This window comes from Panthera tigris, chromosome A1 (assembly GCF_018350195.1).
Source record: "Panthera tigris isolate Pti1 chromosome A1, P.tigris_Pti1_mat1.1, whole genome shotgun sequence".
In the NCBI taxonomy this organism is placed as follows: domain Eukaryota; kingdom Metazoa; phylum Chordata; class Mammalia; order Carnivora; family Felidae; genus Panthera; species Panthera tigris.
Window position 1 is genome coordinate 31,064,245 of NC_056660.1, and position 72,089 is coordinate 31,136,333.

Here is a 72,089-nt window from a genome sequence, read left to right on the forward strand (position 1 = left end):
AATTGGAATTGTCCTTCAGAAAACATTTGTCTTTTACAATTTAATTCAGCACACCTTATAAGCTTTTGAGCATGTTATAAATACCAATTGATGATAATAAAGTTTGGGCAACAAGTGATTCAGCAAAAGAATGCTGGGAGAATGCATACTGAGTACACCAATTACAAACACACAAACACAGATCCATACCAACTACTTTAGTGCATGCATTTGATGAGACATGGATAATCTTTTACTTATTGAATGAAGATTTGGAATAAACTTAGGAACTTTTATAGTGTCAACAAAGGGAAAAAAGGAACTTTAAAATGGAAAATAAAGGTCTTTCTGGAAAGGTTACATCAAATTATAGACTTGAACTCCATCCAGAAAGTCTTATTAAAATATCCAAATGTAAGCAAAGGTTGTATATTTTAGTGTTTGCGTTACACCTAAAAACTTGTCCAAAAGATTACTCTATACCCAAGTGGCCATTTTAGAAATGTCTCGGTATTTGTGCACTTAAAAAAATTTTTTTAAATGTTTATTCATTTTTGACAGAGAGACAGAGACAGAGTGTGAGCGGGGGGGAGGGGGTGGTGGTGGGAGGGGCTGAGAAAGAGGAGACACAAAATCCAAAGCAGGGTCCAGGCTCTGAGCTCTCAGCACAGAAACCAACACGGGGCTCGAACTCACGAACTGTGAGATCATGACCTGAACCAAAGTTGGACACTTAACTGAGCCACTCAGGCACCCAAATATTTGTACACTTCTATATGTTTGTAACTTAAACATAAAGCAGTTGGAGCCACAAGTCCTGATATCACAATAGTTGCATAATCCAAGAAAAATATACTTTATCTGTTTGAGTTTCTCTTTAATATTTATAAAATGGTGGGGAAAAACTCAAATCTGCTTGTCATACCTTGAAAGATATTATAAAGATGTAAGTGAAAATACTTTATATTCCAACTCACAATGTGCATATTATTTACTATCTTTACAGTTATTATGATTAAATATGTGACTATTGCTTAATGTCTTTGTATTAACATTATCCTTGCCTATAAATAGGGCATAAAAGATCCTTGTCTAACATCTTTTTTTCCTGTTGTATATACAATTGAATGTTGTACTTCTATATGTTTGGAATCCACTATTTTGTGAAATTAATCTTGCTTTGTTTCATGGTTGGACATATATACATTTTGCTACAAAAATGTTTGGTTTCTCCATGAGAAGTTAATTTATTTGCCACCATAGTTTTTCTGCCTTCTCTATAACTCAATGGTAGATGTCATTATTTTATATAACATACGACAGTTCTAAAAATTTCTTTTGGATCTACTGGTGAGCTGATTCCCAAGCAAGTTTTGTGATCCCATACTCACACTGTAATCATCAGAGCAAAATTTTAGCAAGCTTCAGACCTGAAATGTTTAGGATGATGTTGTCCTACCGTTAATATTTGATGCAGCTTATTAGTAGAATGACCCTAGGCTTTGAGTTATTAGATCAGGAGGCAGTGTTATCTCAGTTTTACATACTGTATGATCTTAGGCCAGTTTTAAACAAAACAAAACAATGCAACAAAACAACTCTTTGTCCCTCATGTCTTTATGTGTAAAGTAATAAGTATGTTGCACAATTTTTGTTAACCTTGCCAATGTTCATCCTAATTTCAACTTGTTCTGCCTTCTTATCTATCACCATCAAGGATCATCCTCAATGCCTATTTTCCGTTCTCAAGATCTAGGACTTAAACATTGCATTTTTATGCTTCTCACAATTTTCTCTTATAGTGGTTTCTTATACATGTCCATTTGCCTTCCATAATTTTTTTCATTACATTTTATAAATCTCTCTCTAAAACTGTATCTTCTTTTCTGACCTATAGCCATAGTCATAGGTCTTTATTATGTCATAGATAACATTACTGTAGTGATCTTTGAATTATTCTTTTAGTGTTTTGATTCTACTCTTTCCAGTAGAAGAGTTCTCTGATACACTATTCTTAAAAACAAAGACAATCTTTATATTAGGGCTCTTCAGAGAAACAGAACAAAAATATAATATATGTACTTATAATGTATTATAAGGAATTTTGATATCATATTATTATGATATACTATAAGAAATTGGCTCATGCAATTATGGAGGCTGAGAAGTCCCACAATCTGCTGTCTGTAAGCTGGACACTCAGGAAAACTGATGTTCAGTTCTGAGAATTGGAGGGCCAATGGTGTAAGTCTCAGTTGAAGGCACAAGACCAGTTTCCAGCTGAATCAGTCTCCTTCCACCACCGTTTAGTTTTATTCTGGTCTTAAATATTTGATACTCACCCACACTGAGAAGGGTAATGTGATTTACTCAGTCCTGTGATTCAGATGTTAACCTCATCCCTCACAGACACACCCAGAAATAATGTTAATCCTGGTACCTTGTATCCCAGTCAAGTAGACACATAAAAGCAACCATCACAATTCTTTGTCTTTCTTGTTCAAATGCTTCTGTTGTTTTAAATATGAAGTTTATAGTTTGATTTGACAGTAAACTGTTAGCCATTTTTTAGAATATCAGGGATGTGAGAGCTCCATACTTGAGCTTTACTTTTCCTAAAGAACAATGAAAATGGAGATTCCAATGTTAAGGAGGCAATAGCATACATTTTAAATGTGTAATGAATAATTTTCACAAACTAGTTTAGATTCTAGGACTCAGATGGCCTCTGCAGCATTTATCATGATCAAAGATGTGTTTAGAATAAGAGTATGTACCAACTATTTCAGACCATTTGTAAATAGCCATAATGAGGAAGAATGAGGAAGAGGAGGGCAGGGGGATAAAAAGGGGAGGGAAAAGAGAAAAAGAGGAAAGGAAAGGAAGAGAGGAAGGAAAGGAGAAAAGAGAAACAAAGAAAGAAAACAAGTGTTTTATTGGCCTGAGTCCAAGTACAGAGAGCCTGATTGCCTCTTTATCATACAGTGGCTAATATGGTCTGACCCAATCCCTCCTGGAGGTCATCAGCATACTGAGAAATTATTATTAAATATTTATTGAATATCATGAGGCAATAAAAACTGATCATGCATATGTTCATGTTTTAAAACCACATAGATGATTTTCAAGTCCCATCATAAAGAACAAAGATCAGGGCAGACTGTCATATTAAATATATTAAAATTAGAGGAGAAGGAAATGTGTGTGAGAGAAGAGAGACAACAATGTGACACATTCTGTAGCAAGATGTGTTAATTAGTAAAATATTTTGAAAGGGAGATTAATTGTCACTATTATACTAAAAATACAATATCCTTTGATATCCTGAAATGTGAAGAATGGTGGAGTGCACGATTTGGATAAGGTCTAATATTAAGTCGGGGTTGCTGAGTTTTCAAAAGCAAGACTTTTCCTTGAAGGGTGAATGAAAACAGCTTTTTAACTTACGATCTTAGATACCATTAGTCCCAATAAAGTTGATGATTTCTTCTGGGAGAGTTTAATCAGTTTGTTGTGACATGGTACCAGCAACTCAATTCTATAAAACAATTGTGATTGATTACTGTTGTTCCATGAATTGGTCAGAAGGGAGCCTGAGAAAATCATTTCCACAGCCTGCCTTTCTAAGTACAACTTCAGAAAATGATGGTCTTCTGGATTTGAGCTATTTTTTTTTTCTCATGACCACTCATAAAAATATATTTCATTAGCCATTTCTTTATTTTTTAAACAGAAAATATCAACAATGATCACAATCTAGGACAGAAGTCACAGCAATTAACTAACTGTAATGACATGTGATAAGGTTAAGCCTTTTCTTAAACCCCGAGCCTGTTAAGTATTGACATCTCCTGACCGGAACACAGCAGGCACACTTAGAAGGCCACATCCATGTCTATTAAAGTGCCTTGGCAATCCACAGTGTTTCCAAGTCAACAAACAGTGCCCAACCCGAGACTAGGACTGGCTATTTAAACATAAGACAAAGCTATTCTGAATATAATGTGTACCTTTCAATTTCATTTGTTCTAACGACATTATCACATTTATTTATAAGACATATGGCATCTTCTTCCTGCTGCATCATTACACATAAAAGTATATGTTCTCGGGAATTTTTTAAAAGAAAGCAACCAACCAGAGGTGGTATTTGTTATTGTCTAGGAGACAAAAATCCCTTTATTACTTCTTAGATAAGGTGGACTCAGCCATGGCATTCGTACCTATTGTGTAGATAGGTATACCTTATTCTACAGATCTATTGAGATTTATGAATTATATAGGATAATTTTGGAAGAGGCTATAGAGATAACCTTGAAAGACCTGCCTTGCTAAAGAAGTAGCTTCAGTTATACTTTCTACATACTGCATCATTTAAAAAGTCACTTATTGTGTACATTACTTTGTCCAGTTATAAATATTCAAAGTCCTGAGAGTAATTTGCCTTACCTTATTTTCTAGCATAAATCATTCATCATTATCAACAAAATAGGGAAGCACAGAACTTCAGAAAAAGGTGTTCTCTATATTAGGGTATTAGTTGATTAACTTTGAAAATGTAGATTCCAAATTTTTCACTAGATCAGCTGAAGACTCAAATGAGATAGGGAAACACCTGCATGGTTTAACCTAAGTGTGACTGCAATAGTTTTTTTGCCTTCCATTATCTTTTTCCCCTATTTTTCTTGCATGGTGCTTCCCATTAAATGGTAAATTTTCCAACATTAAAGTAAAAATCTCAAAGACATATAATTTATTAACATTTCCTATTAGTTTATTAGATTAGCTCCATTATCTTTAAGATCTTTGAAAATTTACAGAGGAACTGAAGAAAATGATGTGGAGCAAGAAAAAGTTTGGAGCCCAGGTGACAGTCAATGGGGAAGAATCTAGAGAACCAACGCAAGGAAAGGCCTGAGGCTTAATAGAAGGAGGAGAAATAGAAGACTAGATACATGCATAATGGAAGGGTAGCTTTCAGACACACTTCTCCTAAAGAGCTCTGATGAGCCATATTTATGGAGCCACTAATTCTTGAGAGAGAGTACTCAAGCAAAGATATTCAATGATGGTTTGATCATTTATGCTTTGCTGTATCTTTGTTCCTCACTAATTCCACTGAAGTTAATATGTGAAGGTGATAGTATTACCTAAGTGTAATAATTAAGCTGTGACAGCTATTCTATTATGAAGTACATTTGACAATTATTGTCATGAATTAGATTAATTACAGACCATTTAAATAATAATGTTTTGAACTTAAACAAAATCATTTATTGTTATACTTCAGAGAACTTCAAAGGATTTTCTGCATGTCTAGTTATAATTTTTGTCTCTGGATTTCAACAGTAAGTCATGCAAAAAAATCTTACCAACTTTGAAGGCTATCAATGTTTACTTGTTTGTTTTTCACTACATGTGATAAATGTTAAAAGAATAACAAATAATAAGATTATATTCAAAATTTAGATCACTAAGTGATAAATTTATATTATGAAACTTAAAGAAAATCCCAACATATTTCTTCTTAATATACATGTCCACTGCACCATCGATGAAATTCATGAATGTTCCACACACATGGATTCTCAAGAGACTTCACAGAATAATTTTCACTGGCGTTTATCTGGGAGACAAACCTAGAATTTTTCCTCCCAAATACATTTATACCAGAATGCAATGTTGGTTTCAAAACTTTAACTATGTGCAAAAGTCTAATGAGTTCTGGACAGTTATAAGTCCTTAAAAGATCCAAAATGCTAAGAATTTGAGTGACAGCTTCCAGTTAAGCAGAATATATTTTCCATTTTAATTGAAATTCTTGTTTATCTATGTTTGATTTGCTTATTTTCAGTGAAACTTAAACTTTGAATTCTAGAGCCTAAATTAATATGCAGAGGTAGTTGCTATACTCCTTTAGAAACAGTTCCTAAATGTATGACAAGTCACTTAAGATATAAGCTAATGTGTCTAGGGCATGTCTCAGAACATTTTAATTACATTTCATTAATTCAGAATCACAACACATTTAAATTTTCCTAAATATGAAAAGACTGAGACCTTAGGTGGTTTTATGCATCATTAAATTTAACATGAAATTATATAGCTATAGCTCACTAATTTTTCAAGTTTTCACTATTAATCTACACATAGGATGCTGGAATGCTTAGGGAAATAGCATTGCTAGATCATGTGTTAAAAACAAATGATACTATATTACAGAAAATATAAACCTACACGGTGGCTACTGTTACACACACAGATCTTTCTGAATAATCCATAAGTAGAAATGATGATCTTTAAATTATCCTATTGTAAAGAAGTTAACTTTGTTTAGATTTGCTACAATAACCATAAAATCACAATATAAAATATTTTTTGACTACTTTAAAGACTTGTCCATATTAGTTTCACATTGGGGGAAATACCTTTGGCCTTTCTTTCTTCCTCTTCCTGGGACTCAGATATGATGGCTGGAGCTCCATAAGGATCTTAAACCATCTGGAAATCTAGGATGAAGGTGCCAGGTAAAATGATAGAACAGAGATAGAAGGAGCTTGGGTCACTGATGGTTGTGGCTCTATTTTACTAGTCTTGAACTATCTTTATTCAGACGTGTGTGTGTGTGTGTGTGTGTGTGTGTGTGTGTGTGTGTGAAAGAAATCAATTTCTAAGTGATTGAAGTCACAATACATTTTTTTCTATGTGCAGAAAAACCTATTTTTTATATTATTCAAACATTCAGCAGTGTTTGGCCTTAAGTTATACTTATTTTTCTGATTGACAGGTCTGCCAATGTATTAGAAAGCCTTGATTATAAGTATCATATGTTATTCATATTGACTGTTGACAGCAACATTTCCCAGACTTTCCTCACTTCCAACAATCAAACCAATGACTCTTTTCAGTCTCATTGTGTATGTGCAAAAGAACGGAAAAGAAATGCTGCCAAGACACAAAACTGGACCAGACATGGGAACGGAGAGCTTCAGTGTATAGGGATGGATGATGACCACTTTGAAGGCAAGAATAATTCTGAAGAAACATACATCTGGTAGAATTACCAGGGTGAAGAAATAGATGTCACCTCATAAACAGAATACTAGCTCATAACCTGCTTTCCTATTATCACCTAATGTTTGACCACCGAACCAAGAATGACAATGAGACAGAAATAGAAGAGAAAGCATTTTCAAAGCCTAAAGCATCAAATTGGCACTCGTGACACTAGTCCTATTGAAACAAATATATTTGGGTTAAAAATTAGCACATCCTTTTCATTTTAAACTATTAAGTGCTGAGAAATTTACTTTTGAGTTTTGAGAGCAGTTAAAGGGGAAAAGAATTCCCATGATTTATGGTATTAGGGCTAGGTGATGCACTCAGAGTGGTGCTCAGTCAGAAGTAAGGTGCAAAGGAACAAAAACTTTTATGATGATCCTTTTGTGGCCTCTAACTAGATATATCACTTTTAATTGATTGACCACTACATCATGTTGCATATGAATGACGATTTTTTTATTCTGTTATCTTAGGAGAAAGTCTCTAAATTTATGTTTTGGATGTTAAAACATTGTTGAGGATATACTATTACAAGAAACCATTTTTATAAACATTAACCTAAAGGTAAAAGATGGATACGGGATTTCTGTTGTTGGGAGCCAATCTCAGCTGTCCTTGAGATATAGAAAATGTACTTATTTATTCTTTCTTATGCTTTATTCAGTTTTTAAGGAATTATTCCAGCAACATATCTGGAAAATGGCACTCACAACGAGCAAAACTCTTTCTTGAGGTCTTTCATGGTATGTTGAGAGAATTCATATAGAGAGACACAGTTCCTCTAATTGTAATCCATTTTATAGAGCAGAAAAGCTTTGCAAATCAATGAGAAGATATTTCAATTGAGCTACTCATTTACATGAGTGAGCGTATACAGTCTGCTCATCATGCTTTGGTGTAGGAGTATATAATTTCTGCATGGCGGCACAAAGATAAACTACCCAGGTAAAGTCAGAAAAGATTTCATCAAGTTATGGTATTTGGTGGAAGTGTAAGCAGATGGGAAGGAACTAGTGATTTGGGGACTTAAATAGTTAAAAGAGAGGGGGGATTAGGGAAACGAAAATAGAAAGGGTCAAAATTAGACAATTATGGCTTAAAATGAAAACCAAAATAAAAAGGAGAGACTGGGAGCATCCCTGTCTCTGAGATTGAAGGGAAAGGAACAGAAGGCAATATATCAAGATGATTAGGCGATTTGAGGACAACACAATTATGAATTATAGGCTGTGGTCTCTTATTTATCCTTTGTGAAAAAACAAATGAAATAATCCAAGGTGAGGTGGAAGTATAACTTGACGTTAGTCTGTGCTAATGGTAATGGAAGGAAATGAACAAGGTAAAAAAAGGTTTTCTGGGCCATGGTGATGGCTTGGTTGAGATGGGAATTTAATATCCATTTGAGTGAAACTCAACTGCTCAGATGGTTCTCCTGTTGTGCTTGAGAACCACTTTGCTGAAGAGGAGAAATATAATTGCAGAATTTAGGTTGGAATTTCAGATAAAAATATAATGTGAAGGTTGATATAATGAGGGAGTTGAGAGAAATAATGAGAAATCCAAGTAAACAACCATGGCTTAAGATGCCAAAATAACAATAAAAAAGAAGGGACTGAATAAAAAGGAGGTGGATTGAGATGATATATTAGCCAAGAAAAAATGGGGAAGGATATGAAGAAGTTTAAGGACTGGATGAAGTAGCAGATCAGAACTGTCAGGAGTAAAAGAATAAGGGAAGTAGAAAGGTAAGCTGTAGTCAGATATTGGTGTTTAAGAATTCAAGTCTATGGATGTTCACAGCATAAAAACAATTTCTGGAGTAATAACACACTACAGGAGTTATAAAGATCATTGGACCTTGTAAGTGCAAGGAACTAAAAGACTGAGTTATGTTGGGTTTATATTTAAATAACTTAGGATTTATTAAACAAAATTTTTTTTTCAGAATTGATACCTACTAAGAACTATTTAAGAACTGAGACACCACATTGAGAAAAACAAGGCATGGAGTTTAGTAGTCAGCTGCTAACCAAGTAACCAAGTAACATATTAATGTATTATGTTAGAAAATATATCAGAGTTAGGACATAACAGGGTGACAGGGACAGTTTCTTCAGTATCCAGGGAAAACATTTCTGTAAAGATAACATTTAAGCAGAGACCTGAATAAATAGGAAATAATGAAACATAAGACTATTTGAAGCAAGAACACTTATGATAGAGCCTATAGCAAGTGTAAAGCTCAGAGGTAGTAATGTTTGCTGTGTTGCAAGAACGGACAAGGGTTTGATGAAGCCAGAATATAAAGGATTGGCCTCGTGTTAAGTATTGGCAAGAATGATGACTTGCACTCAGCTCAGGACACATCATTTTGACTCCCACACAGGCTAGAGTAATGCAAAGGAGGCACATGATCTCAAAGACATATGGTAGAGCAGGTGGACACAGCTCCCTGTTGGTGGACACAGCTCCCTCTTACAGCCCTCCTTCTTCACTGATACATGCTAAAGTCCTAGGTTTTCAGTGACCTGTACAGATGGAGCAATCCACCAGATCACTGGTTTTTATACAAGTTTAAGAACTTGGCTTCACTGATTTTTATACAAGTTTAAAACAGGCAGGTAGAGGGAGAACAGGGGGGTGGGGCAGATTAATGAGTTCAAATTACCTAGCTCTAAGGTTCACATTCTAGAATCGCAATTTCCTGATGTACCACAATTATTTAACATTGTTAATTTCCCAATTTATTTCATGTTGCATCATTGGATCTGCTCACAATGTCAGTACAGCAGAGCAGCTATTGAAAAATGGTTGGAGGGGCGCCTGGGTGGCTCAGTCGGTTGAGCGTCCGACTTCAGCTCAGGTCAAGATCTCACAGCTTGTGAGTTCAAGCCCCACGTCAGGCTCTGTGCTGTGCTGATAGCTCAGAGCCTGGAGCCTACTTCTGATTCTGTCCCCCTATCTCTCTGCTCCTCCCCTGTTCACTCTCTCTCTCTCAAAAAATTAATAAACATTAAAAAATAATTAAAAAAAAAAAAGAAAAATGGTTGGAAATGAGTTTAGAGTAGTAGACTGGTTCAATCATATTAAACCTTGTAGAATATAGTAAGAGTTTTATCATAAGTATTAAGGGAAACCATTTGAAGTGTTAAAAAGGAGATTGAATTATAGAACGCAATTTGTGATACAAATAGGGTAGGAAAGGGGCGTCTGGATGGCTTAGTCAGTTGAGTGTCCAACTTTGGCTCAGGTCATGATCTCATGGTTTAAGAGTTTGAGCCCTGCATCAGGCTTTGTGCTGATAGCTCAGAGCCTGGAGCCTGCTTCGGATTCTGTGTCTCCCCCTCTCTGCCCCTCCCATGCTCATGCTCTGTCCCTCTCTGTCCGTTAATAATAAATAAATAAATGTTAAAAAAAAAACATTTAAAGGGTAGGGAAGAGAAATCAGGATGTAGAGAAACTGAATGGGAGAATATTGCAAAAACTCATGTAAAAAGGTAGCTTAGCTTGGGAGTTGAAATAGAGCTAGTGATGTGGGATATGATTTTTATAGTATTTACATCTTTAAAAAGTAACAAAACACATAAAATATGCTTAGGAATAGGATGTGGGATGTATAAAAGAGGAGTCAAAGATGACTGAGGGATTTCTTCTTTGGCCAACTGTGGGCAGTGTTACTATTTATTAAGATGAAACACACTGAAGGCAAAGTCATATTTTTGTGAACGGTGGAGAGGACAGGGTTTGGTTTTGGCCACGCTAAGTTTCATAGGCCTTTAGATATGAAAGTGAAGATATCAGGATATATGATTCTTGATACCAAGGCAAATGACAGGGCTGAGCAACTTACTAATTATCATCACCCAGGGGAGACTGGCTGAGCACTTAGAAATTGAATGAATGCAGAAAGAAGAGCTCCTCAGACTGAGCAGAGACACCTGAAGAGGAAGAAGAAGGTAATGAGATCGATGGATTGGAACCATGTTGAAATTGAGTAAATGTTGGGGTGGAAGTGCTGCAGACAAAGTGCTAGAAAAAAGAGAAGGCAACAAAAAGTACATTCCAGAGACAAAGTGGATCATAAAGACTATGTACTGATTCTTATAGGGATTGTACTCTGGCAATGAGTCCAATGGGCACTTTGGACTCTTCATATTAACTTATATACCAAAGTTGAGAACATGATGGAATTAGTGTTACTATTCTACCTGAGGAAGAAGATATTTCCAGTTATAGCCTGATCCTTTAATAATGAGGCAGGTATTCTGTATGTATGGGCCAGACGGGATGGAAGAGATAAGCAGTGTACTCAATAGTAAAAAATGATTAAAGCTTTTTTCCCCCAAATCCAATGTTGGGAATTATTCAGGCTGGGGGGTAATTGGTTTGTCCACCAAAGCACAATTCTTAGATCTTTCACCTATCTCTGCTTTGGATAATGTTGAGGCCAGGGAGAGGGTGGTTTTACATAAGGATGCAGAGCTCTGTGAGTCTCCTTCCATCTTTCTAAGGGCGGTATTGAACCAGGCATACGTCAGGCTTTGGAGACCTTTCTTCAACGTTACCATGGTTGTGATGAGGAAAAAGGAGGTGTGGGTTTAACAGGAATGAGAAGGATAATCACAAGGATTCAGGTGGAAATAATTACAGTCTAAATCATGAAATACATGAGTGACTGACTAGAGATAAGTTAGTAATAAAAAAAAAAAAAAAAAAAAAAAAGACACCAGGACAATGGGAATGTTTTTACATGCAATTAACCTTAAAGGGACAAAGTTTATTTTTTCATGAGACTGAAAAAAAACTGCTTTTCAGGAGACAATGAATAAAGAAGAAAATTACACCACTTCTTTTCTTTTTCCACGTGAAGTGAAAGATCAGCAGTTCCAATGTAAGATATCTCTCAAAGGAGAGCCAGCATTAATGTAAGCAGATGCAGACAGCAATCTCTGAAGAGGTTAAATGAAAAAAAAATAAATAAATAACTTAAGTAGAAATCTCAGAGACTGTAGTCAACAAGGTTGCAAGAGAAGTCAATAATTTTGGATTGATATGTATGGAAAAGACTTAGAAAATAAAGGCGCAAAGGGGCAGATTAAAATAATACATCATAAAATAAAATTATGTCCTTAAACTTACTTGATTATTCAGTTAGATTGCAATACTATTGTTATTAAAATGAATTCTAAATTAGCTCATTTAAAATGTTCATATTAGTGCCTTTTTGCCGCAATAAATGACTTTAAAGCATTATTAAGTGAAACAGCTAATGCAAAATACTCATCATATTGGAAGGCTTTGTTTCAGCAACATCTGGAAATAGGTTAGCATATGGGTGTGTGTGTTTGTGTGTGTGTGTGTGTGTGTGTGTGTAATATACATATTTATTTAGAAACATATTTATTTAGAAATATGTAAACATACATATTTATTGAGAAATATATGTGAGTGTTAATACCATTAACTAGTAATTTATCTAGTATTTACTGGAGTATACATGTTGTCTGTACCTAGAAGGCTGAATAAATCTAGGATTTCCTAAGGAGTTTCATGTCGAAATTAGGTATTTATGAGAGACAAGTACACAATTTAGATTAAACCACATAAGAGCGTGATTTAGAAATGTAGTATTTAGAAACATGGTTCTATTTATCTGCAGATGGAAAAACGTGTGTATGTTATAAATTTGTGTTTACATTAGTAGAAACTTATTTTTAGTCTTCTTTCGACAATGAGTGGTATTATTTTTTTATGCAAACAATATATGTTTATAGCCACATTTAACACCACCACCCTTTCCATAAATATTTCTTGTGTTTGCCGTTATCTTCATTTGTTCTCCTTTCTAGTTAAAGAACCTCTTTTCTCTTTTGTGTGATTTGGGTAAGAATTAGTTCCCATCTCCACAACACAGATGTGAATTTTTTACCCAGTATTAATCACTAGTCTCAGTAATTAATTCCTGAATATTCACATAAATAAAGCAAAAACAAATGTAATCTTTTTTTTTCAATATATGAAATTTATTGTCAAATTGGTTTCCATACAACACCCAGTGCTCATCCCAAAAGGTGCCCTCCTCAATACCCATTACCCACCCTCCCCTCCCTCCCACCCCCCATCAACCCTCAGTTTGTTCTCAGTTTTTAAGAGTCTCTTATGCTTTGGCTCTCTCCCACTCTAACCTCTTTTTTTTTTTCCCTTCCCCTCCCCCATGGGTTTCTGTTAAGTTTCTCAGGATCCACATAAGAGTGAAAACATATGGTATCTGTCTTTCTCTGTATGGCTTTTTTCACTTAGCATCACACTCTCCAGTTCCATCCACATTGCTACAAAGGGCCATATTTCATTCTTTCTCATTGCCACGTAGTACTCCATTGTGTATATAAACTACAATTTCTTTATCCATTCATCAGTTGATGGACATTTAGGCTCTTTCCATAATTTGGCTATTGTTGAGAGTGCTGCTATAAACATTGGGGTACAAGTGCCCCTATGCATCAGTACTCCTGCATCCCTTGGGTAAATTCCTAGCAGTGCTATTGCTGGGTCATAGGGTAGGTCTATTTTTAATTTTCTGAGGAACCTCCACACTGTTTTCCAGAGTGGCTGCACCAATTTGCATTCCCACCAACAGTGCAAGAGGGTTCCCGTTTCTCCACATCCTCTCCAGCATCTATAGTCTCCTGATTTGTTCATTTTGGCCACTCTGACTGGCGTGAGGTGATATCTGAGTGTGGTTTTGATTTGTATTTCCCTGATAAGGAGCGACGTTGAGCATCTTTTCATGTGCCTGTTGGCCATCCGGATGTCTTCTTTACAGAAGTGTCTATTCATGTTTTCTGCCCATTTCTTCACTGGGTTATTTGTTTTTCGGGTGTGGAGTTTGGTGAGCTCTTTATAGATTTTGGATACTAGCCCTTTGTCTGATATGTCATTTGCAAATATCTTTTCCCATTCCGTTGGTTGCCTTTTAGTTTTGTTGGTTATTTCCTTTGCTGTGCAGAAGCTTTTTATCTTCATAAGGGCCCAGTAGTTCATTTTTGCTTTTAATTCCCTTGCCTTTGGGGATGTGTTGAGTAAGAGATTGCTACGGCTGAGGTCAGAGAGGTCTTTTCCTGCTTTCTCCTCTAGGGTTTTGATGGTTTCCTGTCTCACATTCAGGTCCTTTATCCATTTTGAGTTTATTTTTGTGAATGGTGTGAGAAAGTGGTCTAGTTTCAACCTTCTGCATGTTGCTGTCCAGTTCTCCCAGCACCATTTGTTAAAGAGACTGTCTTTTTTCCATTGGATGTTCTTTCCTGCTTTGTCAAAGATGAGTTGGCCATACGTTTGTGGGTCTAGTTCTGGGGTTTCTATTCTATTCCATTGGTCTATGTGTCTGTTTTTGTGCCAAAACAAATGTAATCTTAAATATGACTAAATTGCCATAACTATTAGAGAAGAAATCATCTTTTTCCTTTAAGTTATTGGTCATTAGTGTGTAAGTCTTGGGCCACCTTGGCTATAGTTTCTCACAGCTCCATTCCTCTGTACATACTCATGTTTTCCTTAGATCCACTCCTATTGACTATTCATCTGGCAAATTCCTATTAATACGTCACCCTAACACTCCCTCTATTCTTTCACTTTTTTTTTTGTTTTTTGAATAGAGTTGACACACAATGTTACATTAGTTTCAAGTAAACAACACAGTGACATATTCATATTCATATTCAACTCGAGCAATCTGATTAAAAAATGGTAAGGACGTAAACAGACATTTTTCTAAAAAACACTCTTGCTATTCTTAAGAGATATATAATTAAGGAATTTATTTTATGTTGGCAAGGGTGTTTCATTGTCTCTATTTCTACTTGACTTACACTCTGCCTTCATTATAATATAAACAATGAATAATTATTATATTGAGATACTTTTATTGCAATATTGATTTTTATAAATGTAATATTAAAATGTGATAGGGATAAATTATGATCAAGATGGTGTTCTCATTAAATTGTTTGAGGACCACAATCTTTTGCCTTTGTTAAGGCAAAGATTTGCCTACCAAGAATTTAAAGACAGAATATTAACATTATAGAACCATGCTTAACACAGTAAATATTTCTAATGATCACAAATGAAAGACATAGAATAGTCAGCAAGTTGATGTGAACAGTTTGTCAATTTCCAAGTTAGGTGTCCAAGACAGCTTGGAAAGTTCACTCTATGCTTCCCACATAAGATAATGAACTAAAACCAAGCTTTCTGCTGAGGTGAAACTTCCCATTTATGAAGAAAAAATTTAAATAAGTCACTGCAAGCTTTTTCTGGGAACTACAATTTATCTGAAACTGTGTGTTAAATGGAAAGAAGGTCACATACAGTGCCTTCTGATGAAACCCTGAGTCAAGCTTCCACTACACATTTGTTTGATGGACATATCTGGAATGTTCCCAATATCTGTGTGTTGGGAGCCCCTAGAAACCAACATATAACCAGATTCTGGACTGAGGACTCCAGATAATGATCACAAAACCACTAAATAGGGAAGAAAGTGCATAAAGAGAAAGAGGAACAATTAAAGATCAAAACTTCATGCTTCAAATGATCTCACAAAGCAAAATTCAATTCCACACATGTGAAGAAAATTAACACATTATAACATTGTATGTTATAATGAAACAAAAGCATTATTTAAAAATTAATTTATTTAAATGAAATGAAAAAAATGGAGCAATCAATCTACAATACTTAAAAATTAACATATATAAGGCTCCAAAGATAAAAATGAAGTAATGATATTCATAAATAGAAGAAATTAGTAAACATAATCTGGCAGACATTAAACAAGAAGGGAAAATATGAAAAAAATAAATAAAAATCTTAGAAATTAAAAATATAGTTGTTGAATTTAAATTCCAGGCCAAGAAATTACTAAACATAAGTAGATATTCATTTTAAAAGAACAAATGAATGTAAAAAAGCTAAAAATCTTGGAAATGAAAAATAGTGAAATTTAAACTTTAAACTTGAGGGGCACCAGGGTGGCTCAGTTGGTTGAGTGTTAGATTCTTGGTTTTGGCTCAGGTTATGATCTCGCAGTTTGTGGGTTCAAGTCCCTCATCAAGCTTCATGCTGGCAGTGTAGAGCCTGCTTGGGATTCTCTGTCACCCTCTCTCTTTGCTCCTCCCCTGCTCAAGCTCTATCTCTGTCTCTCTGTCTGTCTGTCTGTCTCTCTCTCTTTCTCTCTCTCTCAAAATAAATAAATAAACATGAAAAAAAAAAACCTTTAAAAACTTTAGACTCGATGTAGTCAAATCATCGACAAATTAGAAGATTGTACTGCTAAATTAACCTAGATTACAGCATAGACAGAAAAAAAAGATTAACAAAAATATGAAAATATTAACTAAGAGACTTGTAGAATTGTTGGAGGATCTAACATAGGTCAGTAGATATTTAAGGAGGGGGAATAGGTATATTATCAAAGGAAAATATTATTAGAAGTTATGGCTGTTGCTTTTCCAGAGTTAAAGGTGGACATAAATTATTAGATTAACAGTTAATTTCAAGGAGCAAGTGGGAAAAAAAAAATTATTCTAGAAACCAAACAACAACAAAAAAAGCCAAAACATAGCAATGACAATGGTGTAAAACTTTAAAAACTGCCACAAAGACAGACAATCCAGCTTCTTAGGAGCATCAGTAGACGGTATGAAACAATGGAGAAATGCTTTCAAAGTTCTGGGGAAAATAAACAGCTGAACCACAATTATATGCACAGGTAAAATGTAGGAACACTGAAGAATGACATGGAGACAAGGGCAATATGAGACATCTGTTTGTGACAGTTAGGGTGGTCAGAGACCTTCAACAGCAGAGCCAAAGAAGACTTCTCATTAAGTCAAGATGGCTTGACTGATGCTAGACTTCTTATTAGCAACAACATATACTAGAAGGCAATGGAGAATTATGATCAAGGTAGTGAGTAACCCAAAAAGTGGGGCTAAGACTAGGAATATTTGTTCCAGGATAATGAGCTCATCCAAAGCAATCCTAAGTACTGTTACAATGATCAATTTAAAAGAGGGAATGGCCTCATGAGAATGTTTGCTAGAGTGCAAATTTCTATGACAGGAACAATGTTAAGATATTTTAAGAAACTAAATTAATCAATTAAAAATCAGAACAAATGAATCATGGTAGAGATGAAGAAAACCTAAGATCATTAGACAGAAAGAATGTGTTTGAATTAACACACATACTGTCCTTCTAGTGCTGAATCTCTAAAAGTCTGTTATAACGTTGGGAGTCTGGCAATAGGACAAGTTCCAGAAATTTCAGTATGAAACTTTAAAAACATATACAAAAAAGGAAAATAATTTTTAGAAGTAATTTACCCACTCATTAGAGAGGGAAACAATAAGAAATCACTAAATTTTTCTTCAGGATGACCTGGAAAGTAATTTTCTATACATAGATTTAATGTAGTAAAAACATACAGTTTCTCTACTAATTAATGTCTATAATAAACCATCTAAAACTTTTTTTTTGCCAGGCATTTGGGATACAATAACATGCAAATTAACAGAAATATTCTCTCATGGATTCTATAATCTGAACAATAGTACAGAGGGAGGTACACAATAAACTAAATAGGTAAACTGTAGTGTAGGTTAGATTATGATAAATGCTACGTACAAATACTGAAGCAGGGAAGGGGAATAGAGTGTATTAAGGATAGGAAAACAAAACTTAGATGGAATGGTCAGAAAACACATCATTCAGAAGTAACAGTAAATTATCACCTAACAAATGAAAGAATGCCATGAATCTGTCCTCCTTTATGTTTATCATTCTGGCTTTATGTTCTACAAAATTCCACAATTCATTTCACTCTTGTGTCACAGCCACATTTTCAGAGCATGCTAACTTCTTTTTCACTCTAGAAATTCTATCTAGAATGTTTTTCCTCAAAATTTGTTAAAAATTACATGACCAGCTATATGTAATTTCATATTTTGAGACATAATGTTGTTACAAGAATTTAAGGAATACAGCCAACTATTTCAAGTGCATTTAAATCCCACCTATGCTTTAAGACTCGGTTAAAAATTATTTCAATCCAAACTCTTTCATGTGTTCTTCTTAGAAGAAATTCTTTTGGCTTCTATTATTGCTAATTATTTACCTGCCTCTTTCCTACATTAGATTGGAAACTGTACCTGTTAGTCATCCTCATATCCAACAAGTATAGTAGACTCTATTAATATTAAGAGCCAGGGGCGCTTAGGTGGCTCATTTGGTTTAGTATCTGACTTCGGCTCAGGTCGTGATCTCATAGTTCATGGGTTCGAGCCCTGCGTCGGGCTTTGTGCTGACAACTCAGAGCCTGGAGCCTGCTTCAGATTCTGTGTCTCCCTCTCTCTGTGCCCCTCCCCCACTCACACTTTGTCTCTCTCCCAAAAATAAATAAACATTAAAAAAAATTAAAAATATATATTGAGAGCCAAAACCATTGCTAGGACAGGCGAAGCCAGGGGAGGGAGAAGTTACCAATTCCAGGAAAGTGTGTATGGAGAGAACCCTTGGATGGTGCTGAGTAGTGCTGACAAATGTATACGGTGAATCTACAGAGACCTGGCAGAAAGGCCACAGGAAAATAAATGCATGACTTCACCCTCTTGTCCTATTTCTTGTGCCTTTATATATTTTAGTTGAATCCAGAGAAGGAGAACAAGTGTCTTATTGATGCAGTTCATTGAATCAGCTCTCCTGGGCACAGAGCAGGTTGACAATCAGGGAGAACAGATCTAGGGGGGGAAACAAGATATGCAGAACATATGTCCATATTAAACCATGAGAATACTTAATATTCTTGAAGTATTATTTGGATATATAGAGATAAGTATGTAACACCACAAAATTTGATTATGAATCCCCTGTCAACATTATAAATCAGAGTGGGAGGTAAGATTTATCATTATCACATGTATTTCACATATTTCATGTCTATAATTGAAAACATTTTTTCAACAGCTATAGACTTAAATCTAGTGATATTCTATTGCTCCAAATTTACTTTTAATTTTCTTTAATATATATTTATTTTTTGGAGGGAGAAGAACATAGAGAGGGAGATAGGAAGTCTGAAGCAGGCTCCAGGCTCTGAACTGTCAGCACAGAGCCTGGCCCAGGACTCAAACCCACAGATTGAAAGATGATGACCTGAGCCTAAGTTGGATGCTTAACCAACTGAGCCACCCAGGTACCCCCAACTTTACTTTTAAAATCTAACAATTGAAAATTAAATCTGATTGTACACATTCAGATTCATCCATAAAATTGTCATTACAGTGTCTTTAACAATCTTCTTAGACAAGAGACTTATAAGTATGGCTTTTGTCCAGTGATGTGAACTACAATAGAATTCATAGGGAACTTACACATTTTAAGAAAATTATATTGGTAGAAACACAACTGATTTGGATAAAAGGGCGTAGAAAAAGCACCAAATTTAAAAAACGGTTGGGGATCTTTTGGTTATCTGAATTACTGAGTGAAAAAAAATGACTGAGGGTCAAATTCAGGCATTTTTCTGAAGAGGGGCAATGCGGAGAGTGGAACAAGCGTCCTGGTAATTCATTTTCAAACAGCAGGATTGAGTCCTAATGAAGGAAATAAAAACTAGTGCCAAACTTGATGCCAGATTTGCAGTAGGCCTCCTCTTTCTCTGGTTTTTAAAAACCTGCCCCACCATTGTATTTAGGGTAGAGAGCGGGAGGCAGAGAACTTGTCTCTTTAGTTCCTACCTCTTCAAATTATTTCTAAACATGAGGAATTGCATCAAAGGAGTTTCTTCCACAACCTGACTTTACTTAATTAAAGAGATCCTGGATCTGGAGTTTGTGCCTAATGCCAAAACGTGATGAGATTTTGGTAGGGGGCTGGAGGAGTGTGGATTTGGGTAGGTAGGGAAATGTATTTTTCATATACAGGAAAGTGACATAGGATTGTGGCAGATTGCAGTTTTTGAAAGAAGGCACTAGAATATTTCTGGTCCATGTATTCTTCCAGAAACTGTCACTCCTCCATCAACATGAGAATTCTATTTCCCTTTCACTCGAAATTAAGCAGGCTTTTTCAATGCATTGGCCCATAGATTATATCAATAGTGACACCACCTAACTTCTAACTCCGGAACGTAAAGCTGATATGGCTTCTGCCTGAATCTCTCATTTAGGATGGTTGAAATCAAACTTCCATGTGGTGCAGAGGCCCATGCTATGCCATATGGCAGCCAACATCAACCTCCACATATATAAGTGAACAAACCTTCATATGATTCTAGACTCCAGACTCTGAATGACACTGAGTGGAACAGAAGACAAGCTCTCTCTGCTGAGCACTGCCCAAATTGCAGATTGATGAACAAAATAAATGTTGTTGCTTTAAGCCATTAAGCTTTGAGATTGTTTATTAGATAGTAAGAGATAACCAGGATAATTTGCGTATTGTAAGCACTCAATAAATATTAATAGTTATTTTTTAAAAGTAGAATAAGTATTCTCTTTCAGTACTCTCTGACTCCAAAACATATGTTTTTAATCCCCATGCTATAACAATATCACTTCTCTTACTCAGTATCATCAACAAACCTCATTTATTAAGTTCCAATGAGTTCAGGTACTATACAAAGAGAATCAACTTTTTGTCTAGATGCTACTATTTCCTGGGGTAAGAGGCAGAAGTCAATCTATAAATAGTAGCAGCTTGAACATAACAAAATGGTATACAAAATACCATATTCTCCAGTGATCAATTTCAACAACAAGAAGAAATGGAAAGAGAGAGAAGGTAGACAACTGTTAGTATCTCCATAGCAAATAGATTTTGAGCTTCATAAGGGCAAGGACTCTTCATTATTCAATTCAGTGTCCCCTAAATCAAACACAGTGCCTCACACATAGTATGCAGTCAGTAAATAGGCAATGAATCCATGAATTATAGGGTAAAACAAGTGAGCACCAGGCACAACCCTTGAATGCAGAAAGTTTTTGCTGAAGAGAAATTTGGAATTCATCTCATGAGAACCTCTTGTTTTCTAAAGAACACTGAAGTGCACAGAATAAAGAGAACTACCTATGTTTGGGTCCATGTTCAGTTTGGTTAGTTTAGGACCATGCTTAGAGAAAAAGTCTCAACTGTCAGCCCAGTTGTTAATAATTATCTTTAAGGTTCTTTCCTGCTTCAACAGTGTGATTCTTGGTCCTATTACTGTACTACATTTTCTTCCTGGCTTCTTTCAATTAGTTTAAGAGAAACTAGTTGTTATTCACTTCCTCAACAAAATCATTGATGAGTTTTGAAGTTTTGACTGTATTGCGCTAGTGCTGCAATTACTTGGGGTAAATTTTAGCAATCACGTTAAGACCCCTTCTGTGATACGCCACTGGCCATTTCCCCCTGCTTTTATAATTCTCTCAATTCTAGTCTCCCTTCCCATTTTACAATTGTTTGCACATTCTATAGACCTGTGATGCCAAAATGCTCCTGGGAACCCACATTTCTGATTACTTTTCTACTGCATGAAAAAGCTCCTGTGCTTTCTGGTGAAACGTTGAATCGATTTTTTATTCTGCTTGGTATGAATAAAGCACAGTCAATCCCTTCTGGTCATTAGTGATATTTGTCCACTCTCCGCTAGACTCTCTCTCTGTGGTTTCTCTTGTCCTCAGATACAAATTCCTTTCTATCTAATTCAGAGAATTGCCAGGGATTAGTTGAGGATTACACTGTTTAAAATGTTTTCTTTCTATGGCTGTAGTTGAGTTACATTTAAATGATTTACAAAATTTAAATAGCTTTTTTTAAGCAAGGCAGTGTTTCAGTTTTTAAAGATTTTTTTTCATCAATTGATGCTTCCTGTGACTATTCTATTCCTTACAGCCTGTAGTAATGAAGTAAAATACAGTTGTTCTCAAACATTTGCTCAGGAATCTAAATCTCTTTTTGTTTCTGCTCTTCACTTTTTCCTGTGCTCGATCAATATCTTGTTTTTCTTTCTCATTCTGAGTAGTGGTAGAACATCACATGTTCCCTGGTGAATGCCTGACAGGTAGATGAATTTACTCACTTGCTTTCAGGCAGAACCATATCAGTGTCTGATTATTCTCCCCATTGCCTTATATTTTGAGCCTTCATCCTTTCATTTGTTCATTCTCTCCTTGTTTTGTTTTGTTTGTTTTTTTAATGCCTTCCCTTCTCTGACTCAGGATGAAGTTCAAAACATTGACGGAGCTGGAAGTTGGGGAGTTAAAACAACCTAGATAAAATCTCTCTTACCTTTTAAAAAGTAACAACTATGTGAGAGACTGTTGGAGGCATATTATTTTCTAAGGAAAAGTGTTTATTGCAGGTGATTTGTTTGCTTTGTTTTCTATGGGTAAGTGGTTATTTTTTTGTTCATTTTTAATTGTGGATATATTTTCCATATACATGGAGGGACTGAAACCTACAATGTTTAGCTTCATATACATTAGATTGGAGTGCCTGAATTCAATTTACTGGTGTTACACAAAATATGTTCAGAGGAACAGTAGTTCCATGGAATATTAATAAATGTTCATTATTTTAAAAATAAGATTTCTTATTTACATATGTTTTAGAAATGCTAGATTAAAATAAACAGTTCTTTGGATTTTTTTTTACTGTAAATTTCTGAGAATCCTTAAGATGCCAATGTTTATAATGGTTCTCTAAACCTTATTTGAGGTTAGTGTTTACAAAAGTTATTTGGCCTCATAAAATATTGTTGATAGACCATATCATAAGATTAGTGTTTTGTGGAATTCATATCGATAGAGAAATGTACCAACAGTTACTCACAAGTCAAATGAAATTTACATCAGTAATTCTAAAAAGCATTTATTTATTCTTGGTGAGAATGAAAAAGCATAAAGTAAATCCTTGAGGTGAAACTTGGTATCAGCAGATAACTCAGTATTTTTTTGCATGTCTTTTGCTCATGCATATAACAGTATCACTGCTCCATGTTCAAAATAATAAGTTACTTCAAGTTATATCCTTGATATTTTCAGTCACATTCACCAAACATTTATTGCTCCAATAAATAGCTTGTTTGTTTGTTTGTTTTTATCCCTTTGTCTCTGATAGATTATCTGCTGGCCACCTACAATGTGCTTAGACACATATCAGTTGCCCTTCCTGCACTTTGACCTCTGATTGGTGGGATGTCTCAGATCCTCTCTCAACCTTCACAGTAATTCCAGCCCAGCATAGCAGGAAACTCTCAAGGACGACTGTAACCCAGATGCAGAAGTAGTTATTGAGGCAATAGTTCAGCTCCTTCTGTCTCCATAGATGATATCATTACTGACTGAAGATATGTAAGACCCCACTTCCACTCCTTTTCTTTCTATGTGTCTATGTTTCAGTCACAACCCCTATTTTTGCCTTTTTTCACACACTTCCATCTCTACTTGTTGACAGTATCTTTTCATTCAAGTTTCCCTTCAAATAAGACTTCTAAGTGTTCCCCAATGTTCCAAACTCAAATCTACCAATTTCATCTTGTTTTTCCTATAGTCCTTTGACTCCTTTTCTATATCCTTAACTACATCATCTATTGCTAGGCAAGAAATATGCCATTAAAAAAATACTTATTACCAAGCCTTCAGTTTATCTAACATGTATAGGAATCCAGGAAATGCTTTTTGATCAAGAAAATTCAAGAATATTATTATTCCTTATTTTCCATTGGAAGGTGCAGTTTTATTCTTAAGTATTGGCATCTTTGCTTTTTGCTTTTAAGGTCCTTTTTTTTTTTTTTTGGTTTTGTTTTGTTTCTTTCTTTCACAAGAGATTTCAAGCTTTTATTTCTCAACATGACAACTGAAGAAAAGGGAATAATTTTTATAAATAGTTTTCATTAGCAAATGATTGCAAAGAGCTTTTCAAGTATAAAGTGCTATAATACATGTTGTGAAATAATACTCAAAATAATTGAAGTGGGGCACAATTACCTAGTGTAATGAAAAATAAATGGTATTAGGATTTAAGGCACTACCTTTCTCAATCTCCACAAACACATTTCCTCTAAATATCATATGCATATTTAATCATTCTTTTATAGAAACTAAATAACTCATTCCTACTTTTATTCACTTTATATATATTTGGTTGCTCTTTCAGTTAGGCTGTCTCCAATCTGGGCTCTCATTTTAGAAATACACGCTTATATCACGCCTATACACATTATATCTTATAGCAAAACCCATTCTTTAATACTTAAAAGATTTTCATTTTTTCCCTAGAAAATAATCATGTCACTCAAATAACTAAAATTTTATGATTATGTGATTAGATTTAAAATTCACATTATTTTAATTTTGCAACTATTTTTAATTTTATGTAAAATATACCGTTCCTATGTTTACCTACTAAATCTATGGCTATTTTAAACAAAGCAAATAATCCTCAAGGATGGAATTTATGAATATCTAAAAGAAAAAATCTAAGACGTTTTTAAGGACCTTAAAGTAGAGGAGTTTTCAAGTGGGAAATCATGTGTAATCATTGTTTTAAGATGGTTAGGTGTTGTTGGCGGGGGGTGGGGGGGTTGCAGTGTGGCACCTGGGTGGCTCAGTCCATTAAGTGTCTGACTTAGGCTCAGATCATGATCTCTTGGTCTTTGAGTTTGAACCCAGTGTTGGGCTCTGTGCTGACAGCTCAGAGCCTGATCCCTGCTTCAATTCTCTGTCTCCCTCCCTCTGCTTGCACTCCCCTGCCCGCACTCTTTTTCTCTCTCTCTCTCAAAAATAAACATTAATATAAAATAAAATAAAATGGTTAGGGACATTTTTTAGAATGAAAGTTTACTGAATGAGTGATACAACATTTTAATTCCCCAATGAACATTATTTCTATTTTCACACATAACTATTTTATTTCAAAACTTGTGAGAGTCACAGGATATCATGTGATATTTACAGAAAACACTAAAAAAGTGACTAGCGCCTGAACAATATTAGTAAATAGTGTTGATTATCAAATCTGATACATGCCAAACTTGATTTATAGAATATTTTAAATACAAGAGACTCTAGGGGTCATCATCTGAGTCAATATTGAATCTGAAGGAGAATCTTCTCTATAATGTCTTGATAATCACTGTTTGAACATTTCCAATGTTGAAATCTGTTTTGTTGTGTTTCTTTTCCCATTTTGTGAATCTCATACATTTTAGTTTACATTTAGCCTAATTATATCTTCATATGATGTCTGCTGTTATTCAACTTACTGAAAGTATATACGTAAGTCAAACCTATGTCTTTACCTAAAGGACTTGCAAAATATAGAGCTGCTAAATTAGCAAATAAAAATAAAAGATACACATTTAAAAGTGAATTTGAAAAAACAAGTAACTTTTTACCATAAATATGCCCCAGGCAATTTTCACGTGCAGTGTTGGGCAGCTTATAATAACTACAAAAGTATTCACCATTTTTCTAAAATTCAAATTGAACTTGGAATTCTGTTTTTTATCTGGCAAACTTATTCAAAGACAGTTTCCTATTCTAACATCTTTCTAGTCTCTCTAGGTTTAGGCTAAATGTACAAATGTAAATTATTGGGAAATAGCAGCTCTATGTGCTTTCAAGACTCATAATCACTCTGGAAATGTTGCATTTATGACCACATGAAATTACCACAGTCATGAAGCATAGTCTAAACTGAAAAGACTATTGGGGTTGTGACTTTCTTTAATCTTTCATCAATGTGGTTTACGATTCAACATGTTTTTATTTGTCTCCTTCCTTGAATTTTTGCAGCAGTGTCATATTGCTGGCATACATTGTTCCTGTGTCAACTGGAACACTAAATACTACCTATACCCCCATGGTATCATTCCATCATGCTGTACATATGCCATGGATTTTGAACCTAAATGCTTCCCTTTCTACTTGGTCTTCATCTTCAACCTAAACCAAGTCATTTTAGTTGGGATAGTTTCCATTACTGAAAGTGTTCTCTGCTTTTTCATAATCACTGCCTTTATGCAATACCTTACTGCTTTAAAATACAGTTGATTTAAAATAAATGTTCATCTTTTCAAATAATTCTCAGGAACACATTCATTCTGTAACATTCAAGTTGTATGTATATGAATTAGTAAATCATGATAAAAATGTTCTTTTATTATTATCGTTACATTCCCTTTATGTTGTTTCTTTAGAGTTTCCATTTTAATGAAGACATTTGTAGAATCTAAGTTGATATTTCCTGAAAATTATCTTACATAAGAATAGTTTCACATTACAATGCACAATTATTGAGAACAATGCATTAATTGTGCTCACATTCCTCATGATACACAAATCAGCTACTTTTGGCAATTCATAGGAAAATGTTTACTCTAGGCTTAGGTTACCAACTATAGGTATATGAAGATATTTTAACAGATAAATGACCTACAATTAACATTTAGATAATTGTTTACTGAAAATATTGGCAGGAGGGTGAAGAAAGAGCCATTAGGTTTGTTTTGCTTTTTTTTTTTTTTTTGGACAACTTGCTTTCTAACGTATAGATGGTCAGTTCACATTTTTGTGGCTTGGAAGTGATCAATGCTAGAATTATGTAGAAGGTACTGAGATGATCCATTACAGACTTCCCTACACTATTTTCATTTCTGATGGTAAGTTAAAATTATATTATGGTATTATTAAAACTGGATTCCTAAAATATATTTACCTAGCAGATGGAAATCTAATCAAAGTTTCAACTACATATAAGTTTTCTAGTAACGACCCTATAGGGCTGAAACACAGAAGTGAGTCATTTTGAATCCCTCTGTGAATAATTTGTTAGGCAGCAATTTCAAAGCTTTCACATTTCTAATATAAATTTAAAATGAATTTTGGTAAACATATTGAGGTTATGTGAAAGTTAATGCATTTTTAAACAGATAATCCTACCTTCCTGAATAGAACATCAATTGCTTGGAAGCAGGATAAGAAATCAGTTTTAAACTTTACTTCCTGATAGTTCAAATAATATCACAAATAACCATATTTTGGGAGATAGAAAAACAGACCAAAAGTTAGGATTTTCATTGAACTTATACATTATCTAAGAACCCAAAAAATTAATACTCACTTATTTGGATATATACAGGAATCAATTTCAAAGACAATTTATTACTGTTTAATTTATAACCAAGTCCTTAATGTAGAAAATAACACTTTAAATAGCCTATCCTATCAGGTATATTCCAGTACTGACTTTTGTTGAATCATCTTCGAATATATCAAGAATTTACCATTCTCAGTTGTCAAAGGAAAATTGCAACAGATGGAGTGAAAAAGGCAAGAAAGACTTTACTCTAGACTATTGCAATAGGGGAGAGAGATAGAATCCAACTACCTTGAAACAAAAGGTGTTAGGGGCAGGAGAAAGGGAATTTTTAGCACTGGGGTGAGCTGAAGTATTGGAGGACTGAGCTTGAGTGGTTCAGTTGGTTGAGCATCCGAATCTTGGCTTCAGCTCAGGTCGTGATCTCATGGTTCTTGAGATCAAGCCCCACGTCAGGCTCTATGCTGACAGTGCAGAGCCTGCTTGGGATTCTCTCTCTCTCCCTCTCTCTGCCCCTCCCATGCTCTCTCTCTCTCTCTCTCAAAATAAATAAAATAAACTTAAAAAAATTATTAGACATGAATGGAGAAGATTGATAAATATGATTAAACCATCTGTGTTTGCTAATTGTAGTTTACTCAGTTAGATGTCTATCCATTCACAGAGCCTGACAGAGAGGGGCACTATCTCCTTCAATGTTTACTTTTTAAAGGATGGTTCTCAGATACTTGAGAACCTGGGTTGTAAAACTAGCCAAAGGCTAGGAGATTTACATCTAAAAGGAGCAGAGAAAGAATCTGTAATTAAATTTTCTAAAGTAAATGCTCTGAGAAAAGGAGGTCAGAAGCCTAAGAAAGAAGACTGTGTAAAGTTTAATCAAGATGAAGGAAAGGTTAAGACCATCTTTATCCCATTTAAAAAAAATGGAATTTATAACAATCCACTTGTAAAAAAAACCCCACAGCTGGGTTACTATATCACAGATATAAGTCTTTTTCTTATTTATAATACATGAAAAATGTATTGAACATTGGATGAACCAAAGGAAACCATTTAACAAAAGACCTTCAATTTTTGCTAATCAAGCACTAACATTTTGGTTATTCTTTCATACCTAATAAGAGATTTATTTTATCAACAGCTTCAAAAGAGAATATATAATTTTATTATAGCTTGTGACATATTTAGTAGTGTTCCTCAGAAGACCACTATGAGATCCTTGAAATATATTGGCTTTTCTTACTGTCCTATGCTCTGAGATTACTATGACTTACTTTAGCTACCCCGATACTAGATTTCCAATTTCTAGTAATTTTTATTTTAGCTATACCTAAAAATTAATATAAAGATAAACTACTGGAAAAGAGGTTTAGCCTATTTTTAAATTTGATGAGATCACATTATAATTTTGGATCTTACTGTGGATTATTTTTCATCTCACATTTCATATTGATAAGGATTCAACAATTCATGTAGTTGAATACAAATTATGTCCAAAACTTAATGTTAGTGCTTAAAACTGACACCATCTCTATAAGTCAGGCAAAGAAATACAGATACCATATATTTTCACTCATATCTGGATCCTGAGAAACTCAACAAAAGACCAGAGGGGTGGAGAAGCGGGGGGGGGAAGTTACAGAGAGGGAAGGAGGCAAACCATAAGAGACTCTTAAATATTGAGAATAAACTGAGGGTTGATGGGCAGGGTAGGGGAAAGTGGGTGATGGGCATTGAGGAGAGCACCTGTTGGGATGAGCACTGGGTGATGTATGGAAACCAATTTGACAATAAATTTCATATAAAAAATAAATATAACTGAGACCATCTCTATGACAGATTTATCCACATTTTACATATGAGAAAACTGAGGTAGAGAATAGTTAATTAACTTGTCCAAGGTCACACATTGTGTCATGCTGCATTGGAGACTGAAGGAGATTTGATGCTAAGTTACGTATTAACTGTCCAACCGTATCACCTAAAGAGACTGAGGGCTACCATTAAAAAGGTCTCACTGCCCTTCTATGAAGAAATTTTCTGCAATTATTTCTATTTTGACAGTGACCTGTCCATATCAGGAGTTCCTTTGGAAATGTACCTATTTTCTACATTATACAATTGGTTGTGCTTGTTAGGTTGAAGATTTAGCTCTTGCTTCCTGGCCTATTTACTTTTGATACTATTCAAGTTTTATTCTTGCTGCTATTGCATTTCCTTTTTTGTTTCTTTCTGTTTCTCCTTTTACAATGTACCTACTAGACACTGATCTCTAGACAGAATTTAATCAAGCACTTATATGTCAGGATTTTCTCAAGTTTCCCTAGCTGTGCTGAACCATTCTCTATTTCCTCCATCTTTCTTTTTTTTTTAATTTTTTTAACGTTTATTCATTTTTTAAGAGACAGAGAGAGATAGAGCATGAGTGGGGGAGGAACAGAAAAAGAGGGAGACACAGAATCCGAAGCAGGCTCCATGCTCTGAACTGAGAGCACAGAGCCCTAGGTGGGGCTCAAACTCACAAACTGTGTGATCATGACCTGAGCCGAAGTCAGAGGCTCAACAGACTGAGCCACCCAGGAGCCCCACCTCCATCTTTCTTAAATCAGAACTTGAGCAGCATCACCTGTTAGAGCCTACACCTGCAAATGTGGCACCTGACAGTTCTTACTCCAGCCCCAGAGAAGCCCTGACACAGTTATGAAACCACGTGGGCCAACGTGGGGTTTCTCATGGGCCAACTCATAGTGGTGCAAACACAATACATGGTAGCTAAGAGAAACAGTAATTGATATTGTGTTATAGGACGGTCTACAAGACTCTCCCCCCTCCCTTCTTTTGTTACTTGGAGAACTCTCACTTAATAATTATGCCCAGATCTATCATTCCTTTTCATTCTGGAGCATGGTCCCTTGCCACCTCTCCTATTGTCTATCTTCCCACCAGAAGAAGCTTCCATGTGTTACTAGCCTACATACATTACTGCAAGTAATCAACAAATGCTCACTGAATGAATGAATACAACAAGTAGTCCAAAAAAATCAGGGAAAGGGAAAAATATATCAACTACTGGAAGCAATAGTGGGATTTAGTAAAACAGCAGAAATATTATACGTGGGATAAAGTTTAGTCACTCATTTACTGTTCATTCAACAGATAAATACTGGACATTAACAATGTGCTAGGCACTTATAAGTCACTATGGACACAGTGGTGACTAAAACACTGTCTTTAGCTTCAAGCCACTTTATGCCCACCTGAGGACATAGACAAGTAAACACATAATCTCAATAAAGTGTGATATGTAGTTGTCTACAGTGTTTCATGAAAACATGAAGGGCAGATGTCTCATAAAAGCCTAAAGATGAAGAGAAAATTCCTGAATAAGCACCCTGGATAGTTTAGAACTGGTCAGTGACTGCAGTCAAAGCTGCTGCAAGTCATGAAATACAAGTGTTCCAAGGAGGGAAAAAATTACTAAATGCAAAGACCTAAAATAGAATGGAATTATACATTCTAGGAAACTGGAAGTAATTCGGTATGGATAAGAATGACAAGACGTGGGATTGGGGATACAATAGGAATCAGATCATTACGAAGAATGTGGCATGCAAGAATGTTAAGGAATTTGTGATATTTTTTTTTTCTGTTTAGTAAAACAGGCAACCACAGGCGTTTTAAGCAGAGGAGCTCTAAGATCGGGTTTTCATTTCATTTTTTTTTGTTTGTTTGTTTTTTGTACTGCAATGTGGTAAATGCATTGGAGAGATCCAAATCTGAAAGTAGACCAAAAAATATATATTGTGGTAATGTAAATCAGAAATGATGGTCTTCTGAAATGGGAAAATAATGGTGCAAATGAGGTACTGTATTTTGTTGATGTGACATATGCCATTTGGGTGAGGGAGGAGTCAAAGATGATTCCCATGATTTCTGCCTTGGAAATTGGATAGGTAGTTGTTTCACCTTGAGAAGACAATGGGATATTCAGGTTGGGGGAAGTGGGTGTGAGAAATGATGTATTCAGTTTCATAACTTGTGAGTGTGAGGCACTTGTGAGATGTCCCATAGTTCTGTAGGTGAGAATACATCAGACTCAAGGAGCATTCTGACATGGAAATATGTATCAGTAAGATAGTAGCATATAGAAAATATGTAAAGTTATCAGAGTGTTAGAGTAGAACCTAAGGAACATCAACATTTAACTGGCAAGTGCAGAATGAAACAGAGAGTAAATATGAGTCACTATCGACCAGTGGTTCTTGACTGGGTTCAATATAGTCCCCCAACAGCTATTTGTCAATGTCTGGAGTCATTTTTTAGGGTCATGATGGAGGAAAGGGGTGGGGATGAAGTGTGCTATTAGAATCTACTTGGTAGAGTCCAGGAATGGGCCAAGGTTGCTACTAAAAATCCACAGTGCACAAGACAACACCTAAAAACAGTCTTATCTAGTCCAAAATATCAATCATGTAAAGACTGAGAAATCTTGCTACAGAAAAAAAAAGACTATGTAGTACTAGTATCTGAAAGTAAAGTTAAGGCCATTTGAAGGAAGAAACAGAGGAGAAATATAAATCAAATTTCTTTTGGAACAGATCTATTGGGGAAAATAATTTTAATGAATTAGAGTGTCAGATGGCAAGAGACTGAGATATAAGCAGAAGGAGTATGACATCAAAGAAAGGCTTTTCAAAACCAAATATCTTCTAAAAGCTTAAATATTAATGGAAATAACCCATGGGATAGGAAAAAACACGAACAGAATAGACAGTCAATGGAACAGAGAAAAGGAGCCAAGAGGTAGAGAAAAATGAATAGAAAATGGATCATGAATGACACAATGGGAAAGAGGTGGGATCAAACCTACAAGACTAGGGAAATACAGTTTTCATTGAGGGAAGGAAGGAAAATGATGACGAATTCAGCTATTGCATAAAATTGTGACAGTTAATTAAGGCAATTCTTATCTTTGTGAATTTGAAGATGAAGCCATCTAGTGAAAATGGGAAAGTGTGGTGAAATAAGAGACTTGATAGGGATATGGGCTTATAGTATCCATCCTGAGCAATGAGGGAGGAATCTGACCAGGGAAACACAAAAGGATTATGCCTAAAATCTACTAAAATGTATAGTGAAGTAGTCACCCAAGGGGAAATGCAATTCTGAAGGTAGAGGCTGTTTCACATTTTTAACTTGTACCAGGTATCATAACCATCTATGCTTCATATCTTTTATCTTGCTACATCTTCCTATCCCCCTCCTACTCCTCTTGTCTCACACTTTTTTTTTGAAAGCTAGTCTTTTTTGGGGCACCTGGCTTGCTCAGTCAGCATAGATTGCAACTCTCGATCTCTGGGTTATAAATTCTAGCCCCACGTTGGGTGTAGAGATTACTTAAAAATAAAATCTTAAAAAAAAAATTAAAAAAAAGAAAGCTAATCTTTTTACCTGGTGAATCTTAGTATTGGAAGGGAAGGGCTCGAACTGGGTTATAAACTCTTTCCATGAATATGTGATTAATAAATCATAGTTTAATGCTGAATCTCTGAAAGCAGTTGAATGTTAGCCATCCCCATAGATTTTCATTAATATTTCTGCTGAATTTCAATATAAAGCAATCATCCTATTTCATATGCACAATCCGCATTTTGAATGAGCCTAAAGATTTGAAGCTTCTGAGCAGAGTTTAACACACGTTCTCCTTATCTGAAAATACTGTTAGAAATGTTATTTGGATTATAAGCAGAGCTTTCATTTGTGGAGCCCATGGCAGTCTGTGTCATAAATATGCACATATCTTTGCCTCAGCAAGGCTCTTCTAAGTACATTTCATGGTACTTTTCATAGGCACTGGATTTGATTTGTTTTAGGGCATAATATAAATTCTCTGCTGTGATACATGATAAAGGAAACACTTTTTAAGAAATCTGTGTTGGTTATGGTGCTATGTGCATCACTGAGCCTCATGATTTATTAACTGCCTAAATAATCCCTTATCATTATTGTTTGTTTTTATACATAACCACTCATCAGGTACTCAGCACTGTATCTACCTTTCTTTGCAGTGTCTCTTAGTCCGTGCATTTGCCCTCAGTTACTTTTGTGAATTCTTCTGGAAGATAATGATAGCATTTCACATTCCATACCACTAACCACACTACATGCCACAGAATACAAATGTGTATAAGGTGGTGGTTTCATTATCTTAGGGTCAGTAGAATTTCAAGAGCTTTAAAATTACCTCCATCAATGATGCAAGTGTCAGCTTAGTTTTAATAAATCTTTAGGAACAGCCACAAGTTACTTCTAGGACATCTTCCTATTTCGAGAAATACATCATTCAGCTGCCAAATCTACTATCAATGTCTCGCTAAAGAATTTCCACTATTAAATGAAATGCTATACTTTTGGTGTATGCAGTTACTTTTTTGATAACTCAAAATATGATTAACCCAAAGTTTCCCCAGAATCAATTCACATTTATGCTACGCATACAAAATCAGACAAAGAGAATATAGTACAAGCAAAACTGAATAAAGAATATACAAATGCATTTATCATAAATAACGCATGTATGAGATGGTTGAATTGCAATGCCTGTTGTTAGAAATGCATTACTTAATGTGGGCACAATGAAAACCCAGGCACTTGGCAAGGTGACTTTTTTAGAATAAATTAGAGTTGACAAGTAGTGAATTCAGCCAACCAATAAGTATAGTGTAAAATTTCTCATAATATGCAGCCAAATTCAGATGTTTCCTTTTTAATTTCCAATAAATTTGACCATATGTTCCACTTGCAGAAAAAACTAAATTATGGGGGTTTGCTTTTGTTTTTTTGTAAACTACTGCCATTATTTAAACTTGGTGATTTTTTTTTAGAATGAACTATGCCCCATTCTCAAAAGATAATGTGGTATTTAAAAGACAAAATAGCTCCTTTGTGTATTAGAAAGTAAACAGCTTTTGAAAAAGTCATAAGCACCACAGGATGCCCATCTCATCCCATAAATATCTATCATGTGACCTCTTTCAATTGCAAAGCAGTTTATATTAAGTTTTTCCTGATATTCCTAGTCCAAAAAAAAAAAGACTCTGTATGAGAGCTGGCTTAATATAAATACATTAAGAGATATATATATATATATATATATATCTCTTAATGTATTTTAAAGGAAAGGTGAAGTGAATGAAGTTTGCTTAAACTTGAAGATTTTTCTAATAGCAAATATTTATATAATACTAATGTGATACTAAATATTAAAATATTTAAGATTATTAATAATTTAAATTCTGATTTTTCTTATAGCCGAGGATTTAAAAAATCATATTGAGACAAAAAATATCAGTGAGATTGGAAACAAAAATATTAAAAGGTGAATAAATATAAAAATACTTATTATCTATAATGCTGACATTAGCAATGTGGCCCAGGTATTTATGAACAATGAGGCCCGTAATACTGAACCTTAGAGTTGAACATTATCTACCCAATCACAGGAAGTACTGAACAACCACATGTCCTTCTGTGCTAGTTCCATTGTATCAATTAAGTAAGAAGATGATTAGACTGAGGTGGTTTGAATACCTTAGCAGCTTAAGTAAAAAAGCAAATGAAAACCTAAGCCTATTAATGCCTCAGGATTAAGAAATCAAAACCTAAAGACAACCAATCAAAAACAGTTACCAAGACTTTTCTAAATAAAACAAAGCCTCACACTATAGCCAATCAAATAATTTCTTTGCTTTTTTCCATGCCTTTTCTCTCTGAAAAGTCTTTTCTCTCCTGGTTCCTGTTGGTGGAGTACTCCTAACCACTTCCAATTTGTCACTGCCCAATTCCAGTTGTTTTTTGCTCGAATAAAAATATTAAAATGTTTAATGCGCCTCAGTTTATCTTTTCACAGTTCACAGTTCTCTATAACTTCTGCTTGGAGCAAAAGGCCAGAAAACACAAACCCCAAAGAAGCAGGATCACAGAGTCAAAGAAAAGACAGCTGAGCTTTAACTTCCAGGCCAGAGATTCAAAATCCCCAAATGCACAGAGGGCTGGAGAGAACGTGGTAGTGTGTAGTGTGATGCCAATGAATGTCCCTTCAAAGAGAAGGAAACATTGGGAGTGAAGAATAAGTGACACCCTCTCCCACCATTGAGCAGTTTCTAATTGGCAAGTTTGAGCCATTTTCTTTTATTCTGACTTCTGATTTTTTCGATGTATTTCTGTCATATTTTGTGGCTTCTATTTGCTCTGCTTTTTCTTTGCTTCTGAGATTATGTTTTGTTGCATTGGTTAAGGGTTTTTGTTTTTTGTTTGTTTTTGTTGTTTATTTATTTTTAATTTACATCCAAGTTAGTTAGCATATAGTGCAATAATGATTTCAGGAGTAGAATCCAGTGATTCATCACCTACATATAATACCCAGTGCTCATCCCAACAAGTGTCTTCCTTAATGCCCCTTGCCCACTTGGCCCATCCCCCCACCCACAACTCCTGCAGCAACCCTCAATTTGTTCTCTATATCTTAGTTTCTCTTATGTTTTGACCCCCTCCTTATTTTTTTATTATTTTTGCATCCCTTCCCTTATGTTTATATGTTTGGTATCTTAAATTCTATATGTGAAAGAAATCATATATTTTTTTCATTTCTCTCATTGTCTCCTACTAAATAGAAATAATAATCTTTGTGTCTATTTTTTTTTACTAGCACCTCTTACTATGTTAACACAGATACTTAAATGTATATGTTCTAACATATTTTAATTTGAAGATCATCTCTAGCCTTTTCTGAAATTAGGCAAGGACTTTATCACACTTCCTACTAAATGCCCCACAAAAGTCGCTGTTATTGTTTTATTTTATTTTCATTTTACTTTTAAAACATACCCCCAAATAATGTTAATATCATTTCCATTGTTTACTGTTTTAAATACACCCCCAGTTGACTGTAATATGACCCAGTGTTTTAGAGCAAAGGCTTAGTTAGATTTACTATTGTCATTTACTGATTTCTTTTTTTGTTGTTCTCTTTTTTTTCCCTACTTTCCATTCTTTTCTAAAATTGCTGTCTCTTTAGCTCAGGGGCATACTATAATATTTTCTCACTGAGGTTTTGGGGTGTAAAATTTGTAAATTACTATTATTTCAAATATACTCTTTATTTCATATTTATAATTTGGTTACATATGTTTAAAAAAAGATTTTTCTTAGCAGGTTCAAGATACTTTTCCATTGTCTTATGTCACCCTATTGTTGCTATGGATATGTCTCTTGATAATTCATCCTTTGTAGATATTCAGACCTTTCTGTTAACCTTTTAGGATTTTTCCTTATCCTTGATGTCTTTATTTTTATTGTGATTTGACCAGGTATGGATTTACAAATATCCTCATTCCTAGCACTAGGTGAAACATTTTAATCTGAGAACTCAATCACACTTTTTCTTACTTCTGGAAATTTGTCATTAACTCTTTTAATACTGCCTCTCATCCAATCTCTTTCTGTAATCCTTCTGGAACAAATACTAGTGGAATACTGGAGCTTCACACTCCATCCTTCATATCTCTTAGATTTCCTGTTATGTAGTGATTTGAAAAAATCTGACTATGATATATTCATTTATTTTCTTTTCTCACTCTCCCAATTTATAATTTACTCTCTGGTAGCAACTAGTCAATATTTAAGTAATCATATGAATTTTTTCCTGGAAATTAAGAACTTAATCTTCATAATTTCTATCTTGTTCTCCTTTAGATCTTTTTATTTTATATATCCACAATCTTATTTATAGAGATTCATTTATTTTTTATTTCTTGGAATATTGAAACATACCCATTCTACAGGATCTAATTTTTCTATTAATGTCAATTTACTATACATGTATTCTCCAGCTTGTTGTTTCATAGAGTATCTTCCATCACATTGGACTTCCTCACGTATTTGATAATTCTTGTGCATGCTATCATCTCATAAGATATTTCTCTTGCTATTGTTCAAGGCATTTGAGAATCACTACTTATGTCCTGGGTTGTGAATAATACCATAGTACAATATAACTGTTGCTGAAGTCTAAAATTATCCAGGTCTGAAATAGAAATATCAGTGTAACACATGGCTTTCAGCATGATGCAGAGATCAGATATTTGGTCCTAACAACACACATAACTGAACTTTTATTTCTTTTTATTTTAATTCTCCTTGTTGCCTGGTGATTTATTTCCAGCGTAGGCATGAACAATAAATCAAATTTAATCTAAGTAAAGACTTCAATTGCATTACATATTATCCCCAAAGAATAAAGATAAAATAGCCAGATGTGGGTAAAAAGAATAATGTCGAGTGACTTTTCTTAAAAGCTTAAAAACCACATAATTGAGGCAATATGAGAGGAGAATAGTAATGACAAAACATATCAGTAGACCACAATTTAAAATCTAAAAACTGATGTGCATGTGGGAATTTGATATGGTAAATGCTGTATTTTGAATTTATAGGGGAAAAGCATTGATTATTTAATTGAAGCTGTTGTTACAATTGGTGATCTCTGGGAAAAAAATAATATATCATGCTACATATTAAAATGTTCCAGAAGGCATAGCTTTCTTAAAAACAAAAACAAAAACAAAACAACCACATCTACAAGTCTGTACAGCTAATTGAAGAAAATGCAGGAGCTCACTTGCAGCAAAAGGTGCCAGTGCCCTGCCCAAAGTTTTGGTAACTTCTTGTTCTTGCACAGTCTGTTGCTAATGGTTCACACCTGCAGTGTTCTCTGGAGAATTACCCTTCTCTGTGAGAATGATGTCACTTGGCTAGGGAGTCCTTTGCATTTATGATTCTCCCCCAGCTCAGAAACCAGTCACTCATGATGGGATGCAAGGGTTCTACTCACCCATCTTAAAGTGAGACAACCTTTATGGTATAATTCATATCCCAGAGCTCCATGTGGAATTAACCAGTTCTCACCTAAATCCACAGCTTACTCAACTTCTCCCCTTTCCCTACTCTGCTTCTCTCATGCCTTTAAAGTTTCTTCAGAGAGCATCCCTAATAAAACACCTCACTAGAAGCCCCACTCAGACCCTGCTTCCAGAAATTTGGAACTAAGAATACACTTTTATAATCTCCGAGTGGAAAACACTCCCTAAAATGTGACATAAAACTCCAAGGACATAAAGGAGCATATTAATTAAATTGACTTGAGAAAAATGTTTTAATTGGGAAAAGACACAATAAGTGAAGCAGAATGAATATACACTGGGAGAAAATATCTAAAATGTATTTTACAGATACATTACTAATATACTATGCTTGCAAATTTGAGAGAAATGGCACTCACATATACTTTTTGTAGTGATGTTAATTAGGGTGACATTTTTGAAGCAAAATTGGGAAACCTATTAAATGTAATACAATTTTTTTATATAAAAGCTAGACATATGCATTACAAATATAAGAACTTAACACATTGAGATATTTCCAAAAATGTCTTGTAATATAGTCCATGATATATACTATAGCACAGTTTGTACTAGGAAAATAGAAATTAATTAAAATATAAATAAAAAAATGTGGTGCCTGGGTGGCTCAGTCGGTTAACTGTCCGACTTCGGCTCAGGTCATGATCTCACTATTCGTGGGTTCAAGCCCTGCCTTAAGCAGGCTCGGAGGCTGGAGCCTGTTTCAGATTCTTTGTCTCCCTCTCTCCCTCTGCCCCTCCCCTGCTCACACTCTGTGTCTATCTCTCAAAAATAGATAAGACATTAAAAAAAAGTATAAATAAAATGTAAATAAATAAAATAATGTTTTTTTTAAAAAAGGAGATCAGATAAATGAATAGCTATATATGCACATAGTGGAATAAAAATATATTTAGTAAGAATGAGGTAAGTCTAAATGTCACAACATTAACTTTGCCTAAAATATTAATGAAGATAATTGCAAAATAACAAATGTAAGTGTATATATTTTATTTTACTTATTTAATATTAAAATATGCATTTCAAATAACAAAAAGGATATACAGCAAACTGATAGCAGTGGTTATCCCCAGGGATATGCACTAAGGACAGGAATATTTATTTTTTTCTCTAAACATTCTACTATTTGAATTTTTACAACAACCAATATTAACTTAGTTACTAAAAATTTTTTAAGGAAATTTTTCTACGTTAGTTTATTTGCTTTAAGGTTGAAAAACAATTAAAACTTAATAGATTTTAGCTACCACTGCAATGTTTTCTCTAATATATTAGATTTCATATAGCATTTTGATAGGGTGTAAGGGATAAACATATATATGTATGTGTGCCCATATACATAAAAGTACATGTATATATACATATAAAAATAGATGTGTATCTATATGTTATATATGTTAAGCATATATATGTTTTTCATATAACATATACATCACATATAAATCTAAATATAAATCCATCCAGATAGGGAATGTAGGATTTAAGAGTTACAGAAGGAGCATATTGTAGATGTTGAGTCTATATCTAAATCTTTTTTCAGAGTGCAATAAGTAGCCACAATAATTTATGTGCCAGGGAACCTTGATGGAGTGGGAAGGACAGCTTTGAAAACATTGAAGGAAAACATTGAAGCATTTTTGGATTCAACTGCACAATAATTATGTTTTATATACTCTAACCACCCTTGCTGTAAGTTAATGGTGTGCATTAGAAAACCCATCTTTTAACATTTTAAAAGATTATTTGTATTATTGGCATTAATAAAATTTGTAATTACATTTCTTGATATAATGCTTTTTCCATGTGTAAAAGCCCAACATTTATTGTCTGGCCAATCCATCATCAAACTAAAAAACGAATATTAAAATAAGAGGAGTTAAATGCTACTACAATTTAACTTAATATTTCTGTCTGTTTTGACATATCTATTAGATTTATATTCTCTCTCTTATAACCAAGCTGTATTATTTTCTCTTATATTAAAACAAATGAACTAATATTACTTGCTAACCATTTACATGAATAACAAATATCAATATTGTGGTTTTGAACATTGTAAAGACTCAAATATTCACAGAGACCCACAAGTGTAATTACAGCATCACTCTTACCATTTGCAAAGATAAAAATTCCCACTTTAAAATATTCCATGGGTCAAAGAAGTCAAATTAAAAAAAAAAGCTCCATGTGAAAATATGTGGTAACTATAAAAGCATCTAGATTAGCAAAGAATCTCTAATTTAAATGGTCAAGTTAAACAAGGCACAATTAAGACTAATTTGGTTTTCTTGTTTGCAGTTGATAGGAAGAGTATTTCAAATTAACCTATATTATGTCTAGTATTATTTTCAAATGTAAATGGCATAACCCTTTAAGCTCACAGAAATGTGGTTAATTTTTTAAAGTGAGAAAACCATTTATCCTTTTGCTAGTTCCTATGTTCTAATTTTGTACATCTACCTTTTTCCTTTTTTGCAAAAAGTTTCAACATGGTTAAATTTTTTAAAGAAACATTCCATTCCCTTTGTCATTTCATAACTTAAAACTTTCATAGTCATAACAAATTGGACTGGTTGCTACTTGACTCATGGTCAAATGAAGCAGGCTCTGCTCCCAAATTTCAGCAGATGTGGCTATAGCACAAGCCAGGTGTCCAGGATATTTACCCTGGGAGAAAGGTTCCATTTGGATGAAAAACAATGAGGAGAGCCTTGTTAGACTACCTGATAAAGACCTCTTACTATTTTTCCTAGGATATGGTATTCTCAATTAATCTGCTGATTTATTCTTTGGCATTTGGGGAAATGGAGACCTCAGTCTAATACACCTGGCCCATTACTTCTGTTTTCAAAATATAATGATTTGGAAATCGTTAGATTTCAAATCTAAAGTGGGAAAGCCCACTTCAGAGTGCTACAGGCAGGTCAGTTCCTGTGCTGGCCATGACCCATAGGGCTGCACCTACAGTGTTAGTTGATTCTTCCCCAATAAATCTTCACTGGGTGTTCTTGACAAATTGGTATCTCCACACTGTACACATTATAGAAAAATGACATCAGATTTTTTGGATGCCTTTCTACATAAATGAAAATGTCTTTGTTACCTGGATTTTGGCAAACCATACTGACCGATGTTCCTTTTCATTTTTGGGATTTCTTTTTGAAGACATTTTGTAGGTGAAAATTAGCCATTAGTCATGCCAAAATTGTGTGTAAAGTAGTCTATCCTTTTCCAGACATGGTTTGGCCCTGCTCTACTCTTCATCTGTATAGATTTTCTGTATCAGGTTACTTTTAGCATATTTATTCTGGGCTGTACGTGACAAGTACAACACAAAATATAAACCAGCTGTGTTATTGAAAGTTCAAATTGCATACATAAAATTTTACACTCAGCACAGTTTTTGCATCTTCTTAGATCCTGTCCATCAACCTAACTGCTACAGAAACGGTATCTTGATTATACATGTATGTCAGCAGCAACAAGGTAAACTCCTGTTCTTCTATTGAGCAGGAAAAGAGCTTTATGTGTCTGTTTGAGGGGTTTTAAGGCAGTTTGCATTCCGAATTGACACTTGGGTGTGAAGGTTTCCGGATTTCAAAGATATTACTGTAAGGGCAAGTTTATGGGTTGGGCGCGGAGCACTTCCCTGTGTGAATTATCGTTGATTGCCTAACCTTGCTTTGTGACTGGTGGAGCCCTGCTGGAGTGCTGTAATTCTCATGCTCGACAGGAGGCTCCGTGTTATCCAAATCCCAATGGTACTCAACTGAATTGATGAAATGACCGGGAAGGCCTAATTAAAGCTGTTCAGCTCAAATGTATTGATGTATTACATCTATTACGGCTTGGTTCAATAGGTCCACCCTGTGAATGCTGCCACAGCCTGTAAAGCAAACTAAACAGATTGAATAAATAATGCTGCAAGGAAAGGAGACAGCAGCAGAATCAAAGCAGCAGAGCGCAAAATGCAACAGGGTGACCTATGAACTTTTTATCATATTACCCACCATCAATTACTTTAATCTTTACTATTTTTACACATTGAACACAAAAGAGAAAATATTAAGATTTAGAAGAATCTTTTGATCTATCACAAGAGCTGGGAAACCCTTTTCTCCTTTAGTAAACATTGCATGACAATGTGCATAAAATCAATGTGGGTTTGCTTCACTTTTCTTCACAATTCATTGTTAGAATCTAGCTTTTTCTTTGCCTTCTGACCGATTCTTTTGTGAACCAGTTTTTAAACACACAGTCTACCATCTTCTTTTACTCCCCCTGCCCCAAGAGACTTGTTAACTCTTTTCGTGTCTCTTGCTGGATTTGAATCATTTCAGATTTCTATAATCTGCATATTGTCCTGAGCAATAACTCTGATTAAGTTTGATCATGAGTTGTTCCAGATTCATGTTCATTCCAACATGGAGGTATCTTCCTCATTCATATGTGGCATTCAGTGTTATTTATATCATTCTGTGTGCACTGTCAGACAGAATCGTATACTTGTGTTGCACTAACAACTTACTGATGCTAAACCAGAGGATAGATTTCGTAAAACACATGCAGACTAAAATGCAGATTAAAAGTTATCAAAGTTTTTGTCTTTCATACAATTACATTTTTTAAATTATAGGAGATGATGTCTTCCAAATTTATTTTCTGCCACTGAACTCACACTGAACTTTAGATATACTTTCTGTCTACTTGACATCTCCCCTTAGATGTTTAAAAGACATTTTCAACTTAATGTTTCAAAGTTAGCTCCTAAAGCTTTCTCCCCCCATTCCTCATCCAAATCTGTTTCTTAGGTTTCTCCACCTCAGCAAATAGCAATGCCAGTTTTCCATTTGCTTCAGCTCAAAGTATTAGTTATCATGGACTATTCTCTTTAAAAATTTTTTGTAATGTTTATTCATTTTTGATAGAGAGACAGAGAGCATGAGTGGGCGAGGGGCAGAGAGGGAGAGGGAGACACAGAACTTGAAGCAGGCTCCAGGCTCTGAGCTGTCAGCACAGAGTCCAATGCGGGGCTGGAACCCACGAACCATGAGATCATGACCTGAGCCAAAGTCGGACGCTCAACCGACTGAGCCACCTAGGCACCGCATCTCTTTCTTTTATATTTCTCATTTAATGCACCAGCATAGCTCAGTAGTTTTACTTTCTAAATATATTCCAAACTAAATTACTTTTCACTGTCTTTACTGCTACCCTTCTGGTCTGAGCCATGATTGTCTTTTGTTTGGATTTTAACCATAGCGTTCTAGGTATCTTCCATGATTTCCCTCTTGTCCCTCTCTAGCTGGCTTACCTATCCCCTTTCCTCTACCCTTATCCTAATTGGAGATGTTGAAAAGTTAAAAACTACGTTTGCCAGACTCCCTTGAAGTTAGGTATTGGATCAGTTATATGCACAGAGTGAGATTTGGAAGATGGAAGTTGGACAGATGCCATATCCCCTTCCTCTTTAGTAATTTTCTAAGAAACTAGCAAAGCCATAGATCTCTGAGGTTTCTCCACAGAATCCCAGATTCTATTCCCCAGTCTCTTCCATGATAAGAAGCATCAGAACAGTGGAGGCAGTGGCAGAGGGCAGCACTTTATCTGTCATCCTGATCCCTTAATTATAGCTGTGAGTATCCATTTGCCCATTTCCTGTAGGGCCAGAGGAATTCTTGGAAGCAGCAATGGGTAGGTGATTCCATTACAACTTTAGGAGTGACCTGAGTTGTAGGTCACTACAGCTGATTGGCCATTTGTCTATTGTTGTGTTTTCATTTCTGGTGGCCAAAGCTACACCAGTTTCATCAGCTCTTCCAACAATTTTGTAAGCATTGTACTCTGTGTAGAAATATCCATGACATAACTTTAACACTTATTCACTCTGTGATCTTGGGTAAGTTAATGTCTTTGAATCTGAATATCATCATCTATAGAATGAAAATAATAGCAATGACTACACTATAGTTTATTTTACAGAGTAATTAAAAAGTTTAAAGGTGCTTAGCATGTCCTTGGTATATGGTAAGTACTCAATAAACGTCACCTTTTGTTATACTATTTTTACCCCACTGATGATATTTCAGCTCTAGCAACAAGCTCTAGTCACACAGATTATGGCAATAGCTTCTAAACTGCTCGCTTAAACTCTTGCTACTTTTTAATCCATTTATTAAATGGATTTTTTTAATAATCAGAATGAGATTTATAAACTAAAATTAACCACATAACATACTCATTTTATACACTACAATGGCTGATCTTCCTCACTATATAGCTCTAAATACTTAGCAAAGCTAATTTTACCTTTATCTGACCTCTGTTTATATATTCATGTTATATATTCACCTCTTGCCACTACTTCCCCTCACTACTGACAATCCATACATTCCATTCTGCTGATTTCATTCTTGCTCTCCTTTACCTCTAAGTTTTCACACAGCCTTTGTATTTAGAAGACCTCTCCTGAATTCTCTTTGCTTGGTTAAATTGGATTCCTTCTTTGAACTTGACCATAGAGCTCACCTCCTCTAGAAAGCCTACCCTGATTATGCATCATTCTATCAGATTCTCCTCCTATAGGTATCCATAGCACACTATATCTCCCCCATCATTGCAGGTGTTAGCATAACAATAAAATAGCTGTTAGCTATATTTTATACTAGGATGAAAATTATATAAGTATATGTTCCATGCTGTCTGATTCATAAATAAATCTTCAGGTCCTTATCCAAAATCTGGCATATTGTATGTGTGCAACAACTGGTAGTTAAGTGTATGATATATGAAATGAACCCTTACTGGGGCACCTGGGTGGCTCAGCCAGTTGGGCATCTGACTTTGGCTCGTCAAGATCTGGCAGTTCATGAGTTCAAGCCTCACATCAGGCTGGCTGCTGTCAGAGGAGAGCCCACTTCAGATCTTCTGTCCCTCCCTCTGCCCCTCACCACTTGCACTCTCTCAAAAATCAGTGAAACATTAAAAAAAAAAAAGGAAATGAACCCTTACTAAATTTAACTGGCTTTAGGCCCTAATTGGATCTCACATGGATATTTATAATAGTCTCCTCCATTTTGTAACAACTACTTTGTCACACCTTAAATGTGTTATCCACTCCACAAGAAAGAGTAATCCATCTAAACACAATCTCACTTGCTAAAACCCATTAATGTCTTGCCGTTACCTACAAGTTAAATTCTAAACTTTATATTGTTTTCATTCAGCAAGTATTTACTAATTATATTTTTGTTCAAAGCACTGTGCTACATTGCTCAGTATTTCATCAAAGCTCATTCAGGATAAGATTGACCAATCTATCTCACTTCCTGTCCTTATACTTAACGGTTACCAGTAGTATGGAAGCACTTCTTATCCAACACAATGAGAACACATAGTGACTCAATTATAAAAATCTGTTAAAGATTGAGTCATTAAGATTGATAATAAATATATGTTTTAGGTATCTTAAGGCTTATAAATATAGATTCATTTACTTCTAATGTAGAGCTATAATCTTTTCTTCAAATATGTCAGCTGGTTTGAATTTTTATTAATATTTTTGCAGGAGCCAGACATAAAACATTTATGATTTCTAGTCAGATTCTTTAAGATAATAATCTCAAGGCATTTGAGAAGCAACTTGGATTTTCAATTAGTTAATATTTTCCCGATAATTTCTACTTGTTTTACCCACATCTAATTCAACAGCAAAGTTCTTTACTGATTCTTGTCATTTTAATGATTTTTGTATGAATGAATATCATGATATATTTAATGTAATTAAATAATTATCTTAATGCATTAATAATTGTTACAGGTGAACTTTGAAACAAAATAGAACTGACTCTTTCTAAGCATGTAACTCAGCTAGTGGAAACAACAATGTTCTGAACAAGCCCACTGAGGAGGAAAGTTAACAGTTACAAGTATTACTGTGAGGTGGGCACAGATTGGTATATATTACAAAGGGAATGGAGAGAATTAGTCCAGCTGAGTAGAAAGTGATTTAAGGTGCTTCTCTTATATTCAGGTTCTAGTGGTTCCTACATCTAGCGCCACTTCCCTACCATTACTGATCATATCTCTATGTATTCATTCATTCTGCCTGAAAAGCAAGCATTCAGACTCTGAATAGATATTAACTATTCCATAAGACTCAATTTAGACCTCACTTGTCCTAGGGAGCCCTCCTCAATGCTCCTATAACACTCTTTGTATGCCCTCCATTATAACACTTTCCACAGTATATTGAAACTTTACATCTATTTGTAATTCTATTTTACATCTATTTGTAATTTACATCTATTTGTAATTTCATATTAGACGTCAGTAATTGGGGGGTAGTTTTCATCTACATGCTTCTCTTAGCAACTTCCACAATTTCTGACACAAAGTTCACAGTTAATAATTATTTGTTAAACTGAAATGTTTGTTCCATTACCCACCAAGAACATAAAACTTAAGCATTCCTTATTACTTGAGAATTTTCTAAATGCAAGATTTAAACTCTGAATTCCACCACTCTGACTACAATGGCCTCTTCTTCTACTCCTCTTCCTGCTTCATCTAAATCTGCCTCATTTTAACATGAAGCCAACTCCTCTTTATCTTCCTAGTTGATCACTCTATTTCTGACTCCACTAAATTTTCTAATTCAGTTGAAGTCAATTATTTGTATTCTCCAGAAAGTGGATTCACTGAAATGTGCTCTGTCCCTCTTCTCTTTTCCTGAGTCCGACTGTGTGATACCCCTTGCTTTTCACCTTCCCTCACAAATCGTGTTAGCTGGAAAAGCTTACAAGACCACACTGGTTGGAACCAATACAAATTCTTCGTAACTCAACCTAATGGGAACTTTAATATTCTTTTCTTTTTTTTTTTTGAGAACTGTCATTTTGTATTTTCAAAATTCCTTGTAATCCCAATCACTTCTACCTCCTCTTAGAGCTCTCTCCATTAACTTTCTCATCTCTCATTTGAATTTTCAGTTTCTCTTTCTATTCTTTCCATCCCAATGGTTATCCATATTCTTATATCTTAGTTATACTTAAAACATTCTTCCTGTATTAATGGGGATATACTTTTTTCCTTTCTCTAATACCAAGTTTGCTGAAAGTCAAGTCTATAAAATTGTCATGACTACCTGTTCTTTCTCACTAGACATTCTTTTTAATATAGTACTTAAGATATGTAAGTATCACTGAAAACTCACCATTTTGTATAATGTGATGTCCGTATTTATCACCTTATTTAAATCTTCAAAATATCTCTATGAATTACTCTCATTTCTTCCACTTTCCTGAGCTTTAAAAATTTGAAGTAACTTGCCAGAGAACTTACAGTTATTTGACTTTTGCTTTCAATTAGCTGTAAAGATTCTCTCTCAAAGGTCACTGGTGACATTTATTTTATTGAGGTAAAATTTACATAACATAAATTAAACGTTTGAAAGTTCAATTCAGTAGCATTTCATATCATCTCAACGTTGTACAATCATCACTGCTTTCTACTTCCAAAATATTCTCATCACTTCGAAAGGAGACTCTGTATTCATTAAGCTGTAATTTTCTATTTCTCCCTTCCTCCAACTCCTGGTAACCAATAATGTTTTTTCTGTACCTAGGGATTTAGCTAGTCTGGACATTTCAAATAAATAGAAACATCCAATATGTAGTTTTCCATGTCTGGGTTTACTCAGCATAGTGTTTTCAATGTTCATCTACATTATAGCTTGTATAAATAATACTTTATTCATTTTTATGGTTAAAAACTATCCCATTGTATGGCTGTAACACATTTTGTTTATCCATTCAAGCCCTGTTTGAGTTGTCTTCCCTTTCTGTCCTCCTATGAACATTTGTGTGCAAGTATATGCTTGATTACTACTTTCAATTCTTTTCAGTATATATCTAGGAGTGAAATTGCTGAATTATATGTTAATATTTTGTTTAAATTATTGAAGAACTTTCAAATTGCTTTCCACAGTGACGGCACAATTGTATATTTCCAACAGCAATGTCCAAGTGTTCCAGTTTCTCCACATCCTTGCCAACCTTTATTTTCCTTTTTTTTTTTAATAGCCATCCTAGTAAGTGTAAAGTGGTATTTCACTGTAGTTTTGATTTGCAACTCACTAATAATTAATGGTGTTGAACATCTTTTTATTTGCTTGTTGACCATTTGATTATTTTCATTGGAGAATTATCTTTGCAAGTTCATTGGCCTATTTTTAATTGGGTTGTTTGTCTTTTTCTTGTTGAGTTGTAAGAGTTATTAATATTTTCTGGATACTAGATATTTATCAGATATATGTTTCAAAAATATTTCCTTCCATTCTATAGGTTGTCTTTTCACCATATCATAGTGTCTTTTATGTGTAAAGTTTTTAATTTTGATAAAGTCCAGTTTATCTATTTTTTGTTGTTACTTTTGCTTTAGGCCTAAGAATACATTGCCAGATACAAGGTCCGGAAGATATACTTTTATATTTTCTTCTAAGAGTTTTATAGTTTAGCTCTTACATTTAGGTCTTTAATTCATTTGAGTTAATCTTTTATATGGCATAAGGTAGGGTCTATCTTTATTATTTTGCATATGGAAATTTAGTTGTCCCAACATCATTTATTTAAGAGACCATACGTTTCCCATTAAATGATCTTGATGCTCTTGTCAAAAATTATTTGAATAAAACTGTAAGGTTTATTTCTGGACTCTCAATTGTATTCCAGTGTTATATGTAACTATCGTACACCAGTACCACACATCATTGAATACTGTAGCTTTGTAGTAAATTTTGAAATGGGGAAGTGTGAATCTTCCAATTTGTTTTTCCTTTTAAAGACTGTTTTGGAGGTGCCTGAGTAGCTCAGTCAATTAAGCATCTGACTTCAGGTCAGGTCATGATCTCACAGTTCATGGGTTCGAGCTCCATATTGGGCTCTGTGCTGTCAGCTCAGAGCCTGGAGCCTACTTTTTTTTTTTTTTTTTTTTCAACGTTTTTTATTTATTTTTGGGACAGAGCGAGACAGAGCATGAACGGGGGAGGGGCAGAGAGAGAGAGAGACACAGAATCGGAAACAGGCTCCAGGCTCCGAGCCATCAGCCCAGAGCCTGACGCGGGGCTCGAACTCACGGACCGCAAGATCGTGAGCTGGCTGAAGTCGGACGCTTAACCGACTGCGCCACCCAGGCCCCTGGAGCCTACTTTGGATTCTGTCTCTTCTCTCTCTACCCTTCCCCTGCTCATTCTCTCTCTCTCTCTCTCTCTCTCTCTCTCTCTCTCTCAAAAATAAATAAACATTTAAAAATATTAAAAAAAAAAAAAGGTTTTGGCTTCTCAGAGTCCCCTATAATTCCATCTGAATTTTAGGATAGGCATTTCATTTCTACCAAAAAGGTCAGGGATTGGAGAAATCTGTAGATTGATTGGAGAAGTGTTGTCTTCTTCACAATACTGTCTTCTAGTCCATAAACATTGAATGTCTTTCCATTTACTTCTGACTTCTTCAATTTCTTGCAACAATGTTCAAACCACTAGTCTTCCACATCCTTGGTTAAATTAATTCCTAAGTATTTTACTTGTTTAAGCTTATTTATTGAGAGACAAAAAAGAGACCAGGGGAGGGACAGAAAGAGAGGGAGAGAGAGAAACCCAAGCAAGCTCCTTGTCACCAGCACAGAGCCTGACTGGGGGCTTGATCCCACAAATCGTGAGATCATGACCTGAACCAAAACCAAGAGATGGATGCTTAACTGACTGAACCACCTAGATGCCCTGAGTATTTTATTCTTTTTGATGCTATTATAAATAAAATTGTTTCCCTAATTTTATTTTCAAGATTTTCACTGCTAATGCATAGAAATACAACTGATTTTTTACTTGTTTATCTTGTATTCTGTAGCACTCCTGAATTTGTTTATTAGGACTAGTAGTCTGTGGATTCTTTAGGATTTTCTCTATTAAAGATATATCATCCATGAATAAAGACAGTGTTACTTCTTTTTTTTTTCCCATTTTGGATCTATTTGTTTTTTCTTTATCTTTCCTAATTAGGTTGGCTAGAACTTCCTGTAAAATGCTAAATAGAAGTAGTGAAAGCGTATCTTTGTCTTGTTCCTGATCTAACCTGGAAAGTTCTGTGGCTCACCATTGGGAATGATATTAGCTATGAGTTTTTCTTAGATGCCCTTGATCGGGTAGAGGAAGCTTCCTTCTACTCCTTGTTTATTGTGTGTTTTTAATCATGAGAAGATGCTGGATTTTGTAAATCTGCTTCTTCATCAATTGAGATAATCATGTGTTTTTTTTTTCTTCATCCTATTAATATGGTGTATTTATTTATTCTAGTGTGTTCAACTACTCTTGTTTCCTGGGATAAATCCACATGATCATTATGTATAAACCTTTATAATATGTTACTGAATTCAATTTATTAGTATCACACTGAGAGTTTTAGCATTTATATTCATAAAGGATTTTGTCTGTGTTTGCTTTTTGTTTTTGTTTTTCTTTTCTTGTGATCTCTTTGCTGTTGGTATCAGGATAATATGGCTGCATAGAGCGATTTAAGAAGGATTCTTTCATCTTCTATTTTTTAGAAGAGTTTGGAAAGAAATGGTGTTGATTTAACTTGAAATGTTTGGTAGAATTCATCAGTAAAGCCATCTAGTCTTGAGCTTTTCTTTGTTGGGAGATTTTTTTATTACTGATTCCATCTCTTTACTGGTTATATATATTTCTAATTCTTTTTCATTCACTTTTGGTAATGTGTGTATTTCTATGAATTTGTCCATTTTATCTAGGTTATCCAAGTTGTTAGCATACAATCATTTATATTACTCTTTTAAAATCCTCTTTCTTTCTATAAAATTGTGGGAACATCCTCATTTTGATTTTTTGCCAGCTTGGGTTTAATTTGCCCTTCTTTTTCTACTTCTTTAAGATACAAAATTAGGTGTTTGAATTGTGGTCATTCTTCCATATTAATGTCAACTTTTAAAGCTATAAATTTCCCTCTTATCACTGCTTTTGCTGCATCCTGTAATACATGCTTTGGTTTTCATTTAGCTGCAGGTATTTTCTAATTTCTCTTATTATTTGTTGGTAAGCTATTACTTGTTTAAGAGTATGATGTTTAATTTCTTTATGTATGTGAATTTCCTACTTTTTCTCATGTTGTTGACTTACAGTTTTATCCCATTATAATCACAAAATACGCTTTGTTTGATATGTATTTTATGAAATCTTTTGAGACTGGTTTTGTGCTTTAACATATGGCTTATCCTGGACAATACTCCATTCGCACTTGAAAAGAATTTCTATTTTTTTGTTTTGTGTGGAGAGTTTGATGTGTATCTGTTAGATATAGTTGGTTTATACTGTTATTAAAGACCTCTCTATCCCTATTAATATTCCATCTGGTTGTTCTGTTACTGAAAACAGAATATTGAGGTCTTCAACTATTATTGTATAATGGTCTATTACTCCTTTCAATTCTATCATTTTATTAAACTTTTTAAATGTTTATTTATTTTTTTGAGAGAGAGACAGAGTGTGAGCAGGGGAGGGGCAGAGAGAGAGGGAGACACAGAATACGAAGCAGGCTTCAGGCTCTGAGCTGTTAGCACAGAGCCCAATGAAGGGCTCAAACCCATGGGCTACGAGATCATGACCTGAGCTAAAGTTGGATGCATAACCAACTGAGCCACCCAGGCACCTCTCAATTCTATCAATTTTTGCTTCATATAATTTGAGGCTTTGTATTAATTAGGTTTATGTTTTAAATTTTATATCTTCTTGATTAATTCATATTTTTATCATTATATAATGTCCTTCTTTGTCTCTTTTAATGCTTTTTGACTTAAAGTCTATTTTTTTCCTGGTATTAATAAGCCTCTCAGCTCACTTTTGGTTAGTAATTGCATGGAGTATCTTTTCCATCCTGTCTCATTTGCTGAGTCTTTCTTCAGCTTCCTCATGTCTGTTGATGAACCCATGTAATGAATTTTTCACTTCAGTTGTGGATATTTTAAGCTCCCAAATTTCTATTTATTTCCTTTTAAAATGTATGTATTTTTATTAATATTTTGTTGAGATATCATTCTCCTGGTTTCCTTTAGTTTTTGTTCAATGATTTTCTTGTGTTCTTTGAGTGTATTTAAGACAGATGATTTATGGTCTTTATGGAGTAAATGCAATATCTGACTTTTACTTGGGAAAAATACTGTTATTGCCTCCGTTTTCCTCTGAATGGTTTGTACTTTTCTTGTTTCTTTGTGTGTTTCATACAAAGGTATTTTTAATATTTTAATGTGGTAAGTCTGGAAACCAGATTCTTCTCATTCTTCAGGGTTGGTTTTTCTTGTTTGCTCTCATTTGCAGTTGTTTTCTTAGCAACTTTTCTGAACTATTTTTTAAAAACTGTATTCTTTGTCATGTGTGATCCTTGATGTCCCAGACCTTTAGGTTGCAGTCAGCTGGCCATTTGATAGAGATTTCCTTAAATATTTCCTTAAATGCTTGAAACAAACAACAAATAAAAACCAACACTTTCTTTGTCTTTTGCAGATTTGCTCCTTCCTGGGGTACTTCTTCAAGGTGTAGTCAGGACATTTACAATTCTGCCTTCGCATTCACTTCCTGTTTGTGCTCAGCATGAAGATCAGCTGGACTTGATCCAGTGTCTTCTCAGGTCTTGTATGGGCATATCTCCTTCCCTGCTCATGCACCTAGAATTTACATTTCCTATTATACACAAGAGAATTTCAAAGCCCTTATACCTAAAGTAATTCTCTCCCCAGCTTTTCCTCCTAGGCTTTCAGCATGTTATTTCTTGTCCTCATCTATAATCTTGTGCCTCAGGTAACTATGGTTTGTTCATTTGTCTTTTAATGTTTTCGAGTAATGTCTTCCATGTAGCTGTCATTTTGCCTGGAAAGAGCTCCGAGTCAGGAGAAACAAAGGCCAATGCATTGTATTAGTCCTTTAAGGAACTCTCTGACAGTTCTAAACGGATAACAGTTTTTTGTTTGTTTGTTTGTTTGTTTGTTGAAACAAGTTCTGCTCTGGTCCCTCTGGAACTAGGTGCCCACCCTGGGAATATGGGCTAATATATTCAAGAACAGTCATAGTGAGGACAGGGAGGAATGGGGGGAAAATGTTAAAACATCATGAAGTCCTCCTACCAGGTTAAAGCTACCTTTTTCTTGATCCAGCACATTTTGTTGTTGTTGCTGTAAAACATCTATTATTTTCCAGAATTCTGACAAAATTGATTCTATCAGTTTTTGCTTTTTTAGAGGGGAGGTATTTTATGGAAGTTGGGCTCTTTGAATTCCCTAGTCTGTCATTTTTACTGACATCCCACTTGTGACTTCTTAATAACTACAGTCTCAGCTCTATAGAAATCTGACTTATTGACCATATTTCTCCATCAGTCCCCTAGCTCCCACAATACTGAAATGTGTGCATATATATACATTTAAATAAAAGCATTTTCTTCGTTTTCATCAAATCACTGTACTGTAAATTGCTCTCTAATTTTCTTTTACACTCCTTTCCTAGACCATTACATCATTTTCATTTATTTCTCTATTGCATCTGTTTTATCACCTTAGCAATTTCAGGCTCTGGTCATGAGAATTTCTTAATCTGTATCTTCTTGCCTTCCTTTATTTCTCCTACTATACTTTCCTCTTCTGTTTATTTCCCCTTCCTTTTTCCACAAAGATTTATTATGCATCTCATGGTTGTCAAGTATTATACTAGACTCGAGGGATTTAGAGATAAAATCGGCCTTTCCCTTAATTAGTTTGGAGCCTAATGAGAGATTTAGCAAACAAATAATTTTAACACTATTTAATAATATTAAAATAGCAGTGATTACAGGGTCTCATAAGAAGAACTCATAAGGAGAAACACACACCAAGAGAATAAGGAAGACCTTAATGAGAAAGTGCTAATGGAGCCAAGTCTATAAAAGATAGATAGAATTAGTAAGAAGAGACAGTGTTACAAAAACAGCATATATAGAGGAGTCCCATGTTGTTGTTAAATTATCATTGCACAAGTGGTACAATATAGGGAGAGGCAACAGCTAGGACTGGAGAGAGTGATACTTGGTTGTCAATTTTATTGTCTGCAACTCCATGGCTTTCCATGGCTTTACCCAAACCACCAGGCAAGTTAAACTGCTTCTTCACAAGGATTTCTATAGTATATTCTAGATATTTCCATATAACTCTTTATGAGTAGTTATGTATATATCTATTTCTCCTTACTAAGACCAAAGAATCCCTAGAGACAAGCTCAATTTAATTTTCTATTCCTCAGAAAATTCTCTGGCACAGAAAAAATACTCTATAGAACTTGAATTGAATTCAATGTATGTATTTTGATTTCTGACCTCTTCCATAAGATTATAAACTACATTTTCAACCACTTGCCATTTGGCTCACTGATAAGACAAACTCAGCATGTCAAAGTCCAACCTTATTCTTTTCCCAATTCTGAAAAACCACATCTTCTAATCTTTTCCTTTATGTGTATGCTGCCAGCACTCCTCCCTCAGCTGTCTGTCCTTTAGATCTTATAGTGATCATTGATCTCTTCTCTAAAAATGCTTCATATAGAATCAACACAAAGCTGTCAATTTGACTGCTACAGTGAATCCTGAATCTTTTTTAAATTTTTTTTAAATTTTTTATTCTCTCACTGCCTCTCAGGGTAAAATATTTAATCTTGAGACATTTAATTTTATTGTCTATTGATGACAACTAGTAATTTTAAACCTTGGCAGTAGCTAAGGATAAAAAGAATAAGGAGACATTTTAGAGTATTGATGCCAATTTTAATGGATAGATTTTATCAGAATTTTAGGTCCAATTCAGAAACTTAAATTTCATATGTAAATAGAGGATAAACAAAGGAGACAATGGGAATAGATATGACACAGCTGGAAAAAGAAGCAGATTTTTTTATGGATGGTAAAAGTTTTAGATTTTTATTTTGTAGTAAGGTAAAAATTCTTTTGAGGGAAATCATGCTTTAGGCAGAATGTATATTATATTGAGAATGGCCTGGAGTGAGAAAAGTACTAAAGATGATTATTTATTTATTTATTTATTTATTTATTTATATTTTTTAACGTTTATTTGTTATTGAGAGACAGAGAGAGACAGAACATGAGAAGGGGAGGGGCAGAGAGAGAGGGAGACGCAGAATCTGAAGTAGGCTCCAGTCTCTGAGCTGTCAGCACAGAGCCTGACACTGGGCTCGAACTCACAAACCGCGAGATCATGACCTGAGCTGAAGTCGGCTATCCGACTGAGCCACTCAGGTGCCCCTATATTCATTTTTTAAATTCAAAATTCTTTTCCCTACCATAGATACAATGTTAGAAATGAACATTGGATTCCTCAACTAGTTCACAATCTTATTAAAACAATAAAACGCCAAGATAATTAAATTATATATATTGTGATTTCTTGTTATCTACTAAACTTTGTATCCAGAATCTCAGACTCCAACTGTGTCAATGAAAGAATATAAACATTTATGTAGATACTGTAAACTTTATATATATTAAGATAATTTCAACAACCCAATTTTATAATAGGTAAGGGGTAATTTATTTTCAAAAATACCTGCTCATAACTCTTTTGGCTTTATAATTTGCAAAATTCTTCACTCTCATTTTTCTTCATTTTTCAAAAATGTTTAGAATAAGAAATTGTAGAATCAAAACAGTTGGGAAGTTTCTTAAATATTTGCTTCAGAAATGCAAGTGAATAAAGCCAAGACATAAATTGACCATAATATAGATTTTTACAGTCACTTAAGGCTTGTTTCAATAGAACACCTTGTTGAAATACTGACTGAATGTGTAAAAATAATGAGCTCCATGGTACTTACACTATAGAACTCTGAGCTCTGATCAAGTGAGAGGTGGTTACAATCAATCTGCAAGTAAATATAGGAAATATATACTTAATTTATATTACGTTCTTTGAGACTTCTCCAAGATACCACTAGAATTTAAAGTTCGATGTTTAAGTTGTAAAAAAACAACAACTATGTACTATGTCTATAAGTATATATTTGTCATATTTTGTGTTTTTTATGTTGTATCTATATTAAGTGATGTGTGTGTGTGTGTCACATGCATATAGTTACAGCTTATAGCACTTATTGCTTTGTTATATTGAGATTGTTGGTATTTTTAAGTAATATATATGCCATCATATCTATGAAGGGATTGGTGATCATGATCTGTTACAACTTAGGACTCTGTATCTGCTACCTTAGCCATAAACAGCTTTTTAGGCCACTGACACTACTTGTCACTTGAGCTGTACAATAGCTTCCAATTACTATCATGTATAATCCATTTTCTTCCACCTAGATTTCCCACCTGCACTCTTCTCCCATCATTAACTAATGCAGTATTGATTGACTAAAAGCAATTCCTACAGTGTGTATGGTCCATTTTCCTGCCCTGAAGCGAAAGTCTTACTTTCTGCCAAACCAACCCATGAGCAGGGTGCATGCCAACAGTTTATTTTGTTTCAAATCTTGTATGGTGTAAATCAGGATTGGTTGGGGAAGGCCCAACCTAGTGAGCGCTGATCAGAGTTTGCAACAGGGCAGCTGTGTGATTTGGGGGAAACATTCCCTGGCAGACTTGCCAGATCTATAAAAGGAGAGTCAGACTAAATAACTCTGAGATTCTTTCTGACTAACAGATTCCAGGAACATATTAGAGATTACTCGAACAAATGAGCTTATGAATCAATACAGTCTCATGTAATAGATTTTGTTAAATGAGAAAACTCTAGCATAATATTCCTCATAATATTTCCTGCTTGGAGGTAGGATAAAAAGTGCTGTGGCAGAGGATACAGTGTGTGGTATGAGACAGACCGAGGCTCAAATTATAACCATTAAAAGCTTCGTTTACTTAGTCAAGTTACTTAAAATTTTTGAAACTCAGTTTTGTCATCTGTAAGACTGTAAGACAGACAAAAATATGTGAACCTTGCAGGATTGCTTGGCAGGAGTAGAAATAATATATGTAAAGCTCCACTCTATTTCCAGAATATAATAGAAAGATAATATAAAATAAATTTTTAGTGATGTTATTATCATATTTATTTGACAGTGAATATAGTCACCCTTTATGCCCACAAAAATTCAATCAATATTTAGTATATGAGTAAATAGACCTAAGTGAAGAAGATACCTGAAAACAATTTCACGCACTGCCATTGTTAGATATAACTGACAGATCCATAAATACTGGGAGTTGAGAGAGAGTCTACAGATAGCGAGATGTCCAGGTTACTGCCATAAAACTAGGTGAAGCAACTTTTAATATTTAAGCAGCTAACCCTACTGCCAACAATGTTGTTCTGCTCAATAATTCATTTAGTGAGTAATTCTTAAATACCTATAATGGCCTAAATCCTGGGGTTGGGACAATAACAATATCTCTGCTCCTATGCTCCCTATTCTAATGGAAGACGATAAACTATAGGGAAATAAACTATAAGTAAACAAACTAATCAATATTTAATATGCCAACTAGATGGAGATTTGTGCTCTAAAGAAAAATAAAGCATGGTAATAGAGATAGAAAGGGACGGAGAAGAAAGTGATATTTTATGTAGGCTTTTCAAGGACACTTCTTTGATAAAGTGATATGTGAGAGGAGATTCAAAAGAAGCAAGGGGACAGTCCTGTTGCTGAGTGAGAACATTTAAAGCACAGAGGACAGCAAAGGCCCTCAGGCAGGAGAGAACTTGGGTTGTTCCAGAAACAACAGGATACAGAAAGAATGAAAGAGAGTGGGCAATAATAAGAGGTAAGGTGTGTGTGTGAATGGAACGGGGTAACAAATTAGGATTTCACTACATGTGATACTGGACACTGGAAATGCAATTTTGGAAATTAGCAGCATATGGATAACTGTTTATTTATTTTATTTTATTTTTTTATGGATAACTGTTTAGACAGGAGATCACTGTAGGAGTGAATGAACACAGAGAAAAGAAGTCTGAGAACTGGGTATTAGATAGGTCAACATTGTTATTCCTTTGTTATAAAATGCCATAAATAATGTTACAATATAATTTCTTATAAATAATATAAATGTAATAAAATGCTTACATATTATTATAACATTTTATGATTTTCAATCATTGCACTGTTCCTGTTCTTATGTCATACTACTAGTAGGTAAGTGAAGTAGCCCTGGGGATGTTCTCAGACATGCTTTACAGATATTTACAGATAGGAAATCACCACACAGATGGGTGGAGTGATTGCCTTAAATTTAAACTGCTTTTAAATGAAGAGCAGGGATATGAAGCCAGAAACTCCACTTTCCAATCCTCTCTGATCTTAAAATGTGTTTATTCCAACAGGCTTCTAAAGACCCTATTCTGAATCATCTCTCCACTTGCTTTGGAAGACTCCTTACAGACATAGTAATACGGTCTCAACTGCCTTTCTGCTGATCTGAGAAGTGAAACAAAGAAGAGTATGACTACAAAAGGCTATATTTGCTGAAAATCAATAATGAAGACTAGTGTGCTTTATATTTCTGGTGGAATGGCTGAGATTGCAATGCAGTATGAGAGTACCAAGTTTCCTATCAGAAAACCTAAATCTCAAATGAGCCCCTCTTCTTTCAGTCATTCTCTGGCTTCCCTTGAGGAATTCACTTAAGTTGTTCAAGAATTAGTTTACTCCTTACTGAAATGGACATGGCAGCATAGTTGTTTCCAACGTTGAGATGCTGTCAAGGATCAAAGAAAGCACTTTACTGTTACATGTGATGTAATTGTTAATAATTCAAGTTTATACAAACCTAGACCTTAGGAGTATAATAAAAAATAAGTTGTATAGATTATATCCTAAATTAAGTATATTTAAATACATTCATATGAATAAGTAGATTTTACTTTTACAAGGATAAAAATGTAATTTCATCTTTTATGGAAGATCTAAAATTTATTAGCAAAGCTTCTGTTACCACAAGCACACTTAATCTGCAGCTTATTGCACTATTGATGCGAAATGTATTAAAAATCATGTTTTGCCTTTGAGTCTTCTAAGCAGTTGTCCAAAATATATGTATTATGTTGATATATAGATAGCAAGTAAAAGGTTCTCTTTGTAGGAGTGTTGATATAGAACATAATATAATATGATACTACAGCAGAGGATGATAATCAAATAAAATTTAGAGAAATCCATGGAGTTCTTAACTAGCAAGTTCAAATTATTACCAAATAAATAAATAAACCTCTCCATAACAAACACTTTTTCTTGCAGTTCTAAAATAAATAAATAAATAAATTGATATAATGATCAATCAATCAAATATTCCTAACAAATTATTATTTTTCAAATATGGTAAGTCATTCATGTACCAGTGGCAGAATCTGCCTTGTGTGAATGGAGGTCTTGGTCCTCGGATTCCCCAGGAGAAGACTTAGTGGGGATCCATGATGGCATAAAGACAGCCCAAGGAAAGTAGCAAGCACAAAGCAGTTTATTAAAGCGAAAAGTAGGTAGGAGAGCAGCAGGAATCAGCCCCGGGTTGTTTTGGGATTGGATATTTGTTGCACGGCTCTGAACTGTGAGGAGCTGCAAGTATGGGGGGGTGGCGTCTAGTGGAGGCTGCTTCCAATCATTTGGGGGACTCCTCCCACAGGTTGGGAGGGGGAATTTTTGACCTTACAAAGTTATACCAGAACCATCTTGGCAGCCTTTCTCCTTGTGTGGGGGCAGGGCTGTATCTGGAAAACAAATGTATTATAATGAGTCTAGGAGTTACCCCAGGGCAAAGGTGGAAGAGGAAAGCACATCTTCCACACCTGTGGCTTTTGATCGGTCAGCCCCAAGGTCTTAGAAGTCGCTAAGTCGAGGATGTTGTGTCCCCCTGGCTTTTAATGTATAGTTTATTTCTCACCATCCTCACCTCCAGCTCATGTCTCTATCATTCCTCTTCAAGGACTTGGGACTCTACGTTGAGGTGTACCTTCCAGTGCTCTTGTCCAGCTTCAAACATTTTTTATAATCTCACTGTAATAACTCTGCAATGTAATATATATTACAGGTCCAAAGGGCCTGTTAACATAAATGTATATAGTACTATACATATGTATGGTGATGTGTGTACTTTAGTCATTCCTTAGAATCATTAGAAACGTCTAGTCTCCCTCAGCTTTTGTAGGACTTGAAAGTGATCAGATGTCTCCCCTTATCCTCATCTGAGACCAACACAAAAATGATCTTAAAAAAGCCAAAGAGTCATAAAACAATTTGCAGAATTGCCACCGTTGATAAATTATTGTATCTTTAGTCTATCAATATGCATTTACACTAGGGAAACATGGGTACTTTGATCTTATGAAGCACTAGTGGCAGTTTTGGTGAAAAAAATAAAGACAGGCAAAACAGGGTCATGAGGGTCTATGAGTGGTAAGAAATATTTTTTGTTCTGTTAGCTCTTTAGATGTCAGCAAAACAGAAGTCTGACTGGGCTGGAATGATTCTCAACATGATCTAAATTTTAGGCAAACTATAATGTCAAACTCTAATCAATATGTCACTCTTAGGTATTTGTGCATTTATTTTTTAAACTGAGGGGTATTCTTTCTTAATGTGGATTTAAGAAGGGAGCTTTTTAAAATTAAGTTTATTTATTTTAGGAGACATATAGCATGAGATGGGGAGGGGCAGAAAGAGAAGGAGAGAGAGAATCCCAAGCAGGCTCCTCGCTGTCAATGCAGAGCCAATGTGGGGCTCAGTCTCACCAACCACGAGATCATGGCCTGAGCAGAAATCAAGAGTCAGACACTCAACCAACTGAGCCACCTAGGTACCCCAAGAGGAGAGCTTTTATGAGTCCTATCATTTCTATGTCTCATGGTTAGATCACCCTCAGAGGATGGTCAATTAGATTAATATTTGCTTATTTACATCTTTTAAGCATCTAAAGAAAGAAAGAAAAAGTTTCATCATCACAAAAATGCTAAGAAATCATATTTTCACATCAGAATAAATCATCAGAATAAACGATTCCCAAACATAGGGGAAATTACCTATACTGTTTACTAATAATATTTCTGAGATTTTATTAAGGTACAGAGTAAGGTCCAAGAACCTGCATTTTGATAATGCAGAAGTTAAGCATTTTGAAAAACTAAAATTAGATAATAAAATTATGTTTAAAATTATTGTTTTAAGGGAGAATAATGTCACAAAATTTAAAAGAATATTTTAGTATACTTCAGAAACAAAAGAATGAAATTCAAATGAAATAGAATTTGAATATTTAGAAAAATATGTGATTATAATTAACAATTCTTTATTAATAATCCTGGATTAGTTTGAAATATGGTTATTTTTATGTTACAGATTCTTCATTGCTTTTTCTAGATTTCACCTTTAAGCTATCTCTGACAATGCTCATGAAAAGATTGAAAACCTGAAAACAATCCATCTCCATTTAATACAAATGCCAATACAAATATATATTCATTCATAAATATTTATGAATGGAAGCCAGTGCCAGCACTCTGATGGGTGCTGAAAGTATAACAATGATCAGAACTGGCCCCGAGGTCATGGATATTGTCTGGACTAGTGCCTATTAACCTTTAATTTGCATTAGAATCACATGGGGACCATGATGAACTGCAGATACTGATTAAGGTCTGAGGTAAAGCCTGAGATTTTGTAATCCTAACAAGTAGCTGTTGCGGGTCCTTGACCACATTCTGAGTATAAAGGGTCAAAGAATCCAAACACATGCTCTCACAGTTATTGCAATTGGCATTAGAACCAATGTAGCCATATCTTCACTGTGATGTAGACAAAGTAGAGAAGGAAGGGTGGAAGAAATTTTGCCCACAATAGCCCTGCTAATAATACTCTGAGAGTCACAAGAAATGGTTTTCCAAGGTTATCTTTTATATTAGAACCAGTTCATCTAAGTGTATTTTAATCTTTCCAACCATACCCAGGGCTAACATATTAGTAATTGTTGATAGTCACATAGCAGATGATTTACAACTTCTGATATTTCGTAGAACACTGCCTGTATTCTGGAGAGGGGGAAAATGACCTGATCTTTTCTCAAGATCCCTATTAATAGAGGTGGACTAGTGTGAATCATACCTAAAACATTTAATAACGTTTTCTTGTGACAGACTTCGGGTCTATATTTGCAATTTCACTGAAATTTAATTTCAATCAAGTAGAATTGTCATAGGACCAAATGTCATCTATATTTTGAAGACTGATGTGCTTGTAACTTGTATATACATTTTAGTTCAATGAAGAAAGCTTTTGGAATTTTGGGATTTCTGGGCAATGAGAAAAAAAAGGAAACAAGGATGTACTCCCATGTTGCGACTTTTCTCACAATTGTTTGTGAAAATAAAAACAAAAGGTCATTCACATGTTGCACTCAATGGCAGCATTGGCAGCAACAGAGTTCTCTGGGAAAACTTGCTTGAAAGAGGCATAGCGTGTGTAGTGTGTGTGCAATACCTACAGCACTCTTTGCTAGTCCTCAAAGGGATAGGTGGGCCAGATACAGTGGTGAATGATAGATTTTCAGGAGTTTTGCTACCTGGTGGTTAAACATGGACTTAGGAATTAATTTATATACACAGAATTAAATAAATGTCTTAAAACACAAAGGTAATGAATACACAAAGTCCCTCAATTTCCTACTCATCTTCTATATTTTGCTAATATCTGTATTTTTGAGGTTATTTATATGTCTTATATCTGTCTGGTGAAAATAGTGTATGATTGTGTGCGGCCGAGTACTTCTCCCTCATTCTTTATTTAGTGACATCATGTGGGTAGCTTGAAGTCACCGGTGTTTGGGATATTTACACCATGGACAATGGCCAGCGCACATTATATATCACACACCACCATACCCTGCCTCAGAGCTGGCTGTTAAACATTTATAAGCATACCACTTGCCAGAAGTCAGTTTGGAAGAATGGGTTTCAATCTTGGAGCTCTGAAAACTTCAAACTACATGATTTTGGGATAACACTGTCTCTGCTCTTGCATGATTGGGGCGCTGATACTACAACATAATCTGACAAAGCCTTGGATCCCATTGTGCTTTAGGAGTTCAGCATTCACCATGGGAGGGAAGAACAGCTACTTCCCTTTGCATTTGACCAGGTTCAACTGCATTAAACACTACTCAGTAACTAAGGAGATTTGCATGAACAGAATTCCTTTTGGGATGCTAGCGTTCATGGATCACTCTACGATAAATTAATCTCTACAGTTCAACCATGTTTTAAAAAATATTTTTTTTTTGTAAAAGGAGATTTCAAAAGAAGCAAGCATGCCTAGGTAAGAGTCTCTTTTAAAATAGCAACTAATCCTAATGAACTAGTTTCAATCCCTGTTTTGCATAGAGGACCTGAATGAGAGCTGCATATATATGACCCTTCCCCTGTATAATTCTGCCCCCTCTTTGTCTTCCTCAGAACAGGAGTCAGGTTTTTACCTGAATCTGTGTCTCATAAGTTCGAATTCTCCTGAATTCCAATAAATGCCTGTTTGCTTATTTTTTGTGTGTGAATTCTTAATTGGTCAACACTTTTCATTAAAATAGGTAACATATGTTATATATTGTGATAAGTGCCATCAGGGAACGGAGTCACTTTTCAAAATTGTACATAACATGATATAACACATTAGAGATCTTGAAAAGTCATGAATTTTAATGAAGTTTATATAAATTTAAAAATTTTTGGTATTACCTTTTATATTGGATTTTTTTCTTGTATAAATGTCCCAATATAAAAAGAAATATGTACTGATACATCAAGGTTTATATATATATATATAAGGTATATATATATATATATATAGGTATATATATATGTGTGTGTGTGTGTGTGTGTGTGTGTGTGTGTGTATCATTTTATCTGGTCTTTTATCTCTCTTTTAATAACACATCATAGAAGTTTGCCTGCCTGGAATGGTTAAAATGAACTTTCGAGGTACCTTCCTGGCTTACCATTACATCACTCTATGATTTGTTAAAGATTAATGTACGTCCCGTCTGTAAAATAAAGTTGTCTATGTGTAGAAAAAAAATGTTTATTTGTTTGAAATCATCAGCCTAAAAACAGTATGCATGAGCATTTTGATTCCTTTGAACAGGTGGAGTCACTGTGGAGTCCTTAGGTACATCCCCTGCACTAGCAGAGGAAAACTGATCTTATAACCTAACTCTCTTGTCATGTCTTGGAAACCATAAAATATGATGCAAATGTAAAATACAATTGTCATACTTATCACGGTTTATTAAGATGTAAGCTATTGAAAACTGACTTAATATTTGAGATGAGTGTCTTGTCTAAAACTGAAAGCATTGTCTTAAAGGATTCCTTTTATTCAAGAAAAATACTTTCAGAAAATCACACTCCAATTCTATTTACATTTCATTTCAGTTTTAAACCGCATTAGCATTAGCTATTCTATTCATTCAGAGAAGTAACAAATTCAATGCAATAAGAATGTTAATTTTCTCATAGGGATGCTAATATATATTTGCAGGAAAATGGTATTGGTATTTTTCTAATCACAAAAGGAAAGCCTGCAAAAGTACCAGCACTTATTTCCAAAGGAAGCTGAAAACTATATGCGTTTGTTACATCTACTAAACAACAATTCTTAAAGGGACAACATATTTAACTGCCTATGGGACCTGCATGAAATAACAATGTGGAAAGAGAGGTGCAGAATAAAGAGAGAAGAATAAAAGGTGATGCCAAGGAAGGAAGGAAAGGAGGAAGGAAGGGAAGGAAAAGGCTGGTTGATGTAAGTAAATTTAAGGAAATTTAAGTAAAAAGATGTCCAGTTAAAAGAATTGATTTCTAATTATTACACAGGCATTCGGTGTCCAGCCTAGTTCTCTTCTAGAATAGTGGCTGATTTAAATAGCGAAGCAGGATTTAGAATACTGAGGAGGAGAAAAATGGATACCTCCCTCTACTTGCCTAGTATTGATTATCCTTCCTTATGGATCACTGATTAACTCTGTGGTCTGGACACTTTTCTTTCTTTTCTTCTGGATGCTGTGTCAAGATGTAAGTAAAAGTATATCTGAAAAAAACATTTAAAAGTACATGCAACTAGCAGGTATAATGTGAATATTAATTATCATTAATAAAATGAAATGGTGATTTCTGATTTAATAAGTGAACAAATCTTAGTGCCAGGACTCCTATCTTCTAGGTTATAGTCCGCACTAGTCTCTTCAAGTTGTATGATCTTGGGCAAGTTTTTACCATGTTATATTGTCATCTCTGAAGTGCTATATTACTAATGGATTTACAGAAACAAAATTATGCCTTGAATGAGCTCTTAAATCCATGTGCTGTTAAACAAATACAGAAAGAGAAAATGTTTTTGTTGCTGTTTAATGGCTATTATATACTTTAGAAACCAAACTGCCAATTTTCCTATGAAAATATAATTTTAGTAGAATAAACTAAGCAAAATGTAAAATGGTCACACGTACTCAGCTAACAAACCGATGCTTTCTTTGTTTATATCAAAGGAATTTAGAGTATCACAAATTCACCTGAAATGAGCCTCTTGTCTGTTTAAGGCAATCTGCTCCTGTTTCAATGAGAGCAATTACATTTAGAGTGGAGAAGTTATTTGGCTAAGGACTCACTGAGCGAGGGTTAGAACACAGGACTCCCATTTTAGGGTGGCAATATCTTTCCTACTGTATCACGATGCCTCTGTCATTTAGTACATAGAGTAGCTGTCAAACAACAAAACGTCTTTTGTCATATTAGGATTGCAGCCACCACAATGTGGCTTGGAAGGAATCAGCCGACATAAGGTGGAATCATCTGTGAAGAGAAAGAGGTCATTATTGGCTATTTCTGTGAGGTGGCTTGAAAGGAGGAGGGGAAGAGTGTCACACTCTGCATGGATCCTTGAAGTTTTTCAGGATAACACTCCATTAACAATGACAAGTTGCCATCTGTTAGTGAACTCTTCCAGAAGAGAGCGAAAGCTCCCCAAGAACATTTTGCTACAGTCAAACTGATTCTCCAAATCCAGCCCTTGGTTTTGTTATATGTGCCAACAGATATCCATGGTCACTGGTAAACTTTCTCAGTGAACTAGCTAAGTGTCAAGGAATAAATTATAAGTATTTCTAAATTATAAGTTGCTACTTGAAAGAAGCTGTCAATTATTCTACTAAAAAAAAGCCATTGAAATTACATTATAATAACTTTGCCTGCAAGTTTATCGAGCAATGTGGCTTTTGGGTTATTTTCTACCAAACTGTATATTTGTAGGAAAGTGGTATGAGGCTGCACCTGGAGGAAACAACAACAACAACAACAAAAACTGATCAGTTTATGCATTCACTTTAAATTGTATCTCTTGCCGATGTCCTGATAAAGATGGGGGAAATACTGAGCAGTAAATCATGAGGACCTCTCCATTTCATGCGTGCTAAATTTGAGAAAAGTCAGAGAAGAAAATATTTTTACCTCAGCATATTGACAGTGTAGAAGCTTTATATAAATCTTTTAATAAATAATACCTTCACTCAAAAAGATAGAAAAATCTCAGGTTTATAGAGGTACAAAATAATAAAGATTTATGTGTGTTAAGAATTCATTTCATATTTAAAATAGTCACTAGATAGCAAGAATAGTGATGTGACAAAAATGTAATCTTGGACATATGGACACTATTGAATTTTAAATAAAAAAAATTAATTTTATTTGAGAGAGAGAGACAGAGCATGAGCAGGGAAGAGGCAGAGAGAGAGACAGATACACAATCTGAAGCAGGCTCCAGCTTTGAGCTGCCAGCACAGAGCCGGACTCAGGGCTCAAACTTACAAACCATGAGATCATGACCTGAGTTGAAGTCAGACACTTCACCAACTGAGTCACCCAGGCACCCCAACCCTATTGAATTTTCACTGAGCCCTGTGCTCCTGGAACACATCAAAGGTTAAAAATTCTCCCCACCCTTTTATGTTTTAGGAAACATGTCACTGAAAAGAAACATCCTCCCCATAAGACTTAGACAAGACTAAACAATGACCCACTTGCTTACCTATAACCAGGGTAAACATAGACTCCTCACGTTCCCATTCTCTGCCTCATAGTTCATGATTGGCTGAACTACTTGTTGTCAGTGATCACTTGAAACAAAATACTTGTTAACTAAACTTTGGTTAAAATATTCTCCTTCTTCCAGATTCCTGATGTTTTACCTACTCATAACCTGAGCACCTGACAACCCTTCTTAAACAGTATCGCCACCCCCCACACTGCCCCTGGAGAAGGCTGCCCTCAGGGTAAAACATTCCAGCAGATGGGTCTATCATCTATCATCTCATTTCCCCACACCCCATTCTTTCTGGCTTTATACATGCCTCCCTATAAAAGAAACCTTTTTAGCGTAGCCCTTGAGATGCTTGCAGATCTGCTCAGAGTCCTTCTCCCACCTGCAGTAATGCCTCCATCAAGTTGTTCAATTTCCCTCTCCCCGCCCTGTGACCTTGTGACAATACTATTCAATAAAGTGTCTCCTACGAAGTCTGAATTTGTTTTTCACTGGACAATAAAATGCAATAGATATGAACTGCTTTGAATAGCTTTGTACAGTGACTGGAAAAACTGTTAGCCAAGATTGCCCTGAAATTTTGATCATTTTCATCTCTCTATTATTCCAGTAGTAACACCTTTTCTGTGACTGTTTTGTCCTTCTTTATGAAGAAATCATAAAGGCTTCACCTATGATGCAGTATATTTTTAACTTTTAACAAACATCCATAAAGAATAGAAAAAAGGTCATTTTCTATGACTTAGATTTACAGGGGGTGATGCACCCATGTGTATGTTTTTTTAAATCACCCATTTTAATACTTCATGTAATTTCTCTGAATAAAAAAGAAACAAACACACACAAAAAAGTGACCCACACACATTCAAAGCAATCTGAAAGGACACATGGGGTAAGGTGTTTCTCGTCTTGCCAAACTGAAAATTGTGCTTGAAAGAATGTTTTTCCTTGAAATTAACAGCGATTCTAGATGAGCCATTTTGAAAGAAAAAAATAAAGTTCTGTGACCCCCCCCTTTAACTAGAAACCAATGATAGAGATTGCTATTTAATCCCCATGCTATGTTAATGAATAAATCAAAGGAAGAATGTGCATAATGATAAAATATTTCTAAGTGGGTTTCAATAGGAAAATGGCAGCATGCTCCCGCTTTTTCAGGCTTTATCTGATTTGTTTGTGCTTGCTTCCCCAATTTGTCATGGTCAAATTGAGTTTTAAAACTATTCTCTAAGGTAGCTGCTATGTCACAATATTGATGTTCTTAGAGGATTTAATGAGAAGGTGCTAAATTTTAATATCAAAATCACTGGTGGAACTAATAATGGTCAGGTGAAGGATCAGTTCTCATGGGCTATGAGTGCAATTTAATATATATGCTTTAAGCACTTCCTAGTACCTGCCACTGTTCCTCTGTGAATTAACTGTTAGTGGTTCAAACAAAAAGCAGTAGTGCATTAGAACCAATGCATTTAATTCTCTGTGTCCCTACATGCACAACTTTGGGGAGATATTCTGAGAGATGGGGAGAAAAATGGAGATCCAAAAGTGATGTTCTGTTTCTATCTGAATTAAAAAGTTCCCTGAGTTTGAGAAGGAGGATTCTACCCTACAATAGTCCCCGCCACCCCCCTCCACAATTTCACATTCCGTGATTTCAGTAACCTGCCCCGTGGTGACCCATGGTCTAGAGCAGATGATCCTCCTTCTGACATATGGTCAGAGGTCAAAAGTAGCCTAACATTACCAACACTATGTCATGGTACCTGTGTCATTCACCTCACTTCATCCCATCATGTAGGCATTTTATGATCTCACATCATCACAAGAAGTTTGAGTACAGTACAAGGAGAGATTTTGAGAGACAGGGAGGATGTGGGAAACAAAGGCAAAAGAAAAAAAATTAAATTTCCTTACAACTTACAGCCCATTTTAAGTCCTTTAGACATGCAGAGTGACCTTCCTCTGGGGGCTCAGCTGCCTGAATGATGACACATTGCTAAGAGCAAAAGAAAATCTTAGCCCACTACCCTCCCCGCCCCCCCAACCTGTGAATCTGCTTTAAACATCTAGAAATTCCTTTGGAAACTTCCTTTATCTCTACCCCCCCCCCCAAAGTGTATGTGGGCAAACATACTTGAAGCATATGGCCCACTGATGTATAAATTCAGATGTATATCTGAAGGGGCTCATGGCTAAGGTTTTACTAGACACTAATAAATGACCTTTTCCTAACAATAGCTGGCCCCGTCAGAGCCCTGGAAACCTTGCTTCCCAAATACCTTAGAGACTTACACTGCCCCTAACCCCGTCCCAACCTGAAGGTATATAATCAGTTACCTGTCACAACCCCAGTGCAGCTCTTTCTGCCCACAGGTCCTGTCCCAGTGCTTTAATAAAACCATTTTTTTGCATCAAAGACATCTCAAGAAATCTTTCTTGGCTGTCGGCCTCCAACATTTCCACATGAAGAGAGACAGGGAGACTACATTCACGTAACTTTTATTACAGTATATTGTTATGAGTGTACTATTTTATTAGGTATTGTTGGTCTCTTACTGTGCCTAATTTATATATTAAACTTGATCATAGGCACATATGCATAGGAAAAAAATGGTATATATAGGGTTCTGAGTGGTTTCAGGCATCCACTGGGGGTCTTGGACCATATCTCCCACAGATAAGAGGGGGACCACTCTACTATATATACTGATTGAGCTAATTTTGCCCTTTGAATTCCGATTCCTGCCATCTGCCTTGCTCGCTGACGATCTGCTTCTTTTCTGCTTGGGTAGACTTCCCAGATCAGTTCTCATTCCTGCTGCTCAGGGCTTGACCCCCAACTCCTACCCAAACTTACATATTCACCTCTCTTCCTGCCTCAGGGCTCCAGAATACAGCTCCCTTTCCAGCTTCCTGTTCCTGTTAAGCCTAGGCTGCTGTCAAGTCTGTTTCTTTTCTTTGGATCCAGTTTTGAAAATGACCCCATTCCTTTTGAACTAATTTCACAAGCTAATTAGAAAATGATTTGCACACATACGTTCTTTCTCCTGATGCTTCTTTGTTCAGCATCTTGTAGGCATTCCAACCACCCCGTTCTAGTGGGCCCCAGGCTCTGCTGGAATTCTGGCTGGTCACTATTTCCATTGTTCCTCTCCTTTCTCACATCGTTTAATACAGTAGCTGATTGATTTTCAGGTTTTAAAATTTAATGTTATTATCCCATAAATATTATATAACTATAACAATTTTTTTCTGAAGTTTAAGAGTTGATAATCTTGGGAAATTTGTAACTATCAAATAATTACACAAAAAACCCCAGAAGTCTCAAGGACAATATAGTAATTTCTGTTCATTTTATTTTTAAAAACTTTACATGTGATTTCTATTATTGTTAGCAGTTTTCCCTTTGGGTCTGAATATGTAAAATAACAACTGTAGTCATAACTGTTGTTTAATCATTAAAGAATTATCTTTGAAATAGGAGACCATATATTGTCCTGTTTTTAATTAACCTAAGATGATTAAGACTAGATGCTTTTTACATCCTTACCCAGTCATAAAATACATAAACACACATTTTCAAGGAAATTTCTTCTAGAATCAGCAGCATTAGTCGATAGGTATGTGTGTATGTAGATAGCCACACACACACACACACACACACACACACACACACACACACATCATGTATATGTGTATCAGTTTGTGTGTGTATATTCATACATGCACATATATTTAGGATGCTGTGCTCAGACTTTCAGTGTGCTTCAACAGTGTGCTTCAACAGTGTGCCAATGTGCACTGGCATATTCTGTGTTCAAAGGATTCACAGAGGAATTGGAGATCTTACTTTATACAATGCTAACTTTTATGGTGGACTTTCTGTTTATTTCAAAATGTTGGTCCCTCTCCACTTGCCTTTGTACTGACTCCTATCTTACCTTAGGCCAGGAAGCATGCTGAGCGGCTTCCAACAAAGTGCGACCAAGGATGTCTCACAATCAGCTCTGCAGGAAGGACTGTATGAAGTTGAGTTGTGCCCATCCCCCAGAGTCAGCTCTAAGCCTTCGCTTTGCTAATGAGCCCAGTTTTCACCAGCATGCAAAATGCTCTGTTACTGTTTCACAGTGTTGGCTGCTTTGCTAAACTTTTAAGTCACAGTGATTTCCTTTTTTTTTTTTTTTTTGCCTTGTAAATGCTTTGCAGTTTTCTGTAATGCTGAGGATTTTCCAAAATCAATGAAGAATGTGATTCAACAATCTCCTATTTTACATTTTGTTTTTTATGGTTTTTTTTCTTCTTTTTGATGACCATGTCAGATTAAAAGAATTATTTTTGGGGCGCCTGGGTGGATCAGTCAGTTGAGTGTCCGACTTCAGCTCAGGTCATGATCTCATGGCTTGTGGAGTTTGACCCCCCAATTGGGCTCTGTGCTGACAGCTCAGAGCCTGGAGCCTGCTTCAGACTCTGTCTCTGTCTCTCTCTGCCCAACCTATGCTCACGCTCTGTCCCTCTCTCTCAAAAATAAATAAACATTAAAAAATAAAAATAAAAGAATTACTTTTTATCTCTTGAAACATTTTTATAAGAAAGTGCACATGGCAAAGAATTTGAGATTTTATTTGCTTTTGCAAATAATGGTTTGTCATTGTTTGGCAAATCTTAGTATCTTTTCAGTCTATACCCCCTAAGTACAAAGTATCATCACTATTTTTTTTTTATTGGTGACTAATTGATACACAATATTATATTAGTTTCAG